This window comes from Brachypodium distachyon, chromosome 2 (assembly GCF_000005505.3).
Source record: "Brachypodium distachyon strain Bd21 chromosome 2, Brachypodium_distachyon_v3.0, whole genome shotgun sequence".
NCBI classification, from domain to species: Eukaryota; Viridiplantae; Streptophyta; class Magnoliopsida; order Poales; family Poaceae; genus Brachypodium; species Brachypodium distachyon.
The window spans coordinates 26,648,684-26,717,893 of NC_016132.3; the positions used below are offsets into that span (position 1 = coordinate 26,648,684).

Below are 69,210 nucleotides of genomic sequence, written 5' to 3' on the forward strand. Positions count from 1 at the left end.
GGTGGAGTCCCCGACGGTGCAGTTGATCCCGAACGGCGCGGAGCAGCGGCACGGCGGGAAGGCGCCGCTGTCGTAGGCGGCGATGGAGATCACGTTGGGCTCGTCCATGGTGGTCCAGTGCCGCACCCGGTCGCCGAACTCCCGGAAGCACGCGTCCGCGAACGCCGTGAAGTCGGCCCTGCACCCAATCTTCAGAAACTTTCTTTCTCGCATTTAATTTGCAGCTGAGTAGAGATAATTTGATTAAGATCTCATCTTACACGACCCTGGGGCTCAGCCAGCCGTGGTACTCGTCCTCCAGGATCTGAGGGAAATCCAGGTGGTACAGAGTCACGTGTATCTCGATTCCTACAGTGCGCATACATGTGTAGTTGGGCATGATTCACGGATTAAAGTTGGATATTACTATGTCTGTTCAACCTTTTAGTACCTCGTTTCGTTAGCTCGTTTATCAGGTTGTTGTAATACTCCAGGCCTTTCGGGTTCAGAGGTCCTCTTCCTCCTGCAGTTTGCATGAAGAACAAAATTAAACTCGCAATTTATTAAGGATGATCAGTCTACTCTCCCAACATGGCAACATGTACAGGGGCGCAGCTGACCGGCGGTAGGTGTTCTTACTTGGGATGAGCCTAGACCAAGAAATGGAGAACCGGTACGCCTCCAGCCCAGTGTCAGACATCAACTCCACATCCTCCTGCACATACGCACACGTAAGACAGAAAAAAAATTGTAAACTTGCAAATTGCAGTTGCACATTTAAAACCCAATCCAGTTGACATGATCCCTATTCCAATATTAATGGTCAAAGTTACAGTTTTTCTTCTGCCTGCACATTTGTATCCTTCCGAGACCATGCCCGCACATGTTCTGACGGAGGGAGTTTACCAGAAACAAACGATGTGCATGTTTTTTTTAAAAAAAAAACAGCTGTCTGCTCTAGTATTTTTCAACAACTATGGAAAATGACACACATAGATAGGAGTTCCAACAGGAAGGATACACCCAGAAACAAACGCAAAGACATCGCTATCGATCAGAAAAGTTCAAGCGAGATGACTGTATTTTGTATGTACGCTGATGAAATGCAGACCTTGTATCTGTGGTAGCCATCTGCGCCCAAATCGCCGGTGCTCTTGTCCGGCATCTTCCCTGCGGTCACAGTCGTCAAATCAGCAACGAAATGTCAGTTCCGTATAGTACAATCTGTGTCGTTTCTGTGTTTGTTTGTGGGTGAGGTGTAGAGAGGGGACGATCATGTGCAAATTGCTTTTTTCAGGAAGCCGGTGTTGGAGTAATTAGGATGCTGGAATACAGGATGTTGACTGTAGTTTTGGAGAAAATTGTTTTGTACTCTACCTACCGAACCTTGCCTTGTTCAACACATGTTTCATGTAAGCCAGAAAACAAAATGTTGGTTCGACAAAGTTGCACCTCATTAAGCCTAAACTTCGTCGAAAAATGGCGTGCAACTTTAGAACTAAGCGAGTCGTACCTCATTCCGTCAGATAAAAATAACTAATCAAAGATCATGGTCGACCGAGAAACAGAGAGCCCCACGAAATAGCCACTGATCGAGCTTCCAAATTGAGACAGGGAACTGAAGCTACATATACAGACCCCATATATAAAGTGATAAGCCGTGAGATTATATCATCACCTGCATGAGTAAAAGTGTCCCAGATGCTTGGGCTCCTCCCGTCTTCATCGGTCGCCCCCTCGTACTACACGCACAACGCAAACAAGCAAAGAAACTATCAAATTGGCAGAAAAACAAAAGTTTGCTTCATTTCTGAAAACAAATAATCACTCTACCCAAAAAGCTTTACTATCACTAACTGCTCTATGATTCTCAAAAAACTAACTGCTCTATGATGATGAGTTGAACAGGCGGAGTACCTGGTAGGCCGACGTGCCGGCGCCGAAGACGAAGTCGCTGGGGAAATCCGCCCTGGTGAAGTCGAGAGCTCGGGCCGCCGTCCCGCCTTGCCATAGCGCGACAAGCAGTAGCAAGGAGACGAGGAGGGGAGACTTGCGCCTGCAGTAGGCGCACGGTATGGCCCTCATCGTTTCTCTGCCCCCGTCTCTGAAGTCTGAACTCCTGTGGGCTTCTCTGGTTCTTACGTTGTTGGCTTGGCCGGACGTCTTATTTATCAGCTTAATTAGCTTCTAGTTTGCGACGGACGACGTCTGATAGACTGATAGAAACATTCTACAGCTTTTGGTAACCATTGAGGGGATATGAATATGATATTGTAGGGCCGGACGACCGGCTGTATACTCAAGGGCTTGTTGATTCAATGGGATTTATGATACTACCACGGTACAATAATTCTTGTCTTAAATTTGCCTCAAAATATATGTATCTATTTCTAAAATCGTCTAAATACATGTAATATTTCGACAAGAATTATGGGACAGAGTGACCGAGGGAGTAAGATACATGTGGACTTTTCGCAACAGAAAACAGGGTGCTACAGTGCTACTCTTTTTTTTTCATTTTTGGAAAAAAAAGGGGAAGTGTTACCTGCATATATAGTTGTATCTGTCGCCGAAAACACATCTATTGAAGGCGGGCTTGGCTCAAGCTTTGTTATCCGTCGTAAGTTTGTAACAAAGAGAAGAACATACTGTACATGGGTCGAGGCCAAAGGTTTCTGATCGGTTCGACCGAGCCACCTGCCCGGACGTTCGCCCGATGTCGCGCGGCATGCAGCCCTTCGTTCATCCGACGGCCGGCAGCAGGTCGCCAAGGGAAATCTCCCGTCCACCGTGTGCGTGCACTCATTAGTAATCCCCGATTAGTTTAAGAAAGCAAATGGTGATGCTAGAAAAATGAATGATGACATCATTGCTTCTCTACTTTCCCCAAGTGCCATTGTTTTGTCCTCCCGTGCGCAGACTGCAAAACCCACGAGGCTAGAAGGATTACCACAGAACAGTGAGCTAATCCACAAGAAACAGTTTCACAATATTCTTTTTTTTTAGGTTAAAGGCTGTACGCAAAAATACCTACAGTCATATATTAAAATAAAAGTAACTGTACAATTGGAAAAAGAAACAAACTAAAGAGAACTATTTGAAGCTAGCCAGCCAAGTGGCCATGTTGGAATATTTCTTTCTCTTAGCTCTATGAAAGATCAGATTCATTTCTTATTTGAAAAGTTGCTTGCATCCGTAGAGGCTCGGGGGACGCTGGTTGAAGATGAAATCATTACGGACTTTCCAAATGCTCCATGCACCCAAGATGATAATCTCCATGAAGAAAGGTACCTTGAGCTTGCATTTGAGTGATTCCAAATTTAAATGGACATTGGCTACTGGAGTGAAGTTGCCACATAGGTATGACCAGCAAGCTTTAGCAAATGGGCAGTGAAAGAACATGTGATCTCTTGTTTCTAACTGTGGCAAACCACATAAAACACATTCATATGATGGGAGCTGAAAAGACCTCTTCTAAAGCATAGCTCTGGTATTGAGACGTTTGATAAGAAGCATTCAGAAGAAAAATTTGTGTTTCAATTGGTAGCAGGATTCCCAGAGCCATCCAAAGTCAGGGGGCAAATCCAGATGATTAATTTGAGCCCTATATGCCTCGGCAGGGATGAAGGAGTCTTTCTTCCAAATGTATGTCCATGTGTCATGGTCGTCAGCTTGAGCAAAATTTTCCAGCATACCAAGGAGCTGAGTAAATTGGTCATAGGCAGTAAGAGACAGGGGGAGATAGAAGAGTGTCTCCTTATGCTCATTCTGTATGAAGTCTTGGACACAGTCATGCTTGTTCTTGGCAAAGGAGTGGAGGTGTGGCCATCTAGTGTCCAGGATGTCCCCTTGCCAATGATCAGAATAAAAAAAGGTGGTTGCCCCATTGTTAATCTTGGCCACAGCAAGTTGTTTAAAAGTATCAATTACTTTAAGAATGTCCTGCCACCAGAAAGAAGCTGTGGTTTGTTTGTAGGGAGGAAGACCAATGTGGTAGTGTTTTTTCCAGACAAATTGTACCCATGGAATGTCCAACCTGTTATAGAATTTGTGCAGATTCTTCATTAGGAGAGCTTTATTTTGGAGGCTAACGTTGATGACACCCAGACAACCTTCTTCTTTTGGTTTGCAAACCATCTCCCAGGCAGCAAGAGGTGGATTCTTTTTGGTGAGATCTTGATCTCTCCACAAGCAATGTCTTCTGAATTTGTCAATCTGTTCAATGACCCCTTTTGGAAGGAGGAAGGTGTTCATGTAGAAAGACGGCAATCCTGAGAGAACAGAGTTAACCAGCTGCAGTTTTCCTCCATATGTGGTGACAATATTCTATTTCCTCCGTTCCATAATTCTTGTCTCAAATTTGTCCAAAATGAATGTATGTATTCCTAAAAAGCGTCTAAATACATATTTCGACAAGAATTATGAAACAGTGGGAATACTATCTTAAACTAGCTAATGCAACTGGGGAGGCTTCTGGGTGGATCGAAGGTAATAAAAACAAAGTTTCAAAATACACACACACACACCCACACCCACCCACACACACACATATGCAACCGTGTGTTGCAATTCATCGAGGGGAAAGTGTATATTTTGGTTCTTCGACTGTTGCCCATGTTATGTTTATATTTGGTCCCTCGGATCTAAAATCACAAAAATCTAGCCCTCATTCCTAAAACCACGTACTCCTTCATTTCACAAATAAGTGTACTTTTAAATTTTGTCCTAGGTTACACTGTTGGAGGAAAACTAATAAACAGGTGCGACATCTGTCATCTGAGGGGACGAGGCATCGCTCACAAATAGCCAATGAGAGCAAATTCTTATGATGAAGGTTTTTTCGAGTGTTGAGTGCATCCCGGGAGAGCAATCAAGCGGAGACCTTGGTCTTATTGGAACATCCGAGGACCAGATCCAATCAGCATTGCCATGATGGCCAGGTATGCCCCTTTCACCGAGAGATGTATGCCACCCTTGAGTGACCGAACATCTGGAGCATGGTTTACTAGGTTTGGAGTAGAGGGACCTAGAATTTGACAACATTTGAGGGGCCAGGACCATATTTATCATGTTTCTTAATATGTGTATGCACCCAGGAGGTCTTACTTTTTGTGCCAACATCTTGAATGTTGCTTTTTATTTAACTTAAACCCTAAACTGTAAAAATGATGATGTGCAAATTTAAGTGTAGAAATCACAATTGCACACTTATACACGAAGAGTCGCACATAATTTTTGTTTGCAACGTTCTGCACTTCACAACAATTTGGATGATTTAGAAATAATAATTTCTCAAACGACCGAGAATTAGCAAATCGGTTTGACCAAGTTAAAGTATTGCATTCGTGCTCTTTGTTTAATCATAGGAGCTTGATTAACTTAAACTCATGCACTCACCCTTTTAATATCAGTTTTAACCAATTTATAGTAATGCGCCCATGCTATGTGTGGCTACGTCTCACCCAATTAATAAGCATGCATCAACTCACTGTTTGCGTGTTAATAGCATTGTCAAAGGATCTCCAGAGCAACATATATCCATGCCCAACCTTCAAATAATTAGCGGGTACCCACCCACAAGAATGATGCGATTCGCCATTAATTGCTACTCACGTTGCATGTAGACCTACCATTTGCTGACCAGTTGCCAGTAACTAAAGATGGTAGAAAAGTCTGAACCGTAATCAGATACAGTAGTAAGACCGAGCTTGCTGAAAAAGCTCACACAGAGAACTAGTACTTCTTATGTTCAATAAAAGATGTGTCAAATTTGACTAAATTTGAATGCATCTATACACCAAGTTATGTCTACATACATCCAAATTTTGACAAACTTGAAACATCTTTTATTTGATAGGAGAGTACTGTTGTTCTGGTCGCATGTGCGGATGTAGAGTTTGCGAGTATTCGAAGAAAAATGGCCTAACGGGCACCTTTCGTGCAGCAAAATCTAGCGTTTGCGGTGGCGGATCGATGTTGAAAATCCGTAGAGTTGGACTGGAGGAGCGTGGAAGCCTCGAACGAAAACCCCAACTGGACTGGAAACCTTGAATGCGATGGAGATCGTGTCATGCCGCTCTCACGCAAAGTGACAAAGCTGCCACGCCATTGCTGCTGTCACGGGAAAGAAGATAAAAAGTGACACGTGATCAATCTCGGCCGGAGGAACGCCATCTGAAAGATGTGGACGTCGACCAGCTCGACGATTCCGAGACGGCAGCTATAGCTAGCAGCAGATTTTTGACAAGCGTGGCCGGCAGATAGGCCGGACATTACATGTGCACGCGACATCACTTCCTAACGGCGACTTGGATCAATTACTGAAAACTCAAGGAAGGGAACCGAGCGGCGTAACGTAGAAGATCCGAGCACGTGCGCTCCGAGGTTCTAGAGGATCATGTTTGGTAGTACGTACTACTCTAGGAGCTAAGCTAGTACTAGTAGAACGTCGTACACACAGTGATTCCGGAGACAAAAATACGACGTACGAGTGAGACAAAGGCAGAGAACAGCATTAAGTTTTGGGAACAAGGAGATTAATTGGAACCGTCGCTTTGACCCTTTCTTCCGCGCCGCCGCCTCCAGGCTCCAGCACAGCGACTGGCACCAACATATGGAGAGCACACGAGTGCGGAATGAGAATCTAAATTTCCTCTAGTCTCGGTGCATGCTCTGCAACATTCGCTATTGAATCACTGCCCGTTTTTATTGGATTCTGATGAAGCGGTCCATGTGGGTAACCAAGCCTGTTTTAGTTTCGAGCTTTCCTGGTTGACTAAGGAGGGTTTCTTCGAGCTTGTCGCGTTTGAACAGCGCAGGTTACTCCAGGAGCGAATGCGATGGAGAGATTGCAAAATCGTATCCGTCACCTTAGCCAATTTTTGCGCGGGTGGGCGAAGAACCTCAGCGGGGTTTTCAAGGTAGAGCGGGACCGTTTGCTTCGTTTGGTCGAGGAGTTGGACGTCCTTGTCGAGAACGGTCCCTGTCTAGTGGAGAGTGGGAGGCCAAGCGTCTGGCTGACGATCAATTGGCCTCTCCGAGCCGAGTTATGTCTCATTGGACGACACTGCGGTCCATGATTTTCCTCGAGTCAGTGCGGAGGAGAATGCTATTCGTACTACACCTTTCTCATGATTTTCCTCGAGCCGTGTTCCAGATGGAGCATAATAAAGCGCCAGGGCCGGACGGGTTCCCTACAGAGTTTTTCCAGCGATTCTGGGAGGTCACGGCCGGACGGGTTCCCTACAAAGTTTTTCCAGCGATTCTGGGAGGTTATCAAAGAGGATATGATGGCCCTATTTGCCGACTTCCATGCGGGCATCCTCCCAATTTTTAATATTAACTTTGGAATCATTACTCTCCTTCCGAAGAAGGAGGACGCGTCCCAAATTCAGCAATATCGACCAATATGTCTCCTTAATGTGTGTGTTAAGATATTCACGAAGGTGTGTACCAACCATACTAATGCGGTCGCTAGCTCGATTATTAAGCCCTCCCAATCTGCCTTCATGTCAGATCACCACATCTTGGAGGGTGTGGTTGTTATACATGAGACGGTCCAGGAGTTGTACTCTAAGAAGTTGGATGGAGTAATTTTTTAAACTGATTTTGAGAAAGCTTGGGACAAAGTTAATTGGTCATTCCTTCAGCAAGTGCTTTGGATGAAAGGTTTTGATGATAGGTGGTGTGGTTGGATTGATGATGTTGTGAAGGGTGGCAGTGTTGGTGTTAAGGTTAACGACGACATTGGGCATTTCTTCCAAACAAAGAAAGGGTTGCGCCAGGGGGATCCCTTATCCCCGGTTCTGTTTAACATTGTTGCTGACATGTTGGCAGGCCTCATTGAGCGCGCTAAGGAGAGTGGTCGGTTAACTGGCATTGTTCCCCAGCTAGTGGATGGTGGGGTTTCTATTCTTCAGTATGCCGACGATATTGTCCATTTTTTAAATCATGACATGGAAGAGGCCAAATATCTGAAGTTGCTCCTGTGTGTCTTCGAGCAACTGTCTGGCTTGAAGATCAACTTCCACAAGAGCGAAATTTTCTGTTTTGGGCAAGCTAAAAAATTTGAGGCTCAATATATGCAACTGTTTGGGTGTGGGGTTGGGTCTTTCCCATTTCGATATCTTGGGATCCCGATTCACTACCGTAAGTTGTTAAATAAAGAGTGGAAATGTGTCGAGGATCGTTTTGAGAAAAAGCTTAGTAGCTAGAGAGGAAAGCTCCTCTCTAGTGGTGGCCGACTGACCTTGATTAATTCTGTTCTCACTAGTCTACCCATATTTTTTATGTCCTTTTTTGAGGTACCAAAGGGAGTTGCGAAGCGATTAGATTTTTACCGCTCGCTTCTTTTGGCAATGCGATGAACATAAACGTAAGTATAGACTGTCTAAGTGGGATGTCATTTGTCGGCCCCGGGACCAAGGTGGACTTGGGGTCGAGACCTTGAGGTTAAAAACATCTACCTGTTGAGCAAATGGTTGTTTAAAATTTTGAATGGAGAAGGGTTGTGGTTGGAGTTGCTTCGTAATAAGTACCTCTATGCTAAAACTCTTTCTCAGGTTACAATGAGGGCATCGGACTCCCCATTTTGGAAAGGCCTGTTGCGTGTGCGAGAGTATTTTTTTTCCTCATGTGTCGTTCTCTGTCAATTGTGATTTGAAAGTAAACTTTTGGGAAGATAGGTGGTTGGGGTGTGTGGCCCTTAAAGATCAATTTCCTTCCCTCTATCGTATTGCGACCAACCGACAGGCCTCTGTTGCTGAGGTGTTGAATGTGACACCTCCGAACATTGCTTTTAAGAGGGTCATTGTAGGTACGAGGTTGACGGCTTGGGAGGAGTTATGTGATAAACTGGTTTCAGTCCAGCTTGTAAACCGACCAGCACTAGTACAGAAGAGGCTATCAGTGTAGAAGGGAGAGGGAGCTGGGCTCAGGCTGGTAGATCGCAAGGAGAGGGAGGGTAGAAGGGAGAGAGAAGGCCGGGGGCAGCTGAGGAGGAGGGGAGCTCGGGCTGGTATTTGGCGAGGAAAGGGAACAGAGGAGGGAGATAGATGGCCAGGTTGGCGGCTGAGGAAGAGAAAGAGAAGTTAGGGTTTGGATATTTGGGGTGCCTTGGTGCGTTTTACATACGCAGCCTGGGCTGGGCCTCACCCATTAGTGGCGGGTCTCGCAATAAACCCGACACTAATGGGTTCTAAAAAAATTGTTTTCTTCATTTTTAGCATGATATACAACTATATTATATATCTAAATAGTCTAAAGTTCTATAATAATGGTCTACTTTGTACGAAAATCAGACAGGTGTAATTTTGAACCATAACAATGGTATTTGCATCACAAAATACTCCATTTTCGTATTTACAAAATAGAAAAAAAAAATTAATTTAATTAAAAAGTTGTAATAATCTTTGGCAATATTGTTTGGGATGGCAAAATGCACCTCCATGCAAAAAATGGATACATTATCATGAACTATGGAATAGAAATGTCACATTCATACTTGGTTGTCCATTTTGTGAAGGAATTTTTTTGGACAGTTTTAAAAATTCAAGCTTATCATTTTTTCTGGCAACTAGTACCCACAAAAAGACTCCATGCCAAAGAATTGACTTTTTTTTTACATCTTTTTCGTATTATTTGACTTTTCTCAAGATGGGGTGGAAATTGTCTGCACATTTTTACATAGCAAGGTGTTGAATATTTCAACATCCTATATGAATTATCACACACTTGTAGTTCAAATTTGAATTACTTTTGGGAAATAGCTATAAAAACCATTTAAAGGAAAAAAGAGTAGTTATAAAGCTAGAAAGCTCAAAACCTTTGGACACTAGCAATTAAATATGGTCTACTTCGTGTGAAAATTGGATATGTTCCATTTCCAACCATAAAAATTGTACTTGCTTCTCAAAATACACCAATTTTTGCATTTAGAAAATGTAAAATTATTTATTGATAACATAAGGTTGTAATATTATTTGGCAATATTGTTTGTAATGGGTAGATCTAATTTTTTTCTAATTTTTTATGAATCAGTTATGAATTTTCCAAATTTAAGCGATTTTCGGGGGAGTCATCAGTGGCAGGTTTTATCTTGGACCCGCCACTGATAGGAGGGGCATCGGTGGTGGGTTTTCAATGTAAAAACCGCCGCTGATGGCGTGGCCACTGATAGGAGGTCATGAGTGGGCGGGTTTTAGAAAAACCGTCACTGATGGTTGATTTTTACGTTTTTCGGGTTCCACGAGGAAGCCATGAGTGGCAGGTTTATTTGGCCCGCCACTAATGGGGGGTTATCAGTGGCATCGCATATAGCATGTTTTGTAGTAGTGCAGATTCATTCTCTTGGGTGTTGTCTACATCCGAGCTTTTTTCCGTGAAATCCCTTTATCAGGTCCTTGATTCCCCTGAAAATAAAGATTTTTGCATGGCTCCTTTGTCGTGGTGTTGTGCTTACTAAAGATAACTTGGCCAAAAGAAACTGGCATGGTTGCGAAAAATGTGTTTTTTGTGATCAAGACGAGACAATACACCACTTGTTTTTGAGTGTCTGATGGCGCATTTAGTTTGGGGAACTGTCTTTGTGACTTTTAATCTCCCAACCCCCTCTTGTATCGCGAACATGTTTTGACGCTGGCTTAATGGGATGAGAAAATCTCTTAAATCGCTCATACTTGTTGGTTCTTGTGCGATTTTTTGGTCCATTTGGAATTGTCGTAATGATTTGGTGTTTAACAAAAAGAAAGCTTTCAATTTCTTGCAGATTATTTTTCGAGCAACACACTGGCTCCGTACCTGGTCCCTACTGCTTCCGATGGTGGCAGGGAGACTATAGAATTTGGGTGCAGCCGTATGGAGATGGTAACACAAGAGTTTTACAGCTAGTTTGGGTGGTGCGCCGGGCTAATTTCTTGGTCTCTTGTTTTATTTTTGAGATGTAACTTTGGATGATGATATTGTACTGAACTTCAATAATATGATGGCTTTTTTTTAGAGAGATGGCTGTGTGCATTGATTGATGCAGAGCCCCGGGGTTTCCCTCATTTTCGAAAAAAAAAAGTGAAAGTGCACATTTTGTCCCTAGGAAAACAGGGTGGCCCATTCGATTTGAGCCCGAGAACCCATCTCTTTCTTTGGCTCAGTGCCTCATCTCGTTTGTCCCTCCATTCGCTTGTCTCCCTCGAGAACAAATCTCTCGAAGCCTTGCTCTCTCAGGGCTCTAGCAGCAAGGAAACCCCAGTCTGACGATTCACCGACGGCATTGAGCACCGGCTTTGTCTTCTTGTCCCTGGTTACCTATCAACTTGGCCTCTCCAATAGATTTCGTCCATCGCACACTTGTGACGAGGGGTGCTGGTATTTTCCATTGGTGTCGATGCATTCTGTTCTTGAATTGGCTGGCTTCACACTGTGAAATAGCTGTTGATCAGTACTTGCACTGAGTTACATCACTAAGTTGATAGAACTTGTATCCATTTTCCTGAACAACTTGATCCGCCAAAGCGCCAGCACTAAGTCTCTTCTAAAGGGTTCAATACTCGGCAAGTGGAGTTGGTTCTAGAGAAATAAGTACACACAAGGAATGGAAAAAAGATCAATGCACCAGTGTCTCAATGAAACATTCTTATAAGGAGCCGAAGATCGGCAGAAGAACAAGTCCTAACTAAGCAGTACAAACCAAAATATGACATGTCAATATACTACTCCTACTATATATAAAATTTAAGTTGGACTGCAAAAGCTCTATTTGGGCTGTCTTCTCCCTCTCAATCCACACGGATCTAGAAACTCACACTTAGGCTCCATCTACCTTTGCTTTCGATCAGGCGTCAGTGCCCCTCACGGCCAGCCATATCGGGTGGGAAGGAGGACCCGTTTATATTTTCTTTTAAATTTAATTAAACACACCCGAATAAATCAAAAGGCTGTTAGAAACAACCTGCGATTCTCCTGGAGCTTGAGAACCATCGGCCGTCCGCATCAACGAGATTTGGCAATTCCACATAGCCGTCGTAGCATACGTACCCTTCCACCGATGGATGATGGATCCGACTCCGGGCGCCGCCGCCGGCCGTCACGACGACCGCCATCCACTCCAACCTGGACCTAGAGTCTGCGAGTTCCCTGATGCGCCGGGCCGCCGGCGCCGCCTGAGCACAAATCAGCATCCACCATCGACTGGTAATGGGGACGTGTACGACCATTCCATCGACATCCAAACAGCGGAATTCGGGATACCAATTCCCAATTCCCAATTCCTACCTCCAATATCTACGTCCAAACGGGGTGTTACAGAGAGTAGTACAGCTTCGTGGCATAACAGCGGCCACGCCTATTTCCTCCACCAAGCTGCAGGCAAAGAATCCTCTAGCTCTTCACATCAGGCAAGTAATTTTGTTTTGTTAATTTCGGTGATACTGATACATGTGGTGATGGTAATCGTATCTAGCAGCAGAACATTGTTTTGTTAATTTCCTGATCGATGGTTTTTTTATTTTTGCCTACCAGGTTGTTAATTCTTCAGAACAAATCCATCTGTCAGGTAACAAGCGCACGCCACTGAAGATCTTCATCCTGCAGAGGCCGCCGCCGACGGCACACGACGCACAGTACGCGCTTGATGCATGGATGTTAGCAGATGGATTCTAGCAGACCCCGCGTCTGGTTCATTGAGGTTTGGAGATTTGATCAAATTTTCCAGTTGTACATCGACATGGGAGTGCATGTCAAACAAAGTGAACACAAACAACTGCATATACCTCTTAATCATGCAACTATATTGGCCATAGCGAGTGGATATTTGATTACTTTATTTGCCATAATTTTCACCAGCAATAAGCATAGTACTAATTGGTTCAATCAATTGCTACACGATACTGAACCAATCATGTGGTAACTTCCACCGTTTGATTATTCTTATATATGTACTAAGAATCATTGTTTAATTAAGAGTAAAATACACCATTAGTCCATAAATCCGACAAAAATAAACACTTTAGTCCATTAACTCGAAAAACGCACACTTAAACCTCTAAACTGGGACTACTGTGTCATTTTAGTCCAAAAATTGTTCAGCAAGCTCGATATAACACGTCAATGTATTGTTCTCTCCGACAGTGTCGGAGATTTAATACATAATTAAAAATTAAGTTGGACAACAAAAAGCTCACTTTAGACTGTCTTTTGGACGTGGCGAAATTACCGGCGCCGGTATATACCGGTGCGGTCTGGTCCACTGGTTCCGTTGAGATCCACCGCGATTCCCCATGTGAGCTCTGGCCGGTGCCGTTCCCCAGCGAGGATGGGCGGGAACGGGCGGTCGATACGGCGCCCGGTAAAGAAATATCACGTTGTCTTCTCCCTTCAACCCACACACAGATCTAGAAACTCACACTTGGACCTATTTTTTAGGCTCAAGATGTAGGGATATATAGGCCCGTAGGCCCGTGGGAAAACCTCAGAGTGGTGGAAACAGATTTGCAGTATTATTCACATTTAGACAAGGTTTATACATCACGCAACTAGAAATCTGAGGAAGACTGTCTTGTCTATTTCGGTGGAAACGGAAGCTTCGTAATCGCCTAACAAGTACACTCGCCCACGTAGCCGCCCGCCTTGCACTGTCTCTGCTGGATAAGGACCCGAGAGGGATAAGTCCACTGATTGAGCAAAACGAGCCCACCCTCATCTTGAAGACTAAACCAGGACAAACGATCCCGAACTATTCCAAGTTCAATTCTGAGTAGTAGTTTATAAATACCAATAAAGCAATAGGGAACTTCACAAGAAGTGCTTCCTCCATCAGAGCTACTAAAGCTATCAACATGGCAGACCTATTGCACAAGCTCATGCAAGAAACACCCCAGCCACCAGCATGACTTCTGATGCTCCTCCTATTCCCCCTCTCCCTCTTCGTTCTCCACTACGTGTTAACCGCGAAGACAAGAAGAATAAAGCAGCAGCAGCAGCAGCAGCAGCAGCAGCAGGGCAACAACAGCGTCGACGTCCGGCCGCCTCCTTCGCCGCCGGCGCTGCCCATCATCGGCCACCTGCACCTGATGGGATCGCTCCCGCACGTCTGGCTCGGCAGCCTGGCCAGGAAGTACGGGCCCGACGTGATGCTCCTCCGCCTGGGCACCGTGCCGACACTCGTTGTGTCGTCGCCGCGGGCGGCCGAGGCGGTGCTGCGCACGCACGACCACGTCTTCGCATCGCGGCCAAGCACCGTGGTCGCCGACATCATCATGTATGGCTCCTCCGATATCGCCTTTGCGCCCTACGGCGAGTACTGGCGGCAGGCTAGGAAGCTCGTTGCCACCCACCTGTTGAGTGCGAAGAAGGTGCAGTCTTCCCGCGGTGCTGCCGCCGACGAGGTATGTTTTTTATATTGATTGGGAAAATTAATTAAATTTGACCAAACATGCATGCATTCGATCCGAAGGGGAGACAAATGATGTAGTACAGTGTTTAGCACTGATTCAATTCCTCCTATTTAGATGTTCTAACCTTGTCCTATGTCAAATTTGTTAAAGTTTATAGAAAAGTCTACTGATATCTACAACACGAAATAAATATACTACTTCGTACTATTTTAGATTAACATAGTTGCTGAAATGCAGGTGAGCATGGTTATGTCCAAGATCAGTGAGACAGCCGCCGCAGACCGTGCGGTGGACATGAGCGAGCTGCTCTACACGTTCGCGAACGATATGGCATGCCGTCTTGTCTCAGGTAAATTCTTCCAGCAAGAAGGACGTAGCAAGATATTTCGAGACCTCATCGGTGATAGCTCACAGCTGCTAGGAGGGTTCAACATGGAAGAATACTTCCCAGCACTATCTAGGGTAGGCCTACTTAGAAGGGCAGTTTGTGCCAAGGTCGAGAGAGTAAGGAATAGATGGGCTGATCTGCTAGACAAGGTGATAGATGATCATATGAACAAGGACAAGTCAATGTTTGATCAAAAAGATGGAGATTTCGTAGACACTTTGTTGTCCGTTCAACATGAGTATGATCTCACAAGGGAACACATGAAAGCTCTCCTTACCGTAAGTATAATTATTATCCCTGCAAACAAATATAATATATATTTCCTGATATCTTACATGCATCTTCCTAAATAATGAATATCTACTGCAGGATATGTTTTTCGGGGCAACAGACACATCATCGCAAACCCTCGAATACACCTTGGCCGAGCTCATGAGGAGGCCACACTTAATGAGGAAACTGCAAGCCGAGGTGAGGAGTGCCGTGCCCCAAGGACGAGAAATCATCAATGAAGTCGACCTTAGTAACATGGCATACCTCAGTGCTGTCATAAAAGAGACGCTTCGATTGCATCCTCTAGCTCTCTTCTTGCTCCGCATCACACCATGGACGACTGCAACATCGACGGATATATGGTCCCTGCTGGGACACGTGTCTTTGTCAATGTATGGGCAATTGGTAGGGACTCTAAAACCTGGGAGAATGCGGAAGAGTACGTGCCTGAAAGGTTTATAGATGATGCACATGTCAACTTCAAGGGGAATGATTTTCAGTTCTTGCCATTTGGGGCAGGAAGAAGGATCTGCCCTGGGATAAACCTCGCAATTGCCAATGTCGAGCTCATGCTAGCTAACCTTATGTATCATTTTGATTGGGAGCTGCCCCTAGGGGTTGAGAGCAAGGATATTGATATGACAGAGATATTTGGGCTCACGGTGCGCCGCAAGGAAAAGCTACTCTTAATTCCCAAATTACGTGTGTAGCACAATATGCATCTTAAGATGCCTTGCTACGGGAAGCGATCCACATGGTGCTACTGATATACTGGGTGCTTTTGATATATAGTTGCTAATAAACCGTTGCCGACTTTTAGTTGTTTTAATCGACTTCTACAAGTGTTTAGGTATCAAAATTGAGCCGACTTGATGTATAACCCACCACCTGGGTTTGAATCTTTATGAATGCAAAACTAGATTTTCTATATACATTGTCGGAATTTTTCCTATGTATAATTTCCTTTTAGAAAACACACTTTATTTGTTACCAACTAATTTTTTGTAACAAAAAAAGTCTGCTAGCTAGTCCATATACGAAAACAAGGTTCATCTCCTCAATGAAGATAAGTCGGCATCTATACAATGATGGCTAGGCATTATTAAAGATAAAGTCATTGCGCGTCTTCCAAATGCTCCAACATACCAATGTGGAAAAATTTCATGGAGAATTGGCACCTTAAGCATTTTCTTGATCTCTGTCATGGTCTGATGAATATTGCCTCTGGGGGTGAACTCTCGGCAAAGGTATCACCAACAAGCAAGTGCAAATGGACACTGGAAAAAGAGATGATTTCTAGTTTCCATGAGGTTTTGCTGACAGAGAACACATGATGTGAAGGGAGATGGAAGTTCTTTCTCCTCAGCATGGCTCTGGTGTTCAACCTATCCATGAGGAGGAGCCAGCAGAAGAATTTGTGCTTGAACTGGCAACAGGATTCTCAATTCCATTTCATTGGTGCAGGTAACTCAATATGCTCAATCAGCACAGAGTAAAGTTTAGCTGCAAAAGGCCATCCTTGGCTCCAGCAGTGCACCAGCAGTCATGTCCATGATCAATGTCAAGCTGGTCCATAGATAAGTTCATCTCCTGGAACTGATGGAATGCCTCCAAAGAGAGTGGCAGGTGAAAAAAAGAGTGATTATGTCAGGATTACCATGAATCTCTGCAACGGTCATTTTGAAAGCAATGGCCTAGGAATATTGGGCCTAGTCTTGGGATATGTTTTTCAAAATCCATTGTTTTGGCCAAGTGTAGGTATTTGTTATGTCCTATACTGCGCCAAATAAGGAGGTATTTGTAATAGATGCCAGACATGAGACTACGTCATGTCAGGCAACGGTTCCCTGGGCTGGTCGTCCTGGGGAGCCGCGCCATTCCGCGTCAACGTCGAGTGATTTTCTCGCTAGGGTAAGTGCGTTGCGCATCCATACTCGTTGTTAGCGCGCGTTCTGCGCGGCGATACATATCCTCCCTCGTTTTGAATTCCTGGTCCCACCAGTCACCTCCTATACATGTAAATAAACTACAGAAAAACAAGACATGCACAAAAAGTATTAAAGCTAATTTAAATTCTAAATGAATTTGACGCGAATAGCATCGGTTTAAAACTAGTTTAAATTTTTACCCGTCGGATTTGGAACCTATTCCACCAGCGGGTCACTATGGTCAAAGGAAAACATTCTTAAGTTGGGGTCAACGTCAACTGTCGGACGGAAGATGGTCGATGTTGATCATCGAAACAATGAAATTGATGTTGTTGGAGCTCCGGTCATCAGTTGGTGAATCTGTCTCCTGTTCTAGGCTACTGGAGATGAATATAATTGAGTGACACAAATGGAACAAGAACAGAGTATAAAATGGGGATTACATGGTTTGGCAAACGTGTGTAACTTCAACAATTGAATAGAAAATAATGTTAATGACGTAGGCTCGGTAGAGATGACTTTAGGGGTGCAAGGAGTTTGGCGGAAACTCACTGACGGTGCGGAATCGTGAGGCAAAGGCAGCGGCTGAACTTGATGGGCCATATTTGTTTAGACTTCTGCTTCAGCTTTTGGTGCTTTTAGCAATCTCAAAAATATTTCTCCTGTTTACACATGAAGCTGAGAAGCACCTCCGGACGTGCTTTTGCTGCTTCTAACTGAGAAGATGTATACATAGAAGTTTTGTTGTGAACTTAATGAAGATGGAAACATATAATTTCCATGTTAATAAAAACAACGAACCAAACCGGTACCCAAGTTCAATCCGAGACAAATGGAGGAGGCCTAAGCCGCGACCCTATTTTCGTACAAGCTAATGATGCGCCTAATAAACCGGTCGACTGATGCATACCATTTATACTCTCGTGTCATGTCATTGTTGTTTTTATGCATATGTATTGTTGTGTGTATTGTCTCTTATTGCATCTTCTGTATCTCTCTGCAGCCGAGACGATAGCACCCGCAGGAGCCCCGGCTGGACCAAGCCCGACCCCCACGGGGGGGGGGGGGGGGGGATTCAGGCGGTGCCCCCGCACGGGGCCGCACATTCCAGTGTGGAAAGATGGTGTTGGAACCCTAAATTGTATTCCACGATATTCGATGCTGTAATGATTTGACCTTCAAATGCGTATATATAGAGTACAAAGGGGGAGTGCCCCCCACCCCCTAGATTTTTTTTAGAGGGCCCCCACCCCTGGATATGTATACGCCTATAGCATAGTAATGGGTTGGCCCAAAGTAAAATTTCCAGTCTGCGATGGTTTCCTAACGTGATCAAGATCGTTTCTCCTCGTCCCATCGGTAATGATCCTCTCCAAATCATTTTCTCCTCATCGAGATCGCCATGTCGCCGCCTGATCACTAGGCCTGCTGATCGCTGAGACACTCAGGCCTCAGCCAGCCATGCCCCTGCACCCCATCTGTGCCTCTCTCGAGGCGGGTCGGCCTGAGCCCTGCACTGCGCCTTACGCCTCAGCCCGAGCCACCGGTACAAGGCATGAGAATCTTTACCCGGCTATCTTTTATATAATTCCTCAAAAGATTTGTGTCAAATCACTTATTTCCGGACGGATGGAGTATCTCTAATTCTTTATGATAGTGTGAAATCATATGTGATGTGTAACATTGGCAAGTGTTTAGTGAAACATTGATGTGTATAGTTTGGGTAATATTGATACTTATGTGATGAGATGTATCTTGTTTGAACTTAGTGCTTTGCTAGTGGTGTGTTGATCCATTAGTTTCTTATGTGAAACATGGCGTGAGTTGTGTGGAACTTACCTTAAGTCAAGTCGTGGACTTGTGCTCGTACTGGTTAATTGTGTGTTCGCTTTCAGGTGTTGCCGGAGTTAGAGGAACGTGGTCGATGACAGGATCGAGGGACAAAGCTTGGGAGAAGTTGAGGTCAAGGGATCAAGGTCATGCGGGACGTTCGTGCGAAGAAACAATGAAAGTGAAGGCTACGATGATCCGGTAGGGCACCGGTTTGTCGTACGTTGTTTATACCGGAGATGTACGGTATTGGAGATATTTGACACGTGATGGTCGAGTTTTAAAGACATCACAAGAAGAGTTGATTGCATGGAGTGGCATCGACGTGAAAACACGTAGGTTCAGCCGTGGCAATGCAAGGGAAAAGAACTGATAAGAAAGGATAACAGGGCGTTGAATCATCAGTTTCTTTTTTACTTTAATGCTGCTTCCAAATTCCTGAATTATGTTTGTTCCAGTACTACTTTTTCTGCGCCTTGTCGTCACTTCAAAATGACTTGATAGTTGAGATTAAGCATGTACTCCTATCTGGGAATGCATTTTGGTTGCCAGAATGCTGGACAAAACAGTTGCGGGCAACATTTTAGTTACTTATTTCGTCATCAATAGCTGATTCTACAGTGTTCCTCAATTAGCATATAGCGTCGTTCAGGGCTGTTCCTGTAAGTGTCTTAAAGGCACATGGCCTTATGTAATTCACCCATTTTATGCGTTTCTTAAGCTGACAATAGGTTTATGATGTCTCTTCGAGTCTTTTGCAAGAACTCTTTGTAAGATCAACATAAAATGGGCTGTAGGGTCTTCATGGTGTCTCAGCAAAAGTATATATTAAACAAAAGTAGCAACAGAGCAACATATCAGTAATTATAATAAGTTACACTGTAGCAACCCAGTTCGACTGTTTCAGGTCAAGACCGCATGCAACGACAATGGAAATAGAAATATGCCTTACTAAGTTACAAGCACTTCAGGGCAGAAAGCCATAGTGCCGTTTTCCATCTTTCTCTTCTGGCATCATGAAAAATGTCATCATCAGGTACAACGAAAGAAAGAAATAAAGGGAGGAAAACCATGGTTGCCGTCATCATCATCTAATTAAAACTAAGATCCGAAGCCAGAGGGTAAGATGTGTTCCCAGAGATAGTCTACACCTACAATTTCCTCTTTTTTCGAGTCCGAGCACTCCTCCAAGAGCTGAGAGCAGACGAGGATGAACCTCCACGCCTTAGGATTTTTGGTTTCCTTCCTTTCCGCTTGCCCGTGTAGCAGGGCTTCAAAATCCCCTGGAGACCAAACCTGGTTGTGCCATCTTCCGGTGGTTCTTCTTTTTTCACAATTGCTACTGTGGGGGCAGCGATGCTCTCATCCTCAGAATGTGCCCCGGTTTCTCTCTTGACTACCCCTGCTTCACTCTTGACTGACACCCGCAGACGCTTGCACGGATGACTGATTACCTCAAAGTTTTGATACCCTTCCTCAGCTGGTTGATTGTCGATCAATACATCTTCCGAACTCTGTAAGAAAAGGAAGAAGAAAATAGTAAGGAAATAGCAGAACTAGTATCCAGCAAATCATGTTACTATGTTTGGGCGCATGTGTCATCAACATTTAACCTTTGCTCAAAAGATTTACCAATTTGGAATATATGCCACTTCTAAATGTCAAGTTAGTTAGGCCTGTCTTAAGCATATATATAGAATCCGTAACGAAAGAGAAGCCACCCAGAAACATGGTGTTGGAGAGTTTTTGTTCTTGAGTAAGTGGCACGAGTTGAAGCTCAAGCTCCTTCAAATAAGTCAGAAAATTCTTAATTAATTTGTTATGATGAAATAAACAAGTTGTACTAGCTTACCTGTTGTAATTCACCCATTTTATGTGGATCTTCAGCTGATAATAGGTTCATGGTGCTCTCAAAAATATCCATATTGTTAGCTTCTCCAAAGCTTGAGACAGCACTGTCTGGCATGTCAGTATCATCCATATCACAATCTGATGCGTCCTGGGGTGAGATTTCAAGCATTTCAGCAACTTTTCCTTTTCCATGTGCGCAATTAGAGCTCTGTGCAACATTGACCCGTGTGTTGACTTTAAGATCTATTCCGTTACTCTTCTTGTCGATTTCTGTCTTGAGGTATGATCTCAGACTAAGGACTCTGTCTTGAACAGACTGAATGCTTGCAAGAATCTGCTCAACAGTAGCATCACTTCCATTACCCAGTAGCCAGTCAGCATCATTGTTACCTTTTGTGCTGTCATCCGCTGAAAGGACAGAAAAAATCTTTTGTTAATTCATCTGTAACATGTAAATAAATAAAATATATTAATTCCAAGAATTAAAATATCGGTCCCTATATGTATGGTACTCCCTCTATTCAAAATGTAGGGCATATGACTTTTGTTCACTGTAAAACTTTCTAAAGTATAACAAAAAAATGTCAACATCTACGGTACAAAATGAAGATCATTAGATCCATTCTGAAATATATTTTCATAGTATCTTGGTTTGATACTTTTTGTTATAAGCTTGGTCAAGTTTAGAAAGTTTGACAGTCTATAAAAGTTATACATCCTATATTTTGGAAGGGAGGGAGTATATTATTAAACTGAGGTTAACACGTAAGCATGAGAATAAGTTTACAAATTGAGTCAAAAGAACTAGTGTGATGCAATTATTATTGTAAGCAAGAAATGAGTTCCATCCTTGATAAAAGAAAAGCATCCAACAGTGTCTTTTTGCTCTACAAGTAATGCAAGACTATTAATTTTGTGAATGAAAACAACGGAGAGGAATCCAAAAAATACAACAAAAGGGAGGTGAATATGCATAATGCATGACCACTGTACATGTTTGGGAGAACATATTGTGTGTTATACATGAAGACAACATTACCTAAGATTCCATTGTCGTCAATAGAATGGCCATCCGCTTCCGCTTTCTCTTTCTCTGCATGATGATTGTAAAGAACTATAACCATGGCAATTTGTAATTCTATATGTAAAGTAGAACATGATGTTTACCATAATAAGACAATATGGTGTGGGTCGCGATGTATGAGGACGCATTCATTTTCTCCTCAGTTCTCTTTCTCCTCCTCCTCTTCATAGTCTTCCTGCAACAAAGAGAAGAGAAGGGCACTGATCTCGATGACGAACAGTCCAACTCGATCATTTTTGTTTGCAACTCTTTCTCATGTTTAAGAACTGCAAGCTCCCTGTCATATCTGGATACTTGAGAGTGCAACTCCTTCATCCGCAGTTCTAACCATTGGCATCTCCACATTAATGGGCTGATATACGTTCTCCAATGATCAGTTACCTTTTTCTTCCTGTTACAGATGATAAATTGTGTTAAACATTCGTGTGCTTTGTGACTTGCCTTCTTGGAAACAGTATGAAACACATAAATAGTAAAAACACAGACATAACAACACATATCAGCTATTTGGAATCCAAGGAACTACTCCAGTTCTACAAACAAAAACTGACTGTCATATTCCGTATCTAAAGTACAGGTATCATGCTGCCATGACTAGAGATCCGATTTTTTATGTGGCCTTCAGTTGATCGACAATGGTTTGCAGAAGGCATCAGCTTTAAAAAATTGTGCCTATTTAAAGCAAATATCACAAACTAGAGGCAGCATGTGCATAAGTTGGACAGAAGACTGAACATATCGCTGATATTATTAAGTACCACTTTCAGGAATCAATGACATCAGACCCTAGATATGCTTCTTTGTCACTAAGAATTCTCACCTATAACAGGTATCAAAATATACAGTATATATGTAACACCTGGCCCATTTAGCAGTGTGGCACATACAGAGTAGCAGGTGTGGGATTGCCCACATTGGAACTCTAACGTGAGTTGTACTAACGTAAAATTCTTGGGTCAAAAGCAGCACCCACAGATTAACCCTCTTACAAAAAGAGGAGACGGACGTGCAAGAGGGGTGCTGTGTGAATGGACTCGTCCCTTGGGGAGGGGTTGAGCACAAAGAGGATGGGTGAAGTCTCAAAACTGGTAAAAAAGGAGTTTAATAAAGGAAATAGTCCTTTTAGAAGGGAAACAAAGGTCATGTAATTATAACAGCAAATATATCCACATGCAGCTGCATACAGACTTCGACGCCAAATTCATCTTGTTCATGGACTTTCCATCTTTCTGGAACTCATCAGAGATATGAGCTAGACTACATCAAAATTATCATGTAAATCACATGCGAACAGTAAGTTCCCACAGGCCATGCACTTCCGATAATTTTGGAACTCAATAGAAGTCTGCACATTGTAATACTGTTCTTCAGCAGCCTCTGCCTAATTATTATGCCTTTATTCATAAGTATTTTATCAAAATTCTCATTGACTAGTACGTTTCTACATGAAGCTCTTTTATAAACTGTATAAATACAAACAATTGTGTGGCATATGAAATACAAAAAAATCATTTCTCACATTACCCATTTGAGGTAGGCAATATTCTTTTGACTAATCTTCAAAGGGAACAAAACCTTTCACGTAAGAATGATTCTGTAATGGAAACGTTATACGTGCGACTTTGGTTTTGCCAGAATTTTAATTCTGTTCCAGTGACACAAGATGATAACCGACTGATCCAAGGACAAATTGACATTTATATAAAGGCAGAACAACAAGGCTGAGAAGTAATAAATTACACAAACAACTTACTTCAGTGATCTATCCAAATTGTCAGCAGCAGCAGTATCCAAGAGTGCAGCAGCATCACCATTAGGATGATAGCGGCAGAATGGTGAGTCCACTTCAATGTCACTAATCTCTGAAGGCCTTGCATCATCCTCTGATCCAGACAATGTATCCCCAAAGGAACTTGAGCACTCTGTGGCATCAGGGTCTTCAATTTTGGCCAATTTGCTGGACGGGCCACCACCATCTGGGCCAATAATGTCAACGTTCCAATCTACTACTCCATTCACATCCTCCATTTTAAGGTTGACCTTGGCCTCTGTATATTCTGAAGTTTAAGAAAAGAGAAGAACTTTCAACAAAAACTCATGATTATTCGGACACAAAGTAAGCATGGGGAATACAAAATATTAGTAGACATGGTTATCAACAATGGTAACTTTAAGTCAAAACAATTTAATGATCTTTTTTTGAGCCATCCTATAGTGATATGGACTCTGGGACTAAGTTGCATGATACAGCGACGGACACGGGGATAAGGGAAAATGGCGGGTATTTTCTAATAACAGCAATACGGGGATACAGCGAGCATATAAGTGTTTTGAAAAAAAACAGCATATAATAAAGATAATCATAATTTTGGATGAGGGAGAAAGAGATTCTTGCATTTGCTGCCTCCTTTTCATTGATAAATATTTTTTAGCTCCCAACCTCATGTCCTCATTCCTCAAGTCCTCATAACCTCTCCAGTACTGATACGTGTGCGTGTATCGGTATCGGACAGATACGGGGATAAGCCGATTTTTCAAAATGCAGAAGCGGATATGTTTGAGTACTTTTTTAAAAATTATATGAACATGAAATTTTGAAAATGATCAAATGAAGTTCAAGTGCAGCAATGCATACAAGCACAACATAACAAAGTAGCAAACAGGTCTAAAACAAAAATAAAATTAATATGAACATGAAATTGTGACATGATCAAACGAAGTTCAAGTTCAGCAATGCATACAAGCACAACATAGCAAAGGAGTAAACAGGTCTACTTAAGTACTTAACTACGTATACTGTTATACAACATAGAAAATTTAATTAGGACATCAGTTTTGAGCTTCAGCTTCATCTTCCACGACAACAGTAGCTTCCTCCACTTCTCCAAATGACAAACTCTGCAACTCTGGTTAATCAAGAGAGAGATTTGCAACTTCCAGGATGCTAACACCAATTAGAATGTCAAAACTATCTGCTCCCGCATCCCACATTCTTGTTGCCCCGCTTGATAGAGGAACCGAGGTTAGAAAGTGAGAAGAGAACTGAGAAGAATGGGAGGGAAGAAGCCAGCTCACCGTTCTTAAAAAAAAAACAATGGGCGCTCCCCATTGATTTCCCATAAAGAAACCGCCAACAATGTCTTACAACAGTTTTGCTGAACAAAGCCAGCTCACCGTGGCCAGGACAAATGGAGATCTCGCCGCCTCGCTTGCGCCGGCGCCACCGCAAGCTTGCCGTTTGCTCCTGCTGGTCACAGCCACCACGAACTAAGGCAGAGGAGGCTGGGGCATGGGGACGGGCAGTGGCCAGTGCCTCACTAGTATTAGTGATGAGAGATAGGGTTTCTAAATGGGCCGGGCTGTATCCTTAGTCCCCCAGATGAATCCACCGAGTTTCCATCGTATATATCTTTATTTTTTTTGTTTATTCGACCGATATTCCTGGGATACGTACTGAGGTGTATCAGATACGGGTACGCAGCCTAAGTGAAGTATGAGGTAAGTGTCCAATACATATCCCTATTGCCTGTGTATAGTCTAGCATTGCATATTGGGCTTTTAGAAGGGCTTTGAATAAGGGGTATTGGTCAGGACGTGTTCCCAGCCGTATCAGGTCAGTGTCCACTACATGTTCCTATTAAATTTAATTATTTTTAATAAAAAGGATGGGATACTTGGGGGGCACACGCTTCCCCATATCTACAGACACTTCTCGAGTGTCCATGCTTCTTAGCTCTGGGAGCACCAAGGTTTCTTTTTTGGCACACAACAACCCAAATAATGTGTGCATATTGTAATTAGTTGCCAAGACAGTTCCATATGATTCCAAAGATGGCTAAAATGCCTATGCGCAGAAATAATACGATGCATCAGAATAGTTCCATATTGAAACCTAAGTCATCCCCAAACTGTGGTTCAAGTCAGTAACCAATAAGTCACGTATTGAAAATGTGATTAGCAGTTATCTTTGTCACAAGAGAAAAATAACATAAACAAGCAAGTAATCAGTATGCTTACTCAATCAGTAATGTATTGAAAATGTGACTAGCAGTTACCTTTGTCACAAAAGAAAATAACACAGGTAGGCGCTTATTGAACAATCACAAAGGCCTGCCTTAAAAAAAATCGAAGGGCGTTGCAAACAATTATACACCATCATTACAGTAATTATTTACTTCATTCTTGATACAGTGGTAGTGTGCACACTCATGCCATCTAAATATGGGCTAGTGTGCATGTGCATGAGAAGGGGCATCGGTGTATGCGATTATACTGTTGAAACTATTGTCTACATTAGATGGTGTGATTATAGACTAGTCATGAACTTCCAACATTTTCGGCAAGTTAAAAAAAGATTCCCAATCTCCTAGATTTTTGTCAGTGTTTACTATTCCCCCTTGCTCAATTGAGGTGATTAACATCATTGGCAACTGATAGTCATCACATACTTATTGATAGTTAGTACGTGCATTTGCGGAAAACTCAACCATTTGTTTGCTCGAATTAGTGAATTGGAATGTAGGGAATCAACTCGTAGAACTGACCGACGGATCCCCTTGGCGAGGAAGAAAGACTTCAAAGGCGGCGTGTCGCGTGCGCGCCGGCAAAGGGCAACACAACACGGCTGGGTTGGGCGACTCCTGGGCGGAGGCAACGCAGTAAGGCGCGCGAAGAAGGTGATAGAAGCAATGCGGCCACGGCTGCCGATGGAGAGCAGCAGGAGCAATGGTGGCATCTGCAACCCGAGCCAGAGTTGCAGAGTAGCCTGGACCCTGGAGCACGCGCTCACCAGGCTGCTGTGGCGGCGATCTCTTCGATGGAAGATCCTTGTGTGCCTGACGATCTCCTCCAGCTCTCTCTCCCTCTCCCTTTCACCTCTGCTAGCACGAGCAAGTAGCGACGCGAAGCAACGCGGCGGCGGCCGCAGCTCTGCTGTCGAAGGAGCAGCTCGCGGGAGAAAACAAAAGAGGAAAGGAATAATGAAAGGACAGGGTAAAGACCAACGAAAGAAGAGAGGCAGGGCAACCCTAATGGGCCTAGTTGGGCTTTCAAAATCGGGCCCACGTATCCTATCCTATTCTCTTTTTGGACATATCTTCCAAAGTCCATGCCCTTTTAAGACAAATTCCTCCTGTGGTCCTAACAAACTGAATTGTTGAAACTAACGATAATATCACTACGGAGTACTATGTTACCGCTATAAATAAAATTACAAAATTATCCTCCAGAAGTTTTAAACAACTTGATATTACCAATTAAGTTAAACCATGATACTTTTACATGCTCCAAATATTAATCTAATATAACATAGTAATAGATAGAGTAAACTCCACTGTGATTCTGTGAACCATGTATTTGTGATAATAAGGTACCAAAGACATTTTTTCTCTGTGTCCCTTAGAACCAGATTTTCACAAATGGTAGTGTGTCGTTCCCTCCTAGTACGGGTTGAAATTACGATGTAAATCTGGTTCACCAAAAAATAAAAAATGGCTTAAACTGACACCATGTAACAACACAAATATAGTTTAAACTGGAATTTACTCTATCAAATCTGCATACAAAATTTTGAGTTAGTGGTCATCCATTCACTCCCCCATAATCCTTCTCTTCTCAGTTTCTCACCCCAATAAGTCAGACTCTGCAAACCCTCCCTTCCTCTGTCTCCTGCTCCTGCCTCTGCTCTACAACCTCCATAAGTTTGAGTTCACCGTCCAAGTCCAGCAAAGCCTATCATCAGGCTTTAATGGCATTTCCCATATCCATAGTCCAACTATCATTTTGATCTTGTCGTTATCAACAAATTTCCTTGCTTTGGCACAGGCACCATGGTAGTCTAAAGAATGCTTCCACCATGATGAAGCAACAGCTATCGAAGACACCAAGCAAGCAGTCCATCCAATTCCACTATGTTAGAATAAGGACTGGCTAATTGTTGAAGCCGGCAGTGGCCGTACAATCACAGCCCGCAGAATCTCTCTGGCACTAATTCAACTAGGTCCAACCACTCCAAGACACTCAGACATCACACAAGCTAGCTACAGTACCGCTCAAACAACAGGCAAACATGATTCAAAACGTGAAAGGGTCGAAATTTCTAATCAGTTTTGGCCAAAGAAGTGAATCGCAAAGCTAACAAGCATCTTCTACACAAACGTATCGGAAATCTAGCTCATCTCGATAGATATATACGCATGGATTACTTGGCACCAAACCGGTGGCGTCTCCAAGTCAGCATCGCCGGAAGCTGGCCACTGACCAGCCAGCCAGACACGGTGGCGAGCGACATGAACAGCTAGCCGGGCATCAAATTAATTCAGGACCGAGATCTGCTAGCTAGCAGCGACGAAGCAAATACGCGCTACCAGAAGAACATGACGGCAACAAGCGAGCTAGCTACCGTTCTCTTGCCGGATATGGATAGACCAGAACCAACCCTGAATTTCCACTCTAGTGGTAACTCGGTTCACGCGGAACACAGCGCGCCGCTAGCTCCGGAGGGAGACGCGCGCGCGCGACGAGCGAGGCAGGAGATCGGCGCGCTCTCTAAGTGGATAGGGGAGCGCGCGACAAAGAGAGGCAGGAAAGGAAATCAGACCTGCAGCGGCGGCAGAGGAGGAGGAGGCGGCGGCGGCGAGTGGGAGCGAGAGGCTTTGTTCCTGCCGTGCGGCGGCGCCGTCAGCTGGCTAAGGACTAGGACTAGGGACGAAGCGAGGGAAGCAGCCTACGGTTTTTATTCAGTTGGGGCTACATGGGCCGGGCCGACCTCCAACCCTATGGCCACTCTTAATTATTATTTTTGTTCCGCTCAAAAAAATATTATTATTTTTGTTTGTTTCATTTAGAAAAATATGACATGTTCCTCTCAAAAAAAAATATGACATGTACAACAATATGATAATGTAGTTTCCAGGAAAATGTACCATGCGCTAAACGAAGCAAAATTTGCATACATGAAAAAAATTAACTCTTTGGATTGAAGGATTTTCATAGGGTTTTGGTAGGATTCTGACCCATAGGAATTTTTCCTACAGAGACTCTTTGGTTCAAAGAAATGAATCCTCCTAAATTCCCATGGATTGGTTCCTACACCCTAATCCTATGAGAATTCTAGCAAGAGGTTGGACATCTTGAAAAAATTCCTATGTGTGTATGACAACTATGTCTCACACTAATGTCTAGGCAAAATTTCTACATTTTTCCTGTGATGCAACCAAACACATTCTAATATCGATTCCTATGTTTTGAATTCCTGTATGATTCAACATGCCATGGCATCATATTCCTGTATTTTTCCTGTTCCTGTGTTTTACAAATCCTTTGACCCAAAGAGGCACTAAGCATACTAGACGTACATAGGGAGAGGATGTGAAATTACTAAATACACATGAGAAAGTGACAGCATAAGTGAAATCAACATATTAAATGTTGTTTTCTGAAATTTAAAAATATTTTGTAGCTCAAAATGTTAGATTTCAAAACTCGACCCCTTCATAGGTATTGTTTCAACCAATTTTTTTGGGCTCTTTCATCATACGGTAATATATAAGTTACCATCCTATTTTATAATATAAGAAGTTATCACGACAGTAACAATTAGCAAACAGAACTAATACTAACTACCAAGGTAAATACATTATCTCATATTGGTGCATACCCTATTTTTATGATAACTATCATGGTGGTTATTAATACTAACCAATATGGTGAATACATCAATATTATGGTGGTAACCATTTCATTCCAAAGCATGCAAAATGGACAAGATTAGTAGCCCCTTAATCTAGAAGTAGAGCATGCAAAATGGCCAACATTTCTATCCATTTAATCCATAAGTTTATCATTACAAAGCATGCAATCCAGCCAAAAAAGTATAGAAGAAAGCTACACATTGCTCACCTTGTCGCGGCAGCGGGTCATGCTGGCCTGGTGGGATGTAGCGACGACAGATCCCAGGGGAGCAGCTTGAACGGAGGAGCGATGTGGTGTGCCGGCAGGGTGAGCTCCTTCGACGGCAGGGAGACATGGTCTAGTACGGCGAGTTGTGGCGGCCAGGGATGGGGAGGGCGGCTCCGACTAGATGGATGGAGTGGGGAGAATGGGGAGGGGCGGCGGTGCCGCTGGATGGGGAGGGGAGAGGCAGCAAAACCCTATCGGGAGATATAGGGACTAGGGCCTAGGGGTGCGGCTTAGCTCAGGGGCATTTCCCGCGCGGTGGCAATTTCCTCGTAATTACTGGGCAAAGTTGGTAGGCAATTTTCTAAGTGCCGGGCCGAGAACCTCAAGAAGCTAGTCCAACCCAACTTTCCAAAATACTCATGAACACGAGTGGACTGCTCAAAACAGCCCATGAGAAGTTTTCCCTTATTTTAGGTTCGTGCTTCCTGGAAATGCAAAAGACGAGGGCCAAAATCTACCGAACAAGCCTATATGGAATACCGCTGCCACATGTCACAGCTGTACTTGATAGTCATTTCAACGAAACAATATGCCACTACTTTGGTGGACCAACATGTATAGTTTGTAAGATATAATGATATTTAGTTGATGAACATGCATCTTAGTTTGCTGACTCCTTTAAACACAAGCAGGAAGGCAGAGAAAATGAATCCACCAATACACTGACGGCTGGAGCTGGAACTCAGTCGCTATCATACTTTTTGAGTTTCCGAACTCGTTGGCTCCTTCGGGTGTCCGCAGCTACGAAAACAGGCTTTTCATTATGCAAATTGTGCATGTCTTTCTCAGTTTTATTCTTTGCATGTACGTTAGGAGACTTTTCCATTTGGTCCTTTCCATCCACACGATTCTTTGCGGCCTGCTTAACTTCCACAAGCTGTTGGTACCCTTCTTCCTGGGCTGCTCGATTATCTATAAGGACATCATCAACGTTCTGCAAAGACAAAAAAAAAATCAGCTACAAGTATGTTGGAAATATGTTCTTTTTACAACAAATAAGAGAGTGAACCATGTACTTCCTCCGTCCCATATTAAGTGACACAAATTTGCCCAAATATGGATGTAGTTATGCCTAAAAAGCGTCTAGATACATGTAATAGAAAGTCACTTAATATGGGACGGAGGGAGTATATGATACATGGTCTATATTGAATTTGTCTTAATTAATTAACTACAATCATGAAAGGATGGTAGATCTAGGAAATACTGGAAAAACAACATGAATATTATGAGCTTTAGCACTATTTCCTCATAAAAAGTGTAAACATTGAGCAAGCAGTCATTTCTACCTATGTTCGGAAATGGATACCACAGTAGCCAAAATCATCAGTTTCAGATTATTATCCAATAAATTCAGGTATGTTTGGTTCGTGCCAATTCATGCCGTACCAAAATTTGCCAACCATTGACTAGCAAAAAATGGCTAGAGATTCCTTAGACCTTTATTGGCTAAAATTTTGGCAAGAGCTGTGAAGGGATTGTGAGGTGAGAGGGCAAGTTCCCATAGGAAACCAAAATTTTTTTGGCAAACAACCAAGCGATGGCCAAGATCTAATGGGCAGGCACCAACCAGACATATCATGACACAATGTCAACACTCTATTTCAAGAAGCTCACAATTATGACGACCTACATCCATACAGCTGAATTTTCTACTATAGTAACATTTGTGATATATATACTATTTATTAGATTGGCTCTAAATTACCTACTCCCTCCGTCCAACAAAAAATGTCTCAAGTTTGTCAAAATTTGGATGTATCTAGACATGACTTAGTGTATAGATGCATTCAAATTTAGTCAAAGTTGAGACATCCTTTGTTGGACGGAGGAAGTAAGTAATTTTTTAAATACAGCATGATTAAAATAGAGAAGAATGATATTATATGGAACATGAACTTACTTCTTTGTATAACTCTCCTATGTGGGCACGAATTAGGGGATTATCTGCAGAAAAGAGCATCTGAACCGTGACTTCCTTTGCATCCGGTTGGGTCGCGCCTTCTTCTGCAATATTTCTCTTGGCATATCCCATTGCATAATCAGCTGACCTATCTGATAGAGCAGATGGCATTCCAGCAAGTGGTTTACATTTGTCCTCCTTCTGAACCAAACTATGCAGGTCCTTCTTTTTCTGAGGACGAGTCCCATCCTTCTTACGAGAGGCTATCTTGATTCGAGCCTTTTGACTCTTTTGACGCACCTTAACTCGTGTGTGGTCTACATCAGATGACAACTCTTCATGTTTGTTGCGAACTTTGCTGAGATGGTCTTGAAGCCTAAGGATTTGAGACTGGATACCATCCATTCTCAGAAGAATTTCTCTTAAAGAATATTGCTCAAAGACCCTGTCAGTTTCCTTGGCCTGCAGTAATGTATTGGTATCTGCAGCAACTGCATTAAGAACCGATAAATAATAAAGAATTAGACATTTGTAAAACAAAACTACAATGCGCAAAAGAAAAGAGAAGAAAAAGATGACAAAGATGCAGGTGTTCTGTATGTCAACTTCATTAATCTAACTGCACTAACTACGATAGCATTTTTTTTAGTGTATGCCAATCTATTCCATAAAAAATAACAAAACAATAAAAAGATGAACAATCTAAATAAACAAAATAGATGCAAAAAAGCTAAGAATGGGCACTAACATCAAAGGCTGCCAAGATAGTAATGAGTTGATGCAAACCAATAGTTTGTACCCCAACAGACTTTTGCAATTATGTCATAACTCACAACTTGCCTGCACTGGTTAGCAAGGTGGTTAATTCTGCTGTAGGCATATTTGGTATGTACCTATGTGTTAACCCTACTTTTAGAAGTGAGCAACATGCATTCCTCGAAAGAAAATAAATTCTACCAAAGAGGTACTCCCTCCGATCGGTATTAATTGTCTCAAATTTGCCCAAATACGGATGTATCTATGTGTAAAAAGTGTCTAGATACATGTAATATTTCGACAAGTAATTCCGGCCGGAGGGAGTAATGTAAAACTAATAATAGTCACAGGCTGCAGTAGGATGCCCGTTGCGCCCTCTCCAGCCAATCGGATAAGACCATGCACCACCTCTTGGCTTTCTGGCCATTCTCCCGTAGCCTGTGCTACAAGGTCCTATCCTGGATCCAATCGACCGCAGGACCACCTTCAGATGCCAAGGACTTTGTGGACTGGTGGAGGGTGGCTACGGGCTACCCTCTCTGGAAACAGCGCAACATGGTCATCCTCGACAATGTCAGGCCAGATATCACTTCTCTCCACCATCAAGACAGAGGCTAAGCTATGGGTTCAGGCGGGAGCGGTGGGCCTAGGAGAGGTCCTACCGGAGATTCCGGGTGTGAAGCGTGTTGAGTTGTATCCCCACGTCTTCACCCTTCTAGGGCTTGTACGTAATTCTTCTTCTATTAATGGATCGAGACACAATCTTTGTGTTTTTTTTAAACAAAAATAACAGAAGCTACTTGACAAAGCCACAGTTAGCCAATGTAACACATAAATAATGTTATAGATACGACTATGGCAGAGTTCAGTTTACACTATCTGCTTCTAAACTATAACAATAGGAGAGTTCAAGTACATGGGCAAAGCCATCCAACGTACCTATACTGTCAAAAGCATCATTAATCAACACACCATCTGTTTCAGCTCCACTGTTTTTGTTTTCTGCAAAAGATTGAGACACATCATCATTATCAAATATCAGTACAAGCTCAGTGCAAAATAGGTAGAAACTTCTCTAGCACTATTAAATTATAGGACAAATGTCAAACCATGATAATAGGATAAGATCTGGTGATTCTTCATGTACAACGAGGTGTCCATATTGTCTTCATGTCTTTTCCTTTTTCTCCTCCTCATGGTATTTGTATCATGACTTTGGACATTCACTTCTGCCAATTCTGGATTAGAATTATCTGCTTTAATCATCTCCAACTGCAGATCTTTTTCATGATTGATTAAATCAAGTTCCTTGTCATACTTTGCTACTTGCGATAAAAGTTCCTTCATACGCAACTCTAACCATTGACATCGCCACCTTATTGAGCCAACAGTCTCTCTCCACTTAGTTGTCACTTGTTTCTGTCTGAAAAATATTTTGTGTTATTTACAAACTACTAAAATAAGGATACACAAGATACACAAAAAAAATCAATTGCAACGATCATATCGCAAAAACATTGTGCATTCAAGCTCCAATCTTAGTCACCCCATATCTATTTTAACATAATAGACACCCTGAAATCTGCATACTTTCACTTTTGCAGGACCCTGTTTCACACTTTGAATTTTACAATCGCGCATCATGGAATTTGATGAAAACAGGGCATGCATAAGTTAGTGAAATATAACACTGCATGTATCGTGGAAGAGACACAATAAGGCATGCAAGATTACTTCAGTAATGTTGTGGTAAAGCAGTACAAGAAAAGCCCATTTTAGAACATCCAGGATATATGTGGCCTGTGAATCTTTCTTTTCTGCCCAAAGGAAACCATGCTAACCGCATTGAAAGACTACTCATGGAATCAATAAGTTTACAGGGACCTGAAGATAAGTGCACCTGACAATCTTTGGAACAGAAATGGTGTCGTCCACATTGATATGACCGAGAAGAGGTGAGTCCACTTCAATTCCGTTGAAATCTGACATGGCCTCATCACCAGATATGGAGCAAGAGGGCCCAAACGAGCTCGAAGACTCCGTGCTGTCCCCATGCCCGTCTGCAGGAAACTGAATATCATCGGCCTCGGTGTTACCTAAAGACCCATTCGTCTCCATTGGATCACCATCGACAGGCACCGGCACGGTGGAGTGAAGAATGTTATCTCCACAATTGATACCACCCATGGTTTCAGATCGAACAACCCCGTCGCGAGCCTTGACATCGGCGTCATTGCCGTTACTATCCACCGTTGGAGGCGCTGCCATGGCCAAGAAGCGGAAAGATCTCCAATCCTTCGCGTCTCGCTTAATTGCCCAAGATCAAGAAATCCCCTGAAATCGGCGACCTTTCATTAAGGCGGATCTAGCAGCGGCACACCCAAAATTTCTGAAGGTCGGTGGGGTTTAACAAAAAAAAAATCAAGAACCTTGGGGGTTTAACATGGATGACAAAATGGTCGTACCTCAGAAACCAATGGCCAAAATTGTGGACGGGGGATGAGATTGAGGGAAGAGCGACGGCGGCGACGCGCGTGAGGTGGTAAGGCACCGCGGAGGGGAGAGAGTTAGGGCACGGCAGCAGCTAGAGCCCCATTGGGTTGGGTCAGATCGGGGCTCGGCTCCCTCAGGTGAGGAAGACGAAAGGCAGGTACCCCACCACCTGTACGCGGCGAGGGGGGAGAGGAAACCTTGGACTTGGATTTTGACGCAGAACGGAGAGCAGATTCGTATAAAAAGAAGAAAAAAAAACACCGGCTGTTAAATAAAAACCACCGTTACCAGGTTTTTCCTTTCCTAGGCCAAGATCTTGATCTTTTGCTATTGAAAAAGAAAAAAGTTTTTTTGGTCTTTTTCTTTTAGGAAATTGCTAGCACGCCTAAGGTAACAGTGGATGTTAGTGATGTGGTGAACAAGTATTTCGATGTAGTATACAAACAACCGTGCTTAGTGATAACTAGCTTGCTAGAATAATATGATCGGTCGCTCATGTTCAATTAATAACTAAGTATGATGCTGCTAAATCTTCCTCAGTGATGGCTTTTTTTTATCATGGTCACTTAACTTTTCTCAACGAAATGAGCTCAATTCAACGCAATTACCCCACCTTTTCTTCACTTTTTTTGTACCATATACCATAGTCTAATATGAAAGCCAAGCCACGTAGACGTTTACTCTGTCATGCATGCAGGCTATTCGTCGTTAACGCTCACTGCCACATTAATTGTATCGTAAAACTATGACATGTTGTCTTTGTATTTTACAGGTGTTTTATTACAAGTCCAACCCTCGATGGTAGAGTTGCGAGAGCTCTATGAGTCACCTCTACACAAGCTCTAACAAAGGTATTGTTGTCGTTCAATTGTTGTTGCGACACGTGAACGACAACGCATGGAGCAGGAATAGGTGTAAACATGAGAAGTTAATAAAAACATTTATACTTATAAGGTTAAAGTTTCGTAATAAATGGGACCCACTACTGATCATGCAGGCTATTTCATCATCGAATCTTGCCACCACATTAATTGTGTGTCATAACACTATGACATGTTGTCTTCATATTTGTTGGTGTTTTATAACGTCCAATCTACTCCCTCCGTCCCTTTTTTGTGGACGTTTTAGTTTTTGCTCTCCTATCAAGACAACCTAAGCGGTCAAGCTTGGAGAAAAATAGCCTTGCATGCGCCTGTCTGCCATCCTGTCTCTTGCCTGCCGGGAATTTTCTTAGTTGCCCAATCAGTTGAGCCACATGCATGCAGGGTGGAAGAAAGCTCCTTGGGAATTGAAGGAAAGTTTGATTAATTATGCATCACTCGTGGTGGCCTGTGTGATCGAAGATAGGGTTATTTTGAACGACCGAAGTCTAAATGTAGTTACATGCCTATAAAATCAGGACCTCAAAAGTGTGAATAGTACGCCCCAAATTTAGTACTGATGGGGTACTTGATAGTACCATTACTAAAGCTCTACGAGCCACCTTATACAAACTGGAGCAAAGTGTTATTCATCGTTTGGATTGTTAGTGTGACATATCTTTATCTTTACTCTTCTAAATAAGACTCGTGGTGGTGGCAATATGTCACCACCCATCTCACCTCTTACATGTGTGGGTCCAAACCTTGCCCTGCAATCAGATCCCGCATAGCCTCCCTTCCTCTTTTCTTCTCCGTCGTGCAAAGTAGCCGCCGCCGCCACGGACCTCAACTCCCTCCGTTCTAGGGGCTGGATCCGCCACTAGGTCCGAGCCCACACTCTGCTCCCTCTCTTTCTCAGTGACGTCGTCGCCGCAGGTCACGTCCTGCCTTCTTGCCTTTCTCGTTTCTCCTTCTCATCTGCGGAGGACGCCACTGGCACGGAGGTTCATCCGTGGACGACCATGCCGGCACGGACGCCCCACCTTGCTACTACCTCGCATCACCATTGCCCCCATCCCATCCTTCTTTCTTCCCTGCACCACGCGCCCACCGGGCCACCCTCGCATCCTCGACAATAGTCACGTGTGGCGCTGTCGAGGAGAGGTCTCTTAGCACCGCCGCTAGCTTGAAGCTGCGGCAGGACGGCTGGCCAACCTAATTGGCTACTGCTGCAACTGGGATGAGTTTCTGCTCGTAGCAGTCCATCAGGTTCCACTGTAAGTTGTATATGGATATTGATTTGCTTTCAGTTGTTGGACCAATTTTGATAACTCGTTGTATGAGCTATGAATTTCTGTTTTTTTTTGCCAGCCGGAAGTTGGCACCTTCTGGTGATAATCACAGAAATCTGCAAGGCGATGGCAACTAGCTCCCTATGTGGTTCTCGGCTTGTTTGCTTTTCTTCGCCTGTTGTTTTGTTTATGCTTTGTTCTTATGATTCTTTGCGTCTCCTTCTTAATGAAAATGACACACCACTCAAAGAAAACAAGCAGCAAACCTATACTATTTCTTGACATGACTCTCGTTTATCCCTCAACTTGATTTGGTAACCATCTTTTCATGTGCTTACACTGATGGTCTTATTGGGTAGAAGAAGACGATCGTACTTAATTTGAATGGTGGTTTAGTAATAACTAGGTAAGTGCCTGTGCGTTGCAACGACGAGATGAAAATTTAAAGCTTAACAAGGATGAAAAACATTAAAAAAAATTAACGCACAATCATGGTCATCGGATAACGATGCACCGCTGCTTATGTACTTGTACATAGTACAAGTCATATAATTACTAACTGTGACAATATGATAGGAAAACAAATACTTCAATGGACCAACAATACAGTGCACATGAACATTAACGAAGAACTTGGCCATGGACCCTCTCCAATAGAATTTTCGGTAAATACACAGTAGAAGTCACTTGTTCTCCAATAGAATTATTGGAAACAATGTAAAATTAAACACATCAGATCAAGACAGCCGCCAATACCTTATCAAATATCCATTTCATAAATTGCAACATGAGAAATTCCTTTTGGGGAAAGAATGTGGCTACATGCAGAGGCTTCCTATTTATATTAAAGAAATTGAGAAACCAGGTAGTGTGTATGAGTACAGACTAAAAAAGAAAAGAGTAATCTAGAACAATAAAAGATCGCCGACACCATATAAGGCAATGCAAATAAGGCAGAAAAAAAAGTTCCGAGTTGGATGGTAACGCCGAGGATCATCCAGCTATAGCTTTGATGGTAGGCTTTGACCATTCGCAGCAGGCAGCAGTGAAGACTTCACTTGCCATGTGCTTCAACAAGCATTCACCCGAGAATTTCTTGTTTTCCAGTTTTTACTGCAAGAATGCTAGCAAAAGAAGTTTTTACTGCAAGAATGCTAACAACCATGTAGCAACACAAATGAAAGGGATATTGTTACACATTCACAGATCAACCCTACTGTAATCTGAAAAAGAACAATGAAAGACCAACAAAGTATGTTGATAATTATGTTAACAGCTGACGATAGTTCCGCTAACTAATAGGAGTATGAGCACTGCAGACTATGAAAGGACAGAACATACACTTTTGGACTCAGGAGCACTCTATTAGAGATGCATGAGAACATCAATCTATTTCTCACAAAACCATTATAAGTGGACTGTTACTCCTGGCAGAGTGTAGCACTGAGAAGTTTACAACAAAACTTGATAAAGAATAAGCAAAACGAATCCAGCAGCTGCACTGTGTCACTATCAAGAGAAAGCACAACTGGAGAAAGAAACTGGATCGATAGTCTCTGCTTAACCGGGAAGGATAGAATGTAAAACCAACCTCCCTACTCCTACCTTTCCGAGGATGAAAATCTCCACCCTCCTTGGACAATATACATTTGACCGGCAGCCCACAATAAAATCAAACAACTCCTCTTTGGGACAATTGTAGCATCAGATAGTATTCTTTTAAGAAAACCGATATTATGATTGTCCCAAGCAGCTATATGCTAACCAATGTACAACATATATGTCTAGAGAAAAACAGATCATCTCTGTTGTACCATTACCATGCATGAGCAAGTTTGGGATCCAAACTTGCTTGAACACGGTGTCGACAACACGATTTTCTTTTCCTCCAAGCTGTACCCTCAGCACTAATATTTTTTATGTAAAAGTTAATTTCTGAACTGAACTTGTTTAACTGGCCCTCTTACGAAGAAGATCGAATCTGGATCTCAGCAGTCCAATTTATACCGCAGTTACAATTTGAAGAACGAAAAACAAAGCTCGTCTTTAAAAGGCACGGCTGGATTGATTTAAAAGATTTAAAGTGATAATGAGTAATCAGTTACCCTGTGGGGAGTGAGTAGACATATAGCTGGGATCATATCGATCTCGCCTGCGGCGACGCGTCCTGCAGCCTCAGGTCGTTCGGTACTTAGCCCCGCTGAATCGGTTGTGCAGGGACAACCCAAGGTATGCGGGAGCGGGCACGGAGCGAACCTCGCGAACCCCGGCCTCCACCACCTCCGGCTCTTCGGGAAGCACGAGAGGCACCGACCCGTCCCTCTCCTCCGCCAATCCCAGCTGCCGACGCTGACGCCGTACCGAGCCCTTGCGTACTTGCGTCCGCTTCCTCAACCTACAGGCACACATACATACACCGACACGAATCCGCGGCGACCAATTCGCCTTAACCCGATGAACCCCTACAAGCGGCTGTTTCGATGCGTCGGTACTCACCTGGGCGTGACGGCGCGGCGGTGTGTTTCGCGGGGAGGGTTGGCCGACGCGACGATAGCAGACGGGCGCAGGGCGTTAGAAGACCGACGCGCGGCGGCGGAGCGTGGGCGGAAGGCTGGCGCACCGCGGCGGACGACAAAGAGATGCTTGGGGCAAGGCACGGGGACGAGGCTTGGGCGGCGGCGTTTGAAGTGGTGTCGACGGATGCGGGATGAGGAGTCCGGCGTTGATGCCGCGATGCGTAGGGCGGCGGCGGCGAGTGAGGCGGACGCGAGGGATGTTTGGACTGGGCGATAGAGAGTGGGCCGGACCATACCGGTTCTTTTTTGTCTATTTTAGATCTAGCGACGCTGCGGGAAAGATTTTTGGTTTTTCGATCGAGCGAGCGCGTGCGGAGAGGACGACGTACGAGCCTACCGGCTCGGACCCAAGTGCAAATTAAAGAATAGAGAAAAATAATTTCTTGCAGGACCATTTCGAAACGGGGAGATATCAGAGGAGATGTGGAAAAAAAGAGATGTATTTTCAACTTATAGTTTTATATAGTTGTTCAATATGCGGAGTTGGAGCTCAAGTCACCCCGATGCACCACTTTTAGCAATGTATAAATACAAAAACGTAATGATCGATACATGAATCCTAGCTAATGTCCCGCATTTTGCCAAACTCTATATTCTTAGACTATATTTCATCTATAGCCATAATTGTTGCAAAGTATACTGTGTAGTTCTGCGTTCGGCCGGCATCGCGTGGCCGTCTTGGGAAAAGGCGAACAGGTGTAGACGTCCTGCTGTTACCAGCAAAAAAAACGGTTTCAATTTTTAACAGAGAAAATTCGCAAGTCACAGAGCGATTCCGCAAGTGCGGATTCCTTTTCTTCCGGTGTGGATCGATCGATGGGCCGATCGATCAGTCGAGCCACGTGCTCGTGCAATTGCAGGCCGGCGGGAAATTGGACCACCCCTGATGCACCACACCAGGGCCAACCTGATGCCCATGCCCTTTTGGATGATAAGTGTTGTTAGAAAAAATAAATCAGAACCGTATTCCTATGTATCGGGGTCGGCCCACTGGGCTCCGCCCTGAGTGTGGAGGAGTTCAGGGGGATGGTGGTTGCTGCCTCAAAACAAAGCTCCTCATGAGTTGCCTAGGTGGATTTTCGGGAACAAGTTAGTAGAGCCATGCACAAAGGCCGGAACAAAATCATAATTCAAGCTTTTGAAGCATTCGATTTTGCAAGGAAGTGTGGATTCGAGAAGGCTAGTGGAGTGCACTTCACAAAATGCAGAAGTGAAAGTGAAAAACATTTGATTTTTTTTTGTGAGCTAAAATCAGGAGTCCCATATCCCCTGTTAAACTATGAAGGGCCAGATTTATATTGAACTATTTTTTTTTATTAAAACACCATCTTCTTGATTATGAAGTTGGTTTGGGCACAATATATGAGTTAAAAGTTGGAACTATGTCTGAATCTTACATCATATACCTTGCTGCAATATAACGTAGTAATATGATTTGTTTGTGATAATGCATTGTACACATTATGATTAGTTTGAAAGTTGGAACTATTTATGAATGCCTTGTATTTGTGAGAATAAATACTTTGTTGAAATTATGTGATTATGCATTATGCATCTGGTCCGAACTTTACATACAAAATTGTGCAAATTTGTATGTTTTTTTCATTCACCCGTGCGTCACTCCAAATATGCACTGAGCAATTGTTTGCCACACCACTGGATCACTCAATATATTATTTACACTCGTGTTGACCCTTTCCAATTGAACCATTGGACTACATCTTGGGCAACACATATATCCTTATTGCTCCATCTCGATATCTCGAAACCACATAAGGCCACTCCCAATGCTAATCTCTTAGCACGCTATTTTAGGCAATTTGCCGACATGACACCCTTTTAATGATGAAACTGTCTTAAATTCTAGTGACCGTCTCTTCACGCAGACCAACACAAGGTAATTAACTCTTTATCACAAAGCTATTAAATAACTGCTACTTTGGATACCACCTTAAGAGATAATGCATTGGGATATGGTTTTTTAGCATTTATTATGGGTTAAGAACCAGCACCTAAGGGACGATGCATTGGGAATTTGGGAGTGGCCTAATGTTTCACTTGGCAAGACTTGATCACCAATTCACCCATGGCTCAACTCATAAGATAACCTATATGACCATCCTGAGTTCCACCATGAATATCATCATTGTTTTTTACTTCAGCTTCCACATTGACCATACTTGTTGCCTCACTCGATGAACTCAATATTGATCATTCAATGTTCACTCTCCATGCTTCTTATTGATCACAATGCATTTATGATTTATCTCTTGAACCCACTGGATTGATGCATGGCTTGGTTTGGTGGCATTCATCGCGAATCCATTCATCCTTGATTCATGGCAGGTAATTTTCATTGTTCATGTTTTCCACCTTGAACCCAGATCATGTCTCCATGCAATAAAATAAAATAAAAAAGAACACAGACCATGATCCAATTCTCATGATTTTGAAATGTTCAAACGGACAGATCATTTCTCTATTGTTTCAACAATATGTTCATGGATTTGTATCCGTAATATGGTATTGTTCATAATGTGTGAATGTTTGGAACTGAAATAAATTCCATATTTTTCTATGATAAGTTTGGTTCACGGATTTTGTTGTAGTTTTGCTAATGATTCGTGCTTCTAATCTGGGTCATTTCTTTGATCAAAAGGTGTAGCTATGTTCAATTATTTGAATTCAGATCATTAATTAAGAGCAGAAAAAATGTTTTAGCCCACAATAATGCAATGCATTTTGTTTTAGCCATGAATACTATGTGTCGGACAAGATCCGATGCTATTCTGAATTTCCCCCACAAATGAGCTCACCTGAACTCAGCAGAACCAGCACACGGATTATCATACTGTAGTGCCACACGTAAACATCACAAAACACTCACTAGATTTTCTTATGTTAAGCATCAGATCGATGGAGCTAACTCTGAATACTGGATGATGCCACACATCATAAAGCATTGTGCTAAGCATCATATTCATATGAACAAACAGAAAAAGATACAGCAGTACATTACTCATACGGAATCTCAGAGCCGCAGAGAGATACAGAATTCATGCTATCTGTACGCGTGATTACCACAATAAAATAACGGATAAAATATTATACGTACTTGTCATTTAGCAATGGCAGCGTGCCAGTATGAATATGATGCCTGACTGCAGGAGGGGGAGAGAAGAGTAGTCAGATGAGTCAGGAGTAGAGGGGCCGCTCGGTCCAGGCGCCGGCGACGTGGCCGTTCTCGCAGACGTAGGCGCGCACCACGGGCTCCCCGTCGTCGTGGTACCCGTAGAAGCTCCGGAGGCAGAAGGCGGAGTAGAGGTCCCACGCCTCCGTGCAGGCGCAGAAGGCGCAGGCCACGGCGACGGTGGGGCGGCGCGTGTCCCGGAGCGCGCGCCGCACCTGGGAGCGGGCGAAGTCCTGGAACACGCCGCGGAACACCATGTACTTGCGCCGCTCCTCCGCGTGCACGCACCCTGGCCAGTCGCAGATGTAGAGCCGGTCGCCCCGGAAGCGGCTGGCCAGGAGCTTGTTGCCCTGCTCCCGGCTCAGCGTCCAGGAGCCCGACGCCAGGTGCGACCCCACCGGGCCCAGCCACCGGCGCGCCCGCCGACCGCGGCTCCCCGACGCCACGCCCTGGCAGCGCGCCCGGACGGCATTGGCTGCGGCTGGCTCCGTCGGCTCCTCTGCGGCGGCAGGGATCTGCGCCGCCGCCTCGGAGGAAGAGGAGCAGTCGTAGGCGGCGTCCAGGTAGAGGTCGTCGTAGAGCGACCATGCGGCCGGTGGATCGCTAGGCGTCATTAGCTCCGCGCTGGTTCTCGACTTGCCATGGGACGACGACGACTCGGCCGGCGCGCTCTTGGGCGGCGGCGGCTTAGCCGAGGAGATGGGTGTGGCGTCGAGGGAGGCGGAGGGGACGGAGAGATCGGGCCCGATGTCGAGCTCGAGGCCGAAGTCGTCCGAGGGCTCGAGGAGGATCCCGGCGCGGAGGAGGCCGGGGCAGCAGACGGACATCTTATGGAGCGCGGCCCATGCAGCGGGCGCCCCGTCGGCGGCCGGTGCCGGCAGGAGCTCAGCGGGGAGCGCCCGAGACAGGCGCGGCGGGAAGCACGCGGCCCGGAGGAGCGCGGCGAGGCGCGGGGACGCGCAGGACGCCCGGGCCCAGTCCCGCGGGTCAGCCTCCAGCCGGCCCAGGATCTGCAGCAGCACGTCGTCCGCCAGCGCCTCCACCGCCCCCGCAGGCGCCGCCGCCGCCTCCTCCTCCTTGTCGTCCCTCCTCCTCTTGACGATCTCCTTGTGCTCCGCTCCGCTCATGGCTGAAGTCTGGCTGTGGCTATGGCTGCACCGTGCTCCTGATTTCTTGGCGTGATTTTGTTCTGGCCGTTGAGGCCTTCCGGATGCGAGGATTTGTTTTCTTCGAGTCTGTTGTGTGTTTTGTGTGGTGGTGATGTATGTTAGCTTTGGCCTTTGGGAAGATAGGTGATGCTTCCTTCTTCGTATTAAATTCCTCCTGCAATCCCAACGTGTGGCGGAGGATCTACTGCGTGGCGCTGCGAATGATGACCGGTCGCTCTCTGCCCGTGTGTCAAGATCACAATTATTTTATTCCAGAAAGAAACGAGGGGCTCAACATTCTTCTGTTGCTAACATCTACTGTGAAAAAAGAGAGGATAAGGTGTAGTTCAACACTCGTTTTCTTTTTTTTAGAATCAGTTCAACACTCTTTTTGTGGGCAAATTTTACACTTACCCACAGTAAGTTCTACTGTCCTTTTAGGCAATTATTTTATTCCCACCCACTTAATGTGATACATATATGTATCACTATTTTTTTATTGTAGTTGACTATTGTAACATGTACTTCTAAGATAACTGTTTTCTCAAGTAAATATTTTAAGAGAATTTATTTTAGCATAAAATTTTAAAAAAAATCCTAAACACATAAATATTTTAAAAACTCATGCATGTAATACATATTTTGAATTCCGCGACAACACACATGTATTTCGGTTGTGTTTGTTTGGGCTGAAGCTCCACAGTTGCAGATTTCAGAATCAGTTGTGGCTACCAGCTGCAGCTGCAACTGAAATGTGCTGAAGACCTGAATGACCTTGTAGTTCTGTAGATTTGGTATTAGTGCTAACTGTACTGTTTTACAAGTAAATTAGTTTTTTTGTTGCTGCAGATGATAATTTTTTTACTTCATCAGACAATATGTACGCATTATAATAATTTTTAGAAGACATTATACTATAGTATACTAATAATATATTGTCCACGCTTCGTTCGGTTGCAAAATATAAGCTCATTAGCCAATTTAGACAGTTTAAACTGGAAATAAGTAGTTTAAGTCATTTAAGGTCGGGTTTAAGTACTTATTGTAGTAGATCGTACAATCACGTGGAACTAAACTTGTACGGAGTATATCTTATCTTCCAATAGCACAAAGTTCTGAAGAGAAAAAACCCAGGCCATCGCTTAGTTCTGAAGAGAAAAAACTCATGCCATAGCTGACTGCCAACTGCATTCTCCTTGCGGACAGAAAACTCAATTTTCTGAATAACTCCCACCGCCAAGCATTGAAGATAACGTCATCCTGAACTTGAACATGGTCAGATTTGTTACTCTTGCCTGTACAAAGAACTGAAGATCTCTAGTGTTTCCCAACACCTCTCTCCCACTGAAACTGCAAAGGAATTTCAGAGTAACTAACGAAGGAGAAGGACATAGAAGAAAGAGGGAGGGTACAGAGAGTGCCTTGGACCGGAGGCAGAAGGGGAGCAGGGAGAAGCAGGATGGGGATGGCCGGACCTCATACCGGAGGCTGAAGGGGCGGCCAGACCTCGGACCGGAGGCAGAAGGGGCGGCCAAACCTTGGGACAGCAGGGAGTGGCGGGATTAGAGAAGGTCGGGGGCGGCGTCGAGGGCCACGGCGTTGGGAGCAGGGGGCAGCGGAAGCTCAGGGATGCGGTGTCCGGGCGTCGCCGCCGGTGGCAGGCCGCGTCGCAGAGGTAGGAGAGGGTCTGTGTGTCGCCCAGAAAGACGGCGGAGACGCAGGCGTGGGCGGCTGGGTGGAGAGGAGAGGACCTCGGGGCGGCTCCAGACCACGGGACATCGGAGGGGGGCGGCGGCAGCGAGGAGAGATCGAGAGGCGGCGGCAGCAAGTCAACCTTGTGTGGTGCTATTCCGCTCAGGATGGGGAACGAATCGTTTTGTGGCATTTTCGATGTTGTATGGGAATCGATGGGAGGGTATTCCGGTAAAAGTTGAAGTTGGATGCTGCAGCCGCTGCAAGAAGCAGCGAAATCGTGGATTCTCAATCGCTGTATGTTTTTGTGAAGCGCTCCATCGAAGCCGCTCCTAGAATTCGGCCCGAATATAGCTGTTTGTTTGGGCTTCAGCTTTTACAGCCCAAAAGCTGTTGGAGCAGCTGCTGGCAGCCCAAACAAACGGACAAACGGACCTTTAGCCAGTGAACGCTAAAGCTTACAGCATGGAATTAGAGTAAATGTTCTCTTATTCATTTTACTTTTCATCTTTTTTTTTCCTTCAAGCGTTGCCAACTTCTTATTTTTGTTTCTCCTATTACAAAACGCATCGTACTACTTTTTTGATTTGGACAGCTTTCAAGGGGCATGGCATTGCAATACTAAACATTATCTATTCATGTGTTACAGAATCTATCATTTCAGACTGCCCAATATTTGTTTTTTCCATCCAAGAGCAACAGAAGGCATTTACATAAAAAGTTAGCTGATGTCTTATTGACAAGTGGGAAGTATATGCACGGCAAGCAGAATGCGCCCATCTAGTCCAAATCCAACTAAGACTAAGAGAAAGCATTTCTCAGAAGAAGAAAACAAATCCAAGAGAAAGCACGTAGCTCACTGAGGAGAAGGAATGCTCTCCAGCCACTCCATTCCGCATGTCTGTCGACAGCGCATCAGCCGAGCACAGGAAGCAATGAACCACACAACGGCTCCGCCAAGAACACTACTCATTATCTTCCTATCATGTGGCCACCCCCTTTTCAAGTTACACTTAAAATAAAAGTAATAAAAATCAACAGGGGCCTTACTTGTGAATGCAAAACTGATCCCGTTTAATTAACTTGTTAGTTACTTGCCGCGTCGCGGTCTTCTTCTTTAATGCATGATATACCCGTCGAGGTATATTCTAGAAAAAAGAAAAAAGAAAAAGTTCAAAAGCATTGCTCAAAACTTAATTTTTTTTTTGGAAATTGGTCTAGAATTACATATCTCCAGACTACAGGTACATACAAACAACACATACATTCTTTCTTTCTCCCTCCAGGGGAAACAAAATCCAGCATGCAAAAAGGAGCCACGTACCATTGGAGCACCAAAGGGGAACATAGATCATGGAACCAAGTAGCAACACCCAGGCAAGCAGTTGAGCCCATATATGAGTAAAGGTCACGACAGCACATACCAATGATAGCACGATCAATGAATGATCCAGAACTGGAGCAATCATACACACCAAGATGGTCGATCCATCACAGAACGCGCCAAGGAATCCACAGAAACAATACCCAGAACAAAGAAACGCTAGCTGCTGCAAATATTTCCTCGTACTGGCCAAAATGGAACTAGAATTTTCAACACATGTAAGTTGCCTGACATAGCATAAAGCTAAAGCCACGGCCCAAGAGGTAACAACTTTTGCATTCTGGAACTGGCAAGTGCAGAAGTAGAACAAGCACACTCCTAAATTCATCTCAAACAATAAAGCTGAATTTCTAATTTTTTAAGGAATATAATTCTAATCATTCATAGTCAATACTATAACATCTCAATCCCACAAATGTTGACATGTTTTTCACGGCTTTAAGTGCATCTGCCTTCACTCAGATTTCATCTGCAAGGAAGCAGTCACTGAATTACTATACATGTATCGTACTATTTTGTTAAACGGCAAAAACATGAAGTTTTGGATACAGGAGACCACATCTGTAAAGTATTCAGAAAACCAAAAGGATGCCACTCGACGATGTTGCATTCATATGGTTCAATTGAAATATGTTTACACTGTGTACATGGAATGTTTGGGCGAGCATCTGGGCAGATTCTCACCCTTACTACACCGAATCATGTATTTATTACCTCAGAATAAATTTGGAAATTACATGCCTTTACTTCTCAAAAAGGAGGAAATTACATGTCTTTAAATGAAAATGCAGCCACTATGGATCAAAGATTTTGATCAAACAGCGCAAAAGTTATGTAATCTAATAACACAAATGCCATTTTTATATTTGAGAATAGAAACACAAGTGCGACACGTACAGATGAAAAAGAGGTGCATAATTGATAAAAAGAGCTCAAAACCACTCCATATATGTTTAGTGCTAGCACTATCTTGCTCCTATGCTAGTTGTACTCTTTCCATACAGTACATTGCAATCCAGCTGAACTACCAAAAGCCCCAAACCATCCTTTGATTCTCAACATTACAATATCCTAACATGCAATCCCGAGATAGCTGCATGCATGGTCCAATCTAGTAAAGACAAGAGAAAATCTTCAATGATGAAGGATAGCTTCTAGTTATGTGCATGCTCAATAATAATGCAGGGGACTCAAGAGGCATCCACAAAGCAAATCAGAAGGGAATCCCAAAATTTAAGAAAATTGCAAGCCATTTTATATCTTGTTAATAGCTATTTTCATTGCAGTTGCTTATTGTCCATTCCAAGAAAGTGTGTAGTTCCTAAATAGCAGAGATGCACATGCCGTTATGCCTAGTATTCTCAACTTCAATTTTTTTTTGAGGCTCACTTCAAAACATTACCTACCAGAATAAAATTGTTCAGACCTTGCTTTAACAGGTGAGCAAGACCGAGAAGCAGATCTAGATCTGGATCAGCGAAGAATAAATTCATGTTAATATCTTAGGAGTTGCCATAATTAACTGATTTGGGTATGAAGGAACTGAAAAACATACATCGGACTCCAACTCTGCTATAAATGTGACTTCTGCTCCTTGAGTAAGAACAGCTATGGCTTCTGCTTCACGAGTAAGAGCGGTTGCAACTTCTGCCTCTTAGCCTCTAGAGGGAGAGCGACCATGCCTAGCATCATACTCCCTCACCTATTACCAGCATAAGCTGATTAGAGCATGTAGATCTTGAATTTCAATGAGGTGAGGCAAACATGTAGATATATAATTCAGACTACTGGTTAAGAAATAAGGGGATAAATAGAAGATAACCATATCCTCGTGAAAATGCATTGCGGAACTCTGAACCATCGAGTTTTCTAATCTAACATAACAAAGCCTAGTAAGCAAGTATCTTCATGGGAATGTATGCACGTGTATGCGCATGGAGAAGCATTTCAATATCTCTGTGTCAATTATTAAACCAGCTATCTATAGCACAACGTGGAAGACACAGTCAAACTCACTGCATGTTTCATGTCCTCATAGTTGTTATAATCAACTATTCCAATAATTGCTGCAACATGTAACGATAATGTCAGCAGCAGTTGAGACTACTAAAAGATAACACGCTTTGAGTGACAGTTATGTATTCTAAATGACTAGTCCCAAATTCATATGAATACTCACAAGGAACAAAAGAGGAACTGGAAGGATTCGCTACTAAACTCCAGCCTCACGATACACGTCAGAGAAACAGACATCACCAGCTCGCCGCATGTGATCCTGAACATGAAGTAAATTTAAGATTCATGAAGCATGAACTTCATGAGCTTGCATTTACATGCAAACCTATGGTCTCGAGAAAAATATCAACACCTTGAGATCTTGCCATGATGCTGAAGAAGGTAATCCAGTAACCATAACTGCACGATCTAGAGATGTAAGAACAGGGAGAACTCCCAATCAGATTTGTAAAGCGTAAAGTTAGAAACACAAACCGCGGTAATTAGAATGCCTAGCTCTTGAATTTCAATGAGGTGAGGCAAACATGTAGATATATAATTCAGACTACTGGTTAAGAAATAAGGGGATAAATAGAAGATAACCATATCCTCGTGAAAATGCATTGCGGAACTCTGAACCATCGAGTTTTCTAATCTAACATAACAAAGCCTAGTAAGCAAGTATCTTCATGGGAATGTATGCACGTGTATGCGCATGGAGAAGCATTTCAATATCTCTGTGTCAATTATTAAACCAGCTATCTATAGCACAACGTGGAAGACACAGTCAAACTCACTGCATGTTTCATGTCCTCATAGTTGTTATAATCAACTATTCCAATAATTGCTGCAACATGTAACGATAATGTCAGCAGCAGTTGAGACTACTAAAAGATAACACGCTTTGAGTGACAGTTATGTATTCTAAATGACTAGTCCCAAATTCATATGAATACTCACAAGGAACAAAAGAGGAACTGGAAGGATTCGCTACTAAACTCCAGCCTCACGATACACGTCAGAGAAACAGACATCACCAGCTCGCCGCATGTGATCCTGAACATGAAGTAAATTTAAGATTCATGAAGCATGAACTTCATGAGCTTGCATTTACATGCAAACCTATGGTCTCGAGAAAAATATCAACACCTTGAGATCTTGCCATGATGCTGAAGAAGGTAATCCAGTAACCATAACTGCACGATCTAGAGATGTAAGAACAGGGAGAACTCCCAATCAGATTTGTAAAGCGTAAAGTTAGAAACACAAACCGCGGTAATTAGAATGCCTAGCTGCCTCACGGCGTCCAGAACTACTATAGCTCCTTAATCGATCAAAGGAAGGACCTGTTCCACCATGAGCTAATTCCACCTGGATAATAAAAGTCATACCCATCATGGCCATAAATTGCATCTTCAGCATCACACCGGTATATTACCTCAACAAAAGCATAAACTGGACGCCTTGGAGGGATTTCAAGTCGATATCCAATATACGGCCATACTGCAGGAGCAGCGTATTGGAAAATTAAATTTACATGTAGGAATGCTCAAGTAGACAGAAAAAAATAGTAACGTGGCGCCTAGTTGGCTTACCTTGTGCAAATCCTCTTGCATCACCCATATAGGATGGTAACCACATGTGCTATCTAGGTGATGTGGAGTGACTCCATCCTAAGTGAAAATACTGATAAAACTTCAGAATTTGGATGCTTTTGATGATTTTTTTTAAACGTTCGCCTAAATTTGTCAAATTTACACAAATTCATGCTTTAAATGGTATTTGTTTTCTCTGATAGGGCCATTTACTGGAGGGGGGCAGTAATTAAAAAATACCGTCCGTTTATTTTTTTCTCGAACACGCCGAGCGGCATGTCATTTTCATTAAGGAGAAAGCGCAAGATGCACAAAGCACAAACAAGGCAACAACAAAATCCAAGCAGGTCAAAGAAAGAAAAACAAGAAAGAAGAAGAAAGGAAAAGAAACCGAAAACAACTAACAACTATACAAGGGTATAGTTTAAGCCGATATTGAAACCTTGATTACAGTTTAAGCTGATATCGGAGCAAAATCTCAACTACGTTGTGGCTGATCTAGAGTTTTTTGGTGGTCAACTCAGCGAGGTATGTTGGCTGGCTGGCTGCCCACCGGAATTCGACCCCCAAAGGTCACATTTTGGTGCCCCAAAAATTAATATATGCATCTATATGCTGTCGGGTTACAATCGCACATCTATTGCAGTTTAAATTTAAAAAACACTAACGGATAAGAAACACCAACGACATGGTAACCCAGACCATTGAAAACCTAACCTTGTAGAATAAATCCTCATGTTCCCTCTCACGGATGTCGTTGGGAAGATTGCCCAAGTAGACGGTGCAACTGTTCCATCGACTCATTGTTTCTGGAAGAAAAAAATCAAATTAGCAAATCGCTCACATTAACTTAAGCAAATTTTAGGCTGAAATCAAATAGCCGAAGTAGCAAGGCAAATATAAATACCAATTGGAGAGGGAAATATACTAATTAAACAAGTTAGAATTACTTATTTGCATCTGGTCTCTAGTCACCTACTATGAGCGATTATGATGACTGCGAGCACGAAAAATCTACCTATGAAACAAGAAAACATGACCGAGAAAGCAAGGGGGTTTAAAACCACTACAAGCAAAACTCTACATAGATATCCCGCGTAGAGAGACTGAGGGTGTGTCTGCAACTTGCATAATTGGTAACATTTGGTCATGGCTAAAATGGTACTCCCTCCGTCCCGAATACTTATTTCGGAACGGAGGGAGTAGTATTCTTTGGTTTGTTGCCTCTTTGTTAAGTCTAGTTTATTTTTCTTATCAATATTGGTCAACTTTTATGCGAGCAAAATTATTATTTTTTCGAAAAGGAGGACGTTCCCAGGCGAGCAAAATCATGATCAAAATTTTGGCTAGCCAATTTTTTGGTTTGTCGCCTCTTGGCAAAATCTAGTTTACTTATTTATTTTGGAAAAACAAAACCACAACTCAAATTTTGGTTAGCCATTTGTTTTGGTCAGGCTAAGACTTACCCTGAACCTCACGCTCCGAGACGAGAAAAAATGCACGCAAAAGCTGTAGCGATCAAGAGGTCGGAACAGAAGCGTGCTGGGGTTAGTGCGGGAAAGATGGGGCTTCCGAGAAGCGGGAGGGATTCGACTCACCTGTGACTGCGAGCGACTCCGCGCCCCGGAAGAGGAAGAAGAGACGAGGAGGACAGATGAGAGGCAGAGCGGGTCGAGAAGCTTCGACGGGGAGCGGCGGCCGAGACGACAGAAGGAGGAGGGGGTGGTTCGTCTGCTTTACGATTCGTGCCGCCCAAGCCAGCCGTAAGATACCTGGCTCGCCTTTACATTAGCGTAGATCCTAACGGAGAACCACGAGGGGGTTCGGCGGAAAAGTGCCTCCGCCCATTCTCTTCTTTCTTTCCTGGTCTTCTGTCGAACGGTGGCGGCGGCGGTCTCCTCGCCGTGCCGGCTCGGTAAGAACTTCCCCTTCGATCTCTCCCAGATTACTCCGAATTATTAAGCATGTTAACTTTTCCTCGATTTTGTGTGTCCCCGCGACCATAGTTAGATATTCACCAACTTGGGATTTTGCGTTCGTCTTGATCGCGGTGCCGTGCGGTCTAGGGTTTGCAGAAATTGCAGCGGTAGATAAGAAATTAATTCCTCTATGCGTGGTTACTGTCCAGTTACTATTTTCCTTGTCTCGTAGGTGGCTGATTTTGATCGATCAGGCATAGAAATTAATTATGGATTAGTTTATTTTACAAGTTTAGTTGCTCTATCCCTGCTAAGACAAGCTATAGTACAGTAGTTTCTAAGGAGTACCAAGAAAAATATGTTTGTGTGGGAGCTTGGGGTTGTGACCTTTACAGCTTCTCTGGGATTGGACCTTGTCGACCCAATTGTTCATTTTCTCAAGTTGTTGAATGCCTAGAAGTACTTTCTTACCTCTTAAATTGAGAATTTAGATTAATTTGTACCATGCCCGTAGCTTATTTGAGTACTTCCACCAATTTGTGTTAGGTCAGTGGTCGAGAAATGAGGCTGCGGTTCAGGACACTCCTCTCTTCGGGACGAGGTGTGATGAGGCGTATTCCTCTTAGAGATGTTAACTAGAGATGTGGATCGCGACCAGAACAATTTTGGGTCGATGACCGTGGTGCAATATTGTCGGTCCTGGTTCAGGGACCAAACAATATTTTACAAGATTACATGGAGGGTTTCCTCCCGCCAGAATTTTCACTTCGCATCTCCCAGAACAAAGAAAAATAATAGAAACAACAAGCCCACAGATCAGGCAGGCCGTCACTCATCTTGCCCCCCACAAAAATTCCCCAAACCAAGATCTCATCTTCCTCTGCAATTTGTTTCTCAAAACATGCTCTGCCAAAGTTCCACACAGCTTGTTCATCCATAGATCTCCAGTCAAGATTTGCCTCTTAGTTCTAATCTCAGGTGCCCCTGGATCCAGCACAGAACCCATACGCACCGCTCTCCCCTTCCTATTCCTCTATTATACCCTCGCTACCCAGGCGACAAAGCCATGAAGAAGATTCTCAAAGCAGCATCGAATACAACTTGACCGAGGCAGGGAAGCGGCATCGCGAGCTTGTGCGAAAGCACAGCCCATGCACATTGGCCACTTGGCATACAACGTACCTGTCAGTGATCAAAGTGGCCTCATACCCATGTACCCCAGTTCCGATCTCCCGCCCACCTTGAATTCCAACAGTAGGGCACACAGGGCAGCTTGTTTGAGCCTGAAGACGGAGTATGGACCAGGGATTTGAATTTTGAATATGTTTTTTCTGGACCCCTCCGGATTTCGCAAAATTCAGTCAAAATTTGGACGAAATGACAAATCCAAAATTTGAAATTCAAACCAAATTTTGACGGGAAAGCAAATTTCGGGCGAAAGTAGACAAAACCGCGGCACAAAACAGGGTTAAAATATAGACAAGATCGCATTCATGCATGCATAGATTAAGTTAGGCATGGTAGCAACATACATAATTTGATCCAAAATACACACCACAGTCCAATATTATAGGTATACAGTGCAATACTTGACACATGATAGTCCAAAAGCTTAGTGGCAATGAACAACGAAATAAATGCCCACTGGATGAAATTCAACCATGTGAACTAAGATGCAACGATCAAGCTGAAGAGTAATTTGTTGCCCTGGCTGAACTGCAAGTAATAAAATCCAGTGAGGCTGAACTGCGAGTAATAAAAATACAGTTAGATGAACATAGAGATAAACCAAAACTAAAAGAGAACTAAATGACTAGATAAAACTAATGGTTTGCAACCAAAGCTCTTGCTGGGAATATATTTATACGGCAGCTAATAACATTTTGCTTGTGATAAAAGGGATCACTAGGAGCAGTCCCCACTGCCTTCTTAAAGAATACCAAGCGCAAAACTACAAGCTGCAAGGCTGCAACCGCGAACGAATTTAATTTGAAGAAATTTATCACATCATACCAGTGAATCATCTTTTCTTTGTCACGTAGAGGCTTGAGATGTCCTTCATCTTCTTCCTGACTGGCCTTCACCTGTTTGGAAACTCCGTTCTGTTTATGCCTCGTTCTTGTGCAGCCTAACTAGAGGGAGATTGCAAATCAGGAGGTGGCTGTACAAGAACGAGAGGACATAAATAGAAACAAGTATTCAAATGCTTTTAGCCCTATTGCAATTCCCGTTACTGTCATGTGTCACATATTGCACTGTATACCTATAATATTGGATTGTGATGTGTTTTTGGACCAAAATATGTATGTTGCTACCATGTGTTGAACTCAAATCTATGCCTGTATGAATGTGATCTTGTCTCTGTTTTCATCAATTTTAACCCTGTTTTGCTGCCGAAACTTCATGTAATTTTGCCTGAATTTTGCTTTTCTCAACCAAATTTGGTTTTAGTTTCAAATTTTGGATTTGTTCTTTCGGAGGTCCACGTCGACCTGCCATCCATGCAACTGGTTCGAGTGTCCATATCTCTTGTTCAGTTTAGGTAGTTTGTGTATGTAGGAGCACGGCAATCTGTTCAGTTTGGTTATATCTGACTCTGGTCATAATCAGGTGTTGTGCGGGATCTCCTAGTTTTGTATGCTCTCCCAGAAATTCTCTGTTCTTAGTTGGGCTATTTATTTACATCAACTAATTTCTAATGCTGACCTATTTCTTGATTTATAAACCATTTTTGTACAGTTAATTATATCAAGAAGGCGACGTTTCCAATGAAAATGCCCTTTCTGTGCAACCTTGCAAACTATTGTCGTAGGCCGTTGGATCGAGAACGCATGGTTCAGATGAAAGGTGGGAATCTAACCAACCACTTAAACATGCTTTTGCACATAAACTTAAGTGGTTGGTTAGATTCCCACCTTTCATCTGAACCATAAGTTCTCGATCCGATGGCCTACGAAGATAGTTTGCTAGTTTGCATTTAATGGGCGTTTTAACTGGATACGTCGCCTATTAATAATATATCGTTTGTTATTTACACTCAAAACATCTTAAATTTGCGCTGATACCAAGTTGTTCTTTATCTTGTTTCATAGGGCATCAATTTGTACGCCCTACCTACCTGATCCAGCGGTAGATGATTGGTTCAAGTCATGGATGGGAACAAAGATGAGGCCTTAAGGTCTGTCAAGCTTGCACAAACTGCACTTGCATCTGGAGATAGACAACGAGCAGACAAGTTCATTCGAATTGCCCAAAGATTGGATCCCAGCCTTCCGATTGTTGATTTGTTGTCCACAAACAAGAAGTTTGATCCCCTGAATGGTACTCCTTGCCAAGAGAAGTCCAGAAGAGGCCAAGTTCGTGGAAATCTAGAAACGCCAAAAGAATATGTTGGTGCTTCAAATGTTGATAAGGGTTACACAGAGGAGAATGATAGAGTGGTCCGGGATATCAGAAAGAACAAGGACTACTATGCAATTCTTGGAGTGGAGAAGAATTGCTCAGTGGAGGAGATTAGGAAGGCCTATCGGAGGTTGTCACTGAAAATTCATCCTGACAAGAACAAGGCTCCTGGAGCAGAGGATGCATTCAAGATGGTGAGCAAGGCTTTCAAGTGCCTAAGCAATGATCAGTCTCGGAAGACCTATGATCAGACAGGCGCCCTTGAGGGCCATGATTTGAACAATCAATATTCCAATGTCATGAGGCAGAGAGCTGCTAGGCGAAGGAGGCAAGCAAGAAATAGCTTCTATAACTATGAAGAAGACTTAGATCCAGATGAGATATTCAGGTCCTTCTTCTATGATACTCGTGATAATTCGTTCCGTGCGCACAATGCCTACAGAGCAAGAGGAACAGATAGGCAGGAGCAGCCGAGAAGGGAGCATTCGGTACAGGGTGGATCAGTCATAAATTTAACAATACTGGTACACCTTGCGGTGATATTACTCTTTGTCTTGTTTGCATTCATTCCAGTACGGCAGCCTGAGTATGCCCTGCATAAGACATACAACTTTCCCATGTCAAAAGTCACTGAAAAGCATGGTGTGGAGTACTTTGTCAGCAAACAAGACTTTGATCTACAATTTCCACGAGGAAGTCCTTCTAGAGATAATCTCGAAGAGTACGTTTTCAGAGACTATAAGACTCTGATAGGAAGACACTGTAGTGTGGAACTCCAACGGCGCAAATGGGCTAAGGACTACCCTACACCTCACTGTGACAAGCTACGGAACCTTGCTGTGGCATAATAGTGTTCATATGGTGATTAGTTAGTTCTCTCCTTTTCATTCGTGGCAGAGATCTGCTCTCTTTGAAGGTGACAAATATAGCTTCTGTAAATGTTCTTTTGGATCCAAACTATATGGTTGAGTCATGTGCATTCTGATATTTTTTTTCAGTTCAAGTTTGCATTTCCATTTTTCATCAAGGGCATCCATTATCTCCAGCACTTGCAGAATGGTAAATTATGTGTCATTTTGTGACATGGTGTTTCAGTTCATAGAAAAAGAATAGTTCTAGAGAAAATCCAAAATGAGCCTTCAAGTTCATTCCTAGAAGGCTAGAAGCCACATGTTGGAGTGTCATTTATTTTGGGTGAACTGCTTGGTGCATGAAACTAGCACATTTTTTGAAATCTTAGCGGTTCATTTTGAGTTAACAGTTTCTGTATCTCCTTCATAACATGTTTGATTAACTCATTTTTGTTACTCGTACTATATATTGATCATTGTCACGCATAGGTCTAATTTTTTGGGTATTGTATATCTTGCAAGAAACTAAACCTTGTCCTCCTATCTGTAAGTGGAAATATTTCTCACATAAGTCTATTATTTGTGTTTTCATGCAACTTTGTTGGTTAATGCAGATCTTACACAGCAAGATTTTCTGGAATGGGATGAGCATTATGGTTTCTCGTCTGTCTGGCGCCCTACCTTGTATAACGTTCAAATGAAACAATTTCGTGCATGATGATATGGACTAGTAAGTAAATCGTCTACTACATGAAGAGGTTTGATGGCCAGCGGCAAACCTATTGAAGTAGAACTGGCTGGTCTCCAGCCTCTTATTTTTCAGAAGCACAGCTACCTCCGGTTATGAGTGCAAAATTTTATACAGATTATTAACAAGTTGCTGAGTGCAAATTTCTGTACAGATTTAGACTTCCAAAAGTGGTTGGCGATTCCAGAATGGCATTGTACTGCTTGGAAATTGAAACTACTGTAGAGTTAAATTCTGGGCGTTGGTTGTATCTGTTGCTCTCAAAATCCTTGAAAGGAAAACAGAAATGTGAAACGCCTGTTGTCACATTGGTTCTGTTTGATGTTTGTGCTTTTGATTTGCTGGAGCTCTACCAAAGTTCTTGTACTAGAAATTCTGGTCACGTTCTGATATTTGATCCGCTGTCTCTTAGTTCGAGTAAGTCGCTGACATATTCAATTTTGGCACCATAATCGAACGTGGGAATGTCTCATGAATCGTCTAAATTTTACTTCTCCATCAGGCCGGAATTACATGTAGCTAGACACTTTTTAAACATAATAACATCCATAGTTACACAAATTTGAGACAAGTAATATGAATTGGAGGGAGTAGTATTTTTAGGAGTAAAATTCACTCACGGTCACTGAACTTGGTATCGATTATTAATTTAGTCATCGTATTTTAGAAATCGAAAGTTACGGTCCGTGAACTTGACGAAATATCCCACATATGGTTACCGGTACCATATTTTGTACATATTGGTCCATACCCTCAGCTTGGATTTTTGCATTTTGGCCCTTGAAAAATAATTCACGAGGAACGGAGCACATTTTTTGCATTTTTTTCATGTGGCGAAATGCAAAAATCCGAGTTGAGCTGACACAGGCTACGGACAAAATAAGGTACCGGTGACCGTACGTGAGATATTTCGTCAAGTTCACAGACCGTAACTTTCGATTTTCAAAATAAAGTGACTAAGTCGAAACCAAATTGAATGACTGTGAGTGCATTTTACTCTATTTTTAGTTAAGCACACTCTACCGAACGTTCCCATCCCCCCAGCCTTAGTGAAAGGGCATTTTCCTCCCTAAGTGTTTTGGTGTTAATGACAACATGACATGTGGACTAACCATGTGCTCGAGTGTTTCGGATTTGAGATCAAATGGCACAAGACGGTTCGTTGCCCTCAAAAAGGAAAGAAGCGTAGCGGTGTTTAGCGGCTTTTATTTATATTGAGCTGTAGGAACTCCGTACTATAAAGAGGGAGACCACATGGGAAGGTAATGGGTGAATCAACTTCAAGTACACGAATCTACCATATTTGCACCCACATAAAGCCTACCCAATCTGTGAGAGAGTAAAGACATCTCAGAAAATCATTTCCAGTGCACTCAGCTCTCCAGGCACCGGAACTTCCGGCCCAACCTCCGGGTGAACCTTCGGGTGCTCTCTGTTACCTCTGGCTAGAATATGCGGAACTTCCTCCTGATCGCCGGAACTTCCAGGGGTGCAACCGGAACTTCCTCCCGTCACTCCGTGAAATACACATAATGGTCAGATTTCGAGGCCACTTAAATGGGCTTCGTCCCCAGCGGGTTTCTAGACCCAAGCACCGCCAAGAACAGCCCCTCTCTCACCCCAAGAACACAAGAGCTTCATTTCCCTTGATCTCCCTCCCTAGTTCCCCCCATTGATTCATCTTTTGAGGATTGGAGGAGTAGATCAAGATCTAGGGTTTTACCAAGTCAAAAAGTTGATTCCCCTTGTTTCCTTTGTGGATTTTGTTACTCTTCTGATTTTTGGATCCGTAGCCGGAAGGTGTCTCTTCAAGGCCAACAATCTTGTGAGGAGGTGCTTGAGAATTCGAGAAGGAGCCTCCAATTAAGTTGTGGAGTTGTGCCCTTCTCCTTCTTTGTAAGGGTTCGGCGTTCGTCCTCAAGGAAGCCACTAGTGGAACTCACCTCACCTTTGTGGTGTTGTGAGAACTCATCCCACCTTTGTGGTGTGCTGAGTTGGAGAATAGAGTGAGCCTTTGTGGCGCCTATACCTTTGTGGTAGAGCACTCTTCCAAACGAAGACGTACACCGACCCCAATAGGTGGAACTCCGGTGAAATCTCCGTCTCCCCGTGTGGTATCATTCTTGCCCCTTTACTTACTCGCAAAGCTTAATTGTTTATCTTGTGCTTCGGCTATCAAGCAAGTTTCAATTGATTATCTATTGCTTGTGCTCGTACTTCGGGTGTTCATCATTTAGACGTTTTAGTGAACCCATGTATTGATGCTTGTATCCCATAAAAGTGAAAAGAAAAAGTAAAATTTGTTACTCGCCTATTCTCCCCCCCCCCCTCTAGTTGACCATACCGATCTTTCAATTGGTATCAGAGTCTCATCTCTTAAATAGAGCTTAACCGCCTTAAGAGTATGGCCGACGTGAGTGAGGTGGTTGGAAACAAAGCTATTATGGGCACCAAAGCGAGTATGGATGTGTTTTAAGCTTTTGAGATATCTTAAGCCATCCATACTCATTGAGGTTAAATCCATAGTGGCCAAGAGCCTTAAAGCCAATGCTCGCACTACATCTTATACCAACCCCGAATTTCCCAAATCCTCACCCGTTGAGGAAATGGACAAACTGGGTGTGGATGCCAAAGCATTAAAAGCTAAGGCTAATGCTAGTGATGTGAGAGCAAACCAATCCCAAGGAATAGGTGGCTTGGGGTCATACGGTGAGGTGTCCTAATCTCAACATTATGCATCCCCTTCCATTTCCATTCCTCATTTTTTCCCTCAAGGCCCTCCACCAAAGCTAAATGCATCTAACTTTTCTAATTGGTTATTCTGTATGAGATCCTATATTTGTAGAACATCAATAGATTTATGGAGAATCATTGAGGATGGGTACAAGCCACATGATCAAGGAAACTTAACTACGAGAGAGCATATTGATTTTTTACTCAGTGCAAGTGCATTGCATATTATTGAAAAGTCTCTTCAAGTGGAGAATTTTCCTCATATCCATTCGTGCACCACCGCCAAAGAAGCTTGGAATTATCTTGTCACAAACCTTGCTTTGAAGGCCAAGGTGTCACATCAAGAAAAAGAAGAGGAAGAAGAGAGAAAGAAAGATGAGTGTTGTCTCGAAGCAATATTATATGCTTATAATGAGCATATGGTTCTTACTTCAAAAATGTTTTGGGACAACAAAGAGAACTTCAAGTCAAGTAATTCAAAATATATTACAAGCTCACAGCCACAAAGTGAGTTGGTGATTCAAGAAAAATACTTGTCGGGAGATGATAAAGAAGGACAAGATGATGAGGTAGTGGGAGTGGCCCACGTTGCCATTTCCACCTCCTCCCCACCTTCAATGTCCCTATTCGACTCCCCCAACGAAAATAAGAGCTTCACCAACAAGTGCCTCATGGACAAAGGTAACATCGTAACTCCTTCCAATAAAACAATCATGCAACCTAGTGTATCTTTGATGAATTGTGTGGAAGAACAAGATGTGGCCAAGGTTGAGGTAAATGGTTTTGATAAGTTCATGGCTAGCATAAAGGGAGAGACCAAGAGATATTTTGAAGTCCTCTTGGGACAATTAGGTGAAACCAATGCCTTTTTGAGGAGAAAGAAGAGATCATCATTGAGAAGGAAGGTTTTGAACGTGAAACTGCGAATGAGATCGCGGAGCTCTCCCAAGCTTTGGAGGATGAGCAAGCAAATAGGGAAGCCATCGAGTAATCTCTTACTTTGGAGCTTTCTAAAGTTAAAGATTCTGATAATCATGCTATTTCGCTTGCTAATGATTATTTGGATAAAATTAATAATATTGAGGATGGCCATGTTAGACTCCTTGTGGACTTTGAGCAACTTGAAAGGGATCACAAATCCTTGACGAGTGAGCTTAAGACTCTCAAAGAATCTCGTGGTCATCTTCAATACAACTTGGTTAAAGAAATGGTTTCTAGTCCTTCTAATGTTAATGTTGCTTCAACTAACCCTTGTTGTGAGCATGAATCTCTTGTGGAGTATAACATTAGGTTGAAGGCCCAAATTGAAAATGGTCTATCCACTCGCATCCAAGGGGAGAAAAACCTAAATAACCTTTTGAGCAATCAAAAGGAATCTATTGTAAAGGAAGGGCTTGGGTATGTGCCCAAGTCCAAAAGCAACAACAAAAACAAGAGAACCAAGCCTACTCCCCAAACTAACGTTTCTTTTGTGAAGGAATGGGAGTTGGCTAAGGAGAAGGCTAAGAACAAGAAGAGTGGCAAGGCCACTTATGATAATAGTGCCGGGGATTTTAATCCCTCATATGTTCTTTGTCATGCTAACGATGGGCATGTTTATGTCAAATTTGTTGGTTCTCCTTATGAAATGTCGAATGGTCTATTTGAGTTCCTAAGACCCTTGTTGCTAACAAAAGGGGATCCATTGAAAAATGGGTTCCCAAGACCAAGACTTGATCTTGTAGGTGTTTGCTTCTGGTGGTGCATCATGAATAATTGGTAGCGGTGCTACAAATCATATGACCGGGAGCATGCAAGGATTTGGTTGTTGAGCTTAAACCTTATTCATCTAGCTACAACCAAGTTCTATTGGGGACTCTTCAAATTAAAAGGTATTGAGTCTATGCAAGGTGATAATATTTTTGGATACCTCCATTGAGAATGTCATGCTTGTTGAGACTCTTTCATTCAATTTACTTTCCATTTGTCCATGAGCACTTATGAGCTTTTCATCTTTATTTGGTTTACACCATGTGACCCTTGTATGGAGCAAAACTCTTAAAGTAGCCATTGTTGGATATGTGGAAAATGGTTCTTATGTGGTAGATTTCTCCAAGAAACCCACTAAGACCGAAACATGTCTAATGGCTAAATTTGATATGGATTGTTTTGGCATTGCCATTTAACCTCCATGTCAATATGAGTTCTTTGCAAAGTCTTCTAAAGTGGAAACATGTGTTTGGTCTAACCAATGTGATTTTTGCCAAAAATCGTGCCTGTAGTGCTTGCATTGAAGGTAAATTACATGAGAAGAGAGGCTTCCCCACAAGAATGTATTATCACTTCCAAGAGGCCCTTGGAGCTCCTTCACATGGATCTCTTCGGTCCTCCAACTAATGACAGTTTTGTTCGTAGGAAATATTGTTTGGTTATTGTTGATGACTATTATAGGTACACATGGTTATATTTCTTCAAGTTCAAAAGTGAGACCCAACAAACCGTTATCGACTTTGCTAATGAAGCCCAATGCCAATATGATACAAATATTTTGGCTATTAGAAGCGACAACGGCACCGAGTTCAAGAACTACACCTTGGATAAATTATTGAGTGATGAGGGTATCAAACGTCAATATTCTGCTGCATATACCCCTCAACTAAATGGTATAGTGGAGAGAAAGAATATGACTAGCTTTCGTATGGATGCGGCAAGGACATTGTTGGAGGAGTTAAGTCTCCATTCAACTTTTGGGCCAATGTAATTAACTCCGCATGCCATGCAACCAACCGTCTCTATCTCCGAAGATCTTGAACAAGACTCCTTATGAAATTCTTGCGGGACACAAGGTCAACCTCTAGTACTTTCGGGTATTCGGTTGTAAGTTTTTCGTTCTCAAGAAAGGTGTTCGTTTAGCTAAATGTGAACTTAAACTTATGAGGGCATATTTGTTGGTTATGCTTCTTACTCCCACGCTTATAGAGTCGACAACAAATCCATTGGAATTGTTGAAGAATCTTGTAGCGTGGACTTTGATGAGAATAATGGCTCCCATGCGGGGCAAGTTGATCTTTTGAATGTAGATGTTGAAATTCCTCCCAAGCCATACGAAAAATGGGCATAGGTCAAATCATGGAGATTGAGGAACCCCGTGTGGAAGAAGGAGAAGAACAATGCTCTACTCGAGTGGAGCCCTCACGTACACAAGATCCACAAGCAAACCAAGAACAAAAACAAGTCCCTCATGTTGATGACCAAGTTGATCAAGGGCAAGATCAAATTCAAGATGTTGGTGATTCATCACCAAATGATGCCCATGATCAAGATCTTCAAGATAATCAAGCTTTCATTGAGCCTCAAGATACATCTCAAGAAGTTCTTGATCGTCGTGCTATCGGGATCACCTCACGTCTTCAACAACAAGAACACACCTTGGACAAGGTCCTAGGAAGCGTAAGAAAAGGGGTAACAACTCATAGACAATTAGCTAACTTTGGTGAACATCATGCTTTTGTCTATTGTGTTATGCTTCAAAAGGTACATGAAGCACTCGAAGATCCGGATTGGCTTAATGCCATGGATGAAGAATTGAACAACTTCGAGCGCAACTAGTGTGGTCATTGGTTGAGAAGCCAAAGGATTAATTGCAAGAATGTCATATGGACCAAATGGATATTTAAGAACAAGCAAGATGTACTTGGGCAAGTGAAAAGGAACAAGGCAAGATTGGTGGCTCAAGGTTTTCCCAAGTCGAGGGTATTGACTACGGTGAAACTTTCGCTCCCGTTGCTCGCCTTGAATCTATTCATATCTTGCTTGCATATGCATCACATCATAATATTACTTTGCATATGAATCACATTAAAAGTGCATTTTTCTATGGTCCACTAAATGATTTGGTGTATGTCAAAGAACCACCGGTATTTGAGAATCCTAATTTCCTAACCACATCTATAAACTTGATAAGGCGCTCTATTGACTTATGAAAACTCCACATGCGTGGTATGAGCACCTTAGAGAGTTGTTAGTGGATTGTGGGTTTGAAATTGGGCTAATTGACTCCACTCTTTCTACTAAGAGATTTGGTGGTGATTTGTTTATATGCCAACTATATGTTGATGACATTATATATATTTGGTTATTCTAACAATGCTTTGAGTGATGATTTTCTAAGCTAATGACCGATAAGTTTGAGATGTCTATGATGGGTGAATTTGAGTTCTTTCTTGGATTTAAAATCAGACAATTGAGAGGACGGATTTTCATTAATCAAGCTAAATATACCCAAGACATGCTCAAGAGATTCAAGATGGATGATGCCTAGTGTGCAAGGACTCCAATGCCAACATCAAGTTCTCTTGATCTCGATCCCAATGGTAATACGTGGATCCAAAGATGTCAATCTGCACCAAGAGATTGTCACTTAATTAGTGGCGGTCAAAAGAATCTTTCAATACTTGGTTCATACCTCAAACTTTGGATTATGGTATCCTAAAGGTTTAAGTTCAATCTTATTGGATATTCGGATTTGGATTGGGCAGGAGACAAAATGGATATGAAGTCCACATCCGGGGCTTGCCAATTTATTGGTAGGTCTCTGGTGTGTCGTCTTCTAAGAAGCAAAATTGTGTGTCTCTATCTACCACCGAAGCCGAGTACGTCGCAGTCGCAAGTTGTTATGCACGATTGTGATGGATGAGGCAAACCTTATTGAACTTTGGAATTACTTGTGAAAAGTGTGCCTCTTTCGTGTGACATTGGGAGTGCTATCAAGATTGTCCACAACCCCGTGCAACATAGCAAGACGAAGCATATTGAGATTCGTCACCATTTCTTTTGAGTGCATATGGAACGTGGATATATATATATATTGAGCTCTCATTTGTAGCCACCGGCAAGCAACTAGCGGATATTCTCATAAAGCTACTTGATGAAGCAAGATTATGTGAATTGAGGTGTGAGCTAAATATCATAAGATTCAAGTAATCTGGTATGATGAAGTTGCACACCTACCCGCGGTTGACATTTATCTTGTTTTGGTGTAGGCATGAATGTAGGGGGAGCATAGCTCTATTCATGGGCAAATGCTACTTCTACTATGCATAAATGGTTTTCTATATATTGAGCTTAAATGTGAGTTTTGATTCTTGAGCCCAATATTTATCTTCGCAGTGTCAAGATCATATATACTCAAACATGGTGGCTAAGGCCACCATCTCCTCATGTGAGGAGTTGGTTCTTATTTGAAATTCATTGCATATCTAGTCAAGTATGACACTATATGATTATCTATGGAAAAACACTCATAATTGGTTTTAATTTGCTACTTGCAATTTGAGTGTGTATTGCCATATTATATACTTTGTGTGCATCTTATCCTAAGCCTTTAATCTTACGTTGAAACCATCTATTCTCAAAACACAAGTTCCTTGTTTTGAAACATGGAGGTTTCGCCATTCCAGGGAGGTACTGCCGCTCCTCCCAGGGCGGTACTACCGGACGGTCGTACAACCACCCTTCACAGGGCGGTACAACCACCGACAGTGGATTTCTAAAGAGTGAATGGGCTGGGGCTAGTCGAGTGGGAGTTTTCTTCCTTCTCCATCCGTGCCCCCAACCCTATAGTTCCTCCACCCCCTTCTTTGGCGAACTCCCCAAGCTAATGCTTGGATCCACCGGTTATCCGGTCCTCCCAAAGATCTATTCCATGGAAACCGTTTTCCTTCATCTCCTCTACCATGAAGGCCAATAATTTTTTCAATTCCCCATTATCTAGAATTTTGAAACCCTAGGTGTGGTTGGAGAGAAGTTGCAATGTCTTTTGGTAGAATCTAGTCTTGGAGTAGCTTTGTTTCGAGGAGTTTGTGTGATTATCTATTCCCTCGTATCTATAGATCTTTCACAAGTGCTAGCTCAATCAAGACCAAGGGCAAGGCCCATGCAAAGAAAGAGACCAAAAGAGAGATCTTTACAAATGAAGAAGCATGCCGAGTCGAGGTTTGGTAATCATGGTACCTTGGGTGATAGTGTTGTTTTGATGCCACATATAGCCCCAAGCAAGGATGAGAGTGTGATTGGCAAGATGGAAAAGAAGATGAAGGAAGTGCTTTGTTTTGAACAAGCCAATGAAGTCAATATGTATGAAGCCCACAAGAATGCAAAGATCGTCCAATTAATCAATTGAAGATGTTGAGAGTACTTAATGTGGATGATGCTAGTGGAAGCAAATAAAATTTGAGACCCTTGAAGAATAGAATTCAATTCGTGGAGCTTGGGATGAAGATGAATTTCTCCACCTCAGGAGTGTTGTGAGGTTTAGATTGCTAGACTTGCGGGGATTTGCAAGGGTTTTTAAGTCACAAGCTCGTTTCTTCTTGTATTTCATTTGATGATGCTTGTGAGCTATATTTTTTGTTGTGGTTTGATCGATACATTTATTTATGCCTTTGTGTCATTGCTTTGAACTAATGGTGACCTTTTTAGGTCCTTACGCTTTGATACAATGTGTGTAAGACATGTTCTTTATATGCTTGAGATGCAATAGCTAGTCATGTGCTTAATGTTCACTTTGTGTTATGCTTTATGCCTATTGTGACTTGCTATATCTCATATGTGCTTTATATCTATCTCATGTCTCACTAATCATGTGTGGAGATGCTTATAATTTTGCCTTTGTAGAATTTGCTCCATCACATGATCTTTTGGAAAAAGGTATGCCCTTCATGGGATGGTTTGTGAGACATGGTTAACTTTTATATGCATGAGTCCTAATAGCTTAAGTCATTTGGTGGTATTGTGCTTTACTCTATACCTATGACATGCTATGTTTTTATGGTCTATCCTTTAATGCATATTTGCTCTATGTCTATATCATGTCTTACTAATTGTGTTGTGGAGATGTTTTTAATTTTGCCCTTCTAGAATTGCTCCATGGCATGATCTCATTGCAAAATGTATGATTTCAATTGTTGGATTTATCTAACCCATTATACTTCATGGAAGTATTGCTCTATATATATTGTTGGATAAGTCCATGTAGGGTCCATTTACTTTTGTTATGCCTCTTGAAGGTATGCTCTATATCTTATATGAATGAATGTTACATATCTTTGTGAAGCTCCGATTGAAATATCTTTGATCCTTTTCAATTGAGTATTCGCTTATAAAATCTAGGGGGAGCGTTGATCCTAGCTTATGTGCACTTTGCAATCCAAAAGCAAATTCAAAATAGTGCATATAGCTAGGGGGAGCCCGTCTATATTTTATTCGCTTGTGTTAATCTTATTGCATATCATTATTAAGCTTTATTGTTGTATCTTACTGCAAATCGTTGTGTTGTCATCAAACACCAAAAAGTGGGAGATTGAAAGGGCATTTCCCTCCCTAAGTGTTTTGGTGTTAATGACAACATGACATGTGGACTAACCGTGTGCCCGAGTGTTTCAGATTTGAGATCAAATGGCACAAGACGGTTCATTGCTCTCAAAAAGGAAAAAAGCGTAGCGGTGTTTAGTGGCTTTTTATTTATATTGAGTCGTAGTGATAGCCTTGAGGGTGTCCCGATCTTTCGATGAGATACCTAATTATCGATTTGGTAGGAGGTGACGTTGACGATCCGACTACAACCTAGGAGGCAGCACCTTAGCGATCGATACACCAACTCCAGAAGGTTATTGATCCCGCGGGGACACGATCAACCTGACCACGAAGGTCTTTGTTCCTGCAAGCAATCAAAGAACAAGCAAGAACAAGATGAAAAGCAATCTGAAATTGCGAACAGGAGATATGAAGGTTCACGAATTTGAATACTCAATATAGTTGGAGTCTTGATGACGGTAAAACAGGTGGTCTAACCGACACACGCGATTACACGAAAGTAGCAAAGGCTAAACTTTATCTAATCAAAACCCAAGGCTCCTTAGGGGGGCTCATGGGGTATATAAAGGAGGAGGGAGAGATATTTTCGTCCACCTTGAGTAAGGAGGCCGAAATCCAACTCTATCTCTAACTTTCCTAACAAATTACAACTCTTTAGGAAACAGAAAAACAGATCCGTCAGCTTGTTTTGTCTGCCACAGTCAGCACGAGTCGAATCTATTGATAGGGCCAGATCCGTTGGAAAGGTATTGTAATTACCTTTCCAACAAGTACTTGTTTGCTTGATTTGAACTCCGGATGCGGCGTGGGTGATTAAAACAAATTCGGGTCTCCTGACAGCTCGGATCTGAATCGGATTCAACTTTAATTCGTGATATCTTTCTCTAGCAAGCTCCGAATCATGTGCCGTTTGATTTGTTGGAAAGTAGATTTGATAGGCTTCACTTTGAATCTCCCTTTGCAGGCTATCACACTTCATCTTCACTTTGGACTTGTAAAGTTCAATAAGATGACTACATAATAAGATTATACAAGATAACCAGAACTTCTAGCTGACCGGAACTTCCAGGAGTGCAACCGGAACTTCCTCCCGTCACTGCGTGAAATACCCATAACGGTCAGATTTCGAGGCCACTTAAATGGGCTTCGTCCCCAACGGGTTTCTAGACCCAAGCACAGCCAAGAACAACCCCTTTCTCACCCCAAGAACACAAGAGCTTCATTTCCCTTGATCTCCCTCCCTAGTTTCCCCCATTGATTCATATTTTGAGGATTGGAGGAGTAGATCAAGATCTAGGGTTTCACCAAGTCAAAAAGTTGATTCCCCTTGTTTCCTTTGTGGATTTTGTTACTCTTGAAATTTTTGGATTCGTAGCCGGAAGGTGTCTCTTCAAGGCCAACAATCTTGTGAGGAGGTGCTTGAGAATTCGAGAAGAAGCCTCCAATTAAATTGTGGAGTTGTGTCCTTCTCTTTGTTTGTAAGGGTTCGGCGTTCGTCCTCAAGGAAGCCACTAGTGGAACTCACCTCATCTTTGTGGTGTTGTGAGAGCTCATCCCACCTTTGTGGTGTGCTGAGTTGGAGAATAGAATGAGCCTTTGTGGCGCCTGTGCCTTTGTGGTAAAGCACTCTTCCAAACGGAGACG

General features: G+C 42.9%; 7 protein-coding genes and 1 long non-coding RNA gene across 38 annotated transcripts in view; 2 read left to right on the top strand and 6 right to left on the bottom strand.

The window, feature by feature from the left end:
- LOC100827055 (beta-glucosidase 22) overlaps positions 1 to 2,158 on the bottom strand; it is a 3,971-nt gene extending 1,813 nt beyond the window's left edge. The window contains exons 1-7 of the mRNA XM_003566279.4: positions 1,897 to 2,158; positions 1,658 to 1,721; positions 1,091 to 1,149; positions 619 to 694; positions 431 to 502; positions 261 to 348; positions 1 to 178 (exon numbers count right to left, since the gene is read on the bottom strand). The exon at positions 1 to 178 is cut by the window's left edge and continues 194 nt beyond it. Coding sequence (XP_003566327.1) covers positions 1 to 178; positions 261 to 348; positions 431 to 502; positions 619 to 694; positions 1,091 to 1,149; positions 1,658 to 1,721; positions 1,897 to 2,064 — 705 coding nt within the window. The 5' untranslated portion in view covers positions 2,065 to 2,158. The remainder of the gene's footprint in view (positions 179 to 260; positions 349 to 430; positions 503 to 618; positions 695 to 1,090; positions 1,150 to 1,657; positions 1,722 to 1,896) is intronic.
- Positions 2,159 to 10,937: 8,779 nt separating this feature from the next.
- On the bottom strand, positions 10,938 to 12,060 carry LOC112271141. The gene is made up of 2 exons (XR_002964060.1): positions 11,921 to 12,060; positions 10,938 to 11,389 (listed from the first exon to the last, which is right to left on the bottom strand). It is a non-coding gene; the product is annotated as an uncharacterized LOC112271141 (long non-coding RNA).
- Positions 12,061 to 13,531: 1,471 nt separating this feature from the next.
- Positions 13,532 to 15,954, top strand: LOC100831543 (indole-2-monooxygenase-like). The gene is given in 4 exon segments (XM_014898218.2): positions 13,532 to 14,354; positions 14,601 to 15,029; positions 15,121 to 15,325; positions 15,328 to 15,954. Coding segments are annotated over 4 exon segments (1,530 nt in total). The 5' UTR covers positions 13,532 to 13,865; the 3' UTR covers positions 15,735 to 15,954.
- Positions 15,955 to 19,610: 3,656 nt separating this feature from the next.
- LOC100831845 lies at positions 19,611 to 28,450 on the bottom strand. 4 transcript variants are annotated; one of them, XM_010233194.2, is made up of 6 exons: positions 28,316 to 28,450; positions 23,471 to 23,774; positions 21,801 to 22,108; positions 21,673 to 21,726; positions 20,635 to 21,041; positions 19,611 to 20,296 (listed from the first exon to the last, which is right to left on the bottom strand). In XM_010233194.2, exons 2-6 carry the CDS (start codon positions 23,743 to 23,745, stop codon positions 19,934 to 19,936), a joined length of 1,407 nt encoding a protein of 468 aa, XP_010231496.1. In that variant the 5' UTR covers positions 23,746 to 23,774; positions 28,316 to 28,450; the 3' UTR covers positions 19,611 to 19,933. The 4 variants fall into 4 exon arrangements, with proteins under 4 accessions (XP_010231496.1, XP_010231497.1, XP_003568612.1 ...); XM_010233195.3 differs by lacking the exon at positions 28,316 to 28,450 and adding an exon at positions 26,262 to 26,677; XM_003568564.4 differs by lacking the exon at positions 28,316 to 28,450 and adding an exon at positions 24,892 to 25,037.
- A 1,681-nt stretch (positions 28,451 to 30,131) lies between these two features.
- On the bottom strand, positions 30,132 to 35,035 carry LOC100827365. The gene is made up of 6 exons (XM_003566280.4): positions 34,801 to 35,035; positions 34,236 to 34,669; positions 33,445 to 33,758; positions 33,275 to 33,337; positions 31,580 to 32,070; positions 30,132 to 30,610 (listed from the first exon to the last, which is right to left on the bottom strand). Exons 2-6 carry the CDS (start codon positions 34,601 to 34,603, stop codon positions 30,359 to 30,361), a joined length of 1,488 nt encoding a protein of 495 aa, XP_003566328.1. The 5' UTR covers positions 34,604 to 34,669; positions 34,801 to 35,035; the 3' UTR covers positions 30,132 to 30,358.
- Positions 35,036 to 37,760: 2,725 nt separating this feature from the next.
- On the bottom strand, positions 37,761 to 45,772 carry LOC106866213 (phytochrome A-associated F-box protein). 4 transcript variants are annotated; one of them, XR_002962983.1, is made up of 2 exons: positions 39,477 to 45,772; positions 37,761 to 39,375 (listed from the first exon to the last, which is right to left on the bottom strand). XR_002962983.1 is itself a non-coding variant. In XM_014899155.2 (2 exons), exon 2 carries the CDS (start codon positions 43,871 to 43,873, stop codon positions 42,752 to 42,754), a length of 1,122 nt encoding a protein of 373 aa, XP_014754641.2. In that variant the 5' UTR covers positions 43,874 to 45,244; positions 45,370 to 45,772; the 3' UTR covers positions 37,761 to 42,751. The 4 variants fall into 4 exon arrangements, 1 of the variants encoding a protein (XP_014754641.2); XR_002962982.1 differs by having other exon boundaries at positions 37,761 to 38,093; positions 39,086 to 45,772; XR_002962981.1 differs by having other exon boundaries at positions 37,761 to 38,104; positions 39,086 to 45,772.
- Positions 45,773 to 47,130: 1,358 nt separating this feature from the next.
- Positions 47,131 to 52,327, bottom strand: LOC100832451 (serine/arginine-rich splicing factor SR34B). 22 transcript variants are annotated; one of them, XR_002962996.1, is made up of 11 exons: positions 52,159 to 52,313; positions 51,278 to 51,369; positions 50,561 to 50,638; positions 50,237 to 50,468; positions 50,115 to 50,161; positions 49,926 to 50,021; positions 49,339 to 49,394; positions 49,150 to 49,245; positions 48,526 to 49,036; positions 48,377 to 48,438; positions 47,131 to 47,439 (listed from the first exon to the last, which is right to left on the bottom strand). XR_002962996.1 is itself a non-coding variant. In XM_024458522.1 (11 exons), exons 3-9 carry the CDS (start codon positions 50,604 to 50,606, stop codon positions 49,183 to 49,185), a joined length of 477 nt encoding a protein of 158 aa, XP_024314290.1. In that variant the 5' UTR covers positions 50,607 to 50,651; positions 51,278 to 51,369; positions 52,159 to 52,327; the 3' UTR covers positions 47,131 to 47,439; positions 48,377 to 48,438; positions 48,526 to 49,182. The 22 variants fall into 22 exon arrangements, 6 of the variants coding, with proteins under 6 accessions (XP_024314290.1, XP_024314291.1, XP_024314286.1 ...); XR_001406194.2 differs by having other exon boundaries at positions 48,526 to 48,672; positions 48,987 to 49,036; positions 49,763 to 50,021; positions 50,115 to 50,468; XM_024458522.1 differs by having other exon boundaries at positions 48,526 to 49,245; positions 49,337 to 49,394; positions 50,113 to 50,161; ... (2 more) ...; positions 50,561 to 50,651; positions 52,159 to 52,327.
- A 1-nt stretch (position 52,328) lies between these two features.
- On the top strand, positions 52,329 to 57,832 carry LOC100832766 (chaperone protein dnaJ 49). Of its 4 annotated transcripts, none has more exons than XM_024458517.1 (4): positions 52,329 to 52,475; positions 55,572 to 56,797; positions 56,880 to 56,940; positions 57,347 to 57,832. In XM_024458517.1, exon 2 carries the CDS (start codon positions 55,629 to 55,631, stop codon positions 56,727 to 56,729), a length of 1,101 nt encoding a protein of 366 aa, XP_024314285.1. In that variant the 5' UTR covers positions 52,329 to 52,475; positions 55,572 to 55,628; the 3' UTR covers positions 56,730 to 56,797; positions 56,880 to 56,940; positions 57,347 to 57,832. The 4 variants fall into 4 exon arrangements, with proteins under 4 accessions (XP_024314285.1, XP_014754639.1, XP_014754640.1 ...); XM_014899154.2 differs by lacking the exon at positions 56,880 to 56,940 and adding an exon at positions 53,026 to 53,080 and having other exon boundaries at positions 52,368 to 52,475; positions 57,347 to 57,820; XM_024458516.1 differs by lacking the exon at positions 56,880 to 56,940 and adding an exon at positions 53,031 to 53,080 and having other exon boundaries at positions 52,384 to 52,475; positions 57,347 to 57,815.
- Positions 57,833 to 69,210: the final 11,378 nt, after the last annotated feature.

Excerpts from the sequence above, each read along its gene's own strand:
- LOC100832766 (XM_024458517.1), top strand. The coding sequence starts at position 55,629 with ATGGATGGGAACAAAGATGAGGCCTTAAGGTCTGTCAAGCTTGCACAA.
- LOC100832451 (XM_024458522.1), bottom strand. The coding sequence starts at position 50,606 with ATGTGGTTACCATCCTATATGGGTGATGCAAGAGGATTTGCACAAG. Across the intron at positions 50,162-50,236 it reads TAGGCATTCTAATTACCGCG|TTATGGTTACTGGATTACCT; the intron begins GTTTGTGTTTCT and ends TAGATCGTGCAG. Across the intron at positions 50,022-50,112 it reads TCATGGCAAGATCTCAAGGT|GATCACATGCGGCGAGCTGG; the intron begins GTTGATATTTTT and ends CTTCATGTTCAG.
- LOC106866213 (XM_014899155.2), bottom strand. The coding sequence starts at position 43,873 with ATGAGCGGAGCGGAGCACAAGGAGATCGTCAAGAGGAGGAGGGACGAC.
- LOC100831845 (XM_010233193.3), bottom strand. The coding sequence starts at position 24,826 with ATGGGGAGCGCCCATTGTTTTTTTTTTAAGAACG. Across the intron at positions 22,109-23,470 it reads AATTTGGATAGATCACTGAA|GAAGAAAAAGGTAACTGATC; the intron begins GTAAGTTGTTTG and ends CATCTGTAACAG. Across the intron at positions 21,727-21,800 it reads CACCATATTGTCTTATTATG|AGAAAGAGAAAGCGGAAGCG; the intron begins GTAAACATCATG and ends ATCATCATGCAG.
- LOC100827365 (XM_003566280.4), bottom strand. The coding sequence starts at position 34,603 with ATGGCAGCGCCTCCAACGGTGGATAGTAACGGCAATGACGCCGATGTC. Across the intron at positions 32,071-33,274 it reads TGATGCTTTTGACAGTATAG|TTGCTGCAGATACCAATACA; the intron begins GTACGTTGGATG and ends TTCTTAATGCAG. Across the intron at positions 30,611-31,579 it reads TAGGAGAGTTATACAAAGAA|AACGTTGATGATGTCCTTAT; the intron begins GTAAGTTCATGT and ends TTGTCTTTGCAG.